Below are 72,089 nucleotides of genomic sequence, written 5' to 3' on the forward strand. Positions count from 1 at the left end.
ATTGGTTTTCCTATCCTCTTTTCCACTTTGTTTCTTCTCTCTCATTTCTGCACAAGACAGTGTGCAAAGAAGTGCTGGCATGTGTGCACGTTTGCCTGTGTGTGTGCACGCGTGTATGTGCATGGGTGTCCATGGTGTGCACATGGCCACTCCCTCCAACAGTACTCAACGAATTTCATTCAGATCACGTTCTTCCAGTGTCCATGTTGTAACCTGGTGAGAGGCAGACAAGACATTCTTGCTGGTAGGAGTCTGACCTCAGGCGGAAAGATGGGGCCCCGCCTCACAATCAGTGATGTCTGCTCCCAGCTAGGGACATCTGATGCCAATGGAGCCTCTGCCTCCTTGTTACCGTGAAGCAAGAGGACAGGTCTGGTCAGGTGTGCATTGGCTTCCGAACCTCCAGGTGTGTATGCACAATGAAGAGGGCCTGTACTGTCAGACAGAGAGAATCAAGCCTCCCACCCCTGTCCCCAGCATGTGGAGGGGAGGAGAGAATAGCTACAAAGCACTGTCTGCCCACTGTCCTCAGTGGGCACAGCGGGCTAGGGCTCTGACCCAGTTTCCACTTGGCTAGCCAACTGGAAATAGCTACTCACTGGGCCACTGGGTTCTTTCCGAAGAACAGTGAAGAACAGCGGTTTGGGGTAAGTGGAGGCGGTGGGGGGGGGTGCAGCACTGGCTGGGCCTGAAAGTCAGAAGCAAATGCAGGCCTTGTGGCCCAGTAATTTCTGTACCAAAGAAGCCCCTGTCTAGAGGTTTGGGCCGACCCACCCCAAATATGGGAAAAAGAAGCAGGAAATTAAAAAAAAAAGACACAACCACTAAATAAACTGAAGTTGTTCCTTAAAACCCCCTTAGATAAACAGATCATCTTCTCATAGAACAAGACGGAAATCTAGTCTGACCTTGCCCCAGGTGGTAAGAAATATGGAAGTTGCCTGGATTTTCAAGCCAGTGTTTGTGGACTGTACATATTTTCATGCCAGCTCCCTTTTCGGGGTGCTTTCCAAGAGATCTGCTCTCTTCCCTCCCATCTTTAAAAGCCCCTCTCATCGATGACTTGGTTCCCAGGTCTGGTGAAGTGTGGGCATCGCTAGGTCACATGGAGGTGGGACAGCATCTCTCAGCTGACTCTGCTCAGACCCAGAGATGTGGGAAAGTCTGAATCCATGCAGCCCCCAAGTCATGTTTTCCCACTTAGAATTCGGCAGGGTGTCCATAAAGTCTGGAAACAATGTTATTTTATTTTATTTTTACAGATTGAAAATGTCCCTGGCAACAAAAAGTGTATTTGCCTACATTCCCAGAGTTTACAGATGGATGAGAGTGGTCAGTGAGAGTCATAATGGCGAACGGGTTATTTTTGTCGATATTTATCTTCTCATTCACTTAACCAAGCAAACAGTGTGTTTGAAGTCCTATTACGTGCTAGGTACCACAGAGGACACAGATATGCAGAAGATAAGCTGGCCTGGCACGGTTTACAGTGTACTCTGTAGGAATGATGCTTACACTCCAATAAATAATATAAGGCAGAATATGTGTGTCTCTCTGTACTTACCACAAGTGTGGTGAATGGCTTGGTGAGGACTCTTTTAATTCATCAATGGCAGAAACCCAACTTTGACTTAAGCAAGAAGGAAATTATTTATTAAAAACAAAATGGAATTATTTATTGAAAGCAAACAGGGACGTGTTTATTGCTTCACATAACTGCTAAGTCCAAAGGCAGAGCTGGCTTCTGATCCAGATGTATCCAAAGACCTGTGTTGGTATCAGGACTCTGCCTAAGAGTGAAGCCAACATAAATAACAGAGCATGGAGCCCCAGGTGCCAAGTAAGATGGAGCACTTACCCAGCAGAACTCCTCCTCTCCAACACCCATCCGTTAAACCTCCCAGAAGACCCTGATTATTCCTGCATGGCTTTTATCATTAAATATGGACCCATCACTCTGGCTTGGAGATAGAATACTTGTGTTGGTCATGCTGGGTCAGGTGCCTACCCATGTGAATGGAATGAGGAAGAAATGAAATCCCCAAATAAAGGGGCGCTGGGGCTAGCCAATCACAAATATCCCCTATTGTAAGACAGATCTGAAGGGATGGTTACCAGTCAATAGATAAGTAGTAGCAAGGGTGGGGTGAATTTGATGTGGCTCCTACAGAAAGAAAGATGGAATTCGTGTAACAGCGTGTCATAGAGGAAGGTGGCCCGTATCTTGGGGTCCTGGGAGAGGAGCAGAATCACATGGCTGGAGGGCCAGATGGGGTGAGCTTTCAGAGAACTTTCCATGGCAGCTAAAGAGTTTGCTCTTTGGTGGACCATGAAGGACAACTAGAATGACTCAACAATGCATTAAAGTCAGGAAAATAAGTCTGGTTTTAGAATGCTGGGTGGGTCGAGATGGAAGAAATGAAGAGTCACAGGATTGGGGGGGTGCTGTCCCAATAATCCAGGGGAAACTCAGTGCGGGAGGATCTGAGCCAGGGTATAGCAATGGAACTAGAAAGGCAGGACACTACAGCCACCGGGAGAAGGAGTGAGGAGAAGGAGTCAGAATGATAGGAAGTTTCTAGCGTCTGGGACTAGCTGTGATCAGGATGACTATTCTGGGTCAAACTAGTGTCATCTCTCATGGCTGTGTCCAGCAACAGAGGTTTCCACTAAAAATAGAGAACACTACTAACTTCTAAAGACTGATTTTCGAATACTTTCGTCTCAGTCAAGTTCACTGGACCTAGCACCACTGTCCCTGAGCAAGAGTGGTATTAACACAATACACCATATGGTGTTTTGTCTTTCAAATGGCTGTCTGTGTTGACCTTTTTGTCTGCCCTGGAGCAGATTCAAAGTCAGGGAGTTGTTTCTAACACTCTTCCAATATTGGAAAAATGTCTGTGGGTTGAGCCTGGGTCTTGATAATATGATTTCTTTTTACACAGAACAAAGAACGCAGATGAGTTTGTTGATAGCTGAGTTTCAGGAGTAGTCAGAGGCGGTCGCTAAAATTTCTGCCAGACCACCACTAAAATAAACATGGATTGGATTTGAGCGGCCAACCTTCAAGTAACTTGAACATTGGGAGGCCCCATTTGTGTCCCCCATGGGCCCAGGAGCCCAAAGCAGGAAACCCAGAAAGGACTACACACTCTCACTCCTGCAGGTAACACAAGATTCTGTTTTGGTGTTTCTAACATGGCCCCGTAGCCTTCTACCCCTCTGTTGCCATAATTTCTGTTGAACTAGGAGAAAATGTACGCATCTAAGCTAGGGAGGTGCTCTCACATGTCTCCGGGGGAGTGCGGTGGGTTAGCTGAAGACTGGGAATGTGCTGACAGACAGGGAGAGAGTCAGAAGACAGCATGGTGTGTGGTTAAGGGGCTGGAGGGACTGGCTTGAGAGGAGAGGTAGAAGTGCTGACATTAGCTTGCTCTGCACCACCGACGCCCAAAGATGTGGCCTGATAAAAGGGTGCCAGCCTGTGGTAGGGTGTGGGCTCTGGGGGAGGAGGGGAGATTGTCGCTGTGGCCCGGAGGGACTGGATCAGAGAGGCACAGAGGAAAACATAGGCTGGGGAAAAGCTGCCTAATGAATAAGCCAGTTAGCCGAGGTTTGCCACTAAGGAATGAGCATTAGCAGGGAGGTGCTAGAATCAGACAGAGATGAACTCTCAACTCTAAACAGCATCCCACATAGGGGCGAGAACACTGATGATGGGGCAAGTGGACTGGAAGTGTGTGTCCACCCCAGTTGCTCAGCTCAAGGGTCTGCCAAACTCACCCCAGCTGCTACTTTTCCTATAGCTAAGGCTGGCACCAAGCCCAAAGAGAGGCTGGTTGGGGTGTGGATACAAATCTAAAACTTTGCTTCCCATTACTGTAACTTTGAGAATGTAACACCTCACTCAAACTGGGCTACTCTTCCTGGTCCAACTTCTTTGCCTGAGAACATCTTTTCAGTTCTCCCAAAGTGCACATGTCACCTTGGCCATGGGGACTTCCCTGAATACCCTAGGTCAGGGCCATTTCTCCCTCCACTGACTGGGCTCTTCTTTCAGTGCTTCTTTTTCTCCGTGGTGAATTAAATGTTATCTATGTGCCTGTGTCAATTTCCATTGCTTTGTATCCTGCCTGTTCCTTGTCACCTAGCCCAGCATTTAGTTACTCCTCTAGTTGCTATTATAATTAGAATGTACTGAGTGCATTTATTAAGTACTAAGTGGCATGATTCCATTTATTGTTCACAAAAATATTAAAAGATGGTTTCTATTGTTTTCTGATTTTTAGATTGCATTACATATGAACATGCTTAATGGAATATATATGTATGTATATATGTTTGTTGTTTTTGTTCTTGCTATCAGATTGAAAGAAAAAAATTGTTGTATCAGGGTTGAGGGGATGTTGAGTACATCTTCCTCATTCTGATACTTCCTTCTAAGTGCAGGGGATTCCACTAGACGAACACTCTTGGTCTCCTCTCATCTGTTCACTCCCTCCCTGGAGAAGTAACCCAATTTGGTGAATTTGGAAGGGAATGTGTAGGCTGGTCCCCTCTATGTGCTCTTTCTTTTGGAGTGGGCCCACCCATTGGAAACTCATACTTTATCTTGCCCCTCTAGGTCTTGAGATTTTGACAGGCAGAATCCACCCTACAGGGGAGTCTTCCCCAGCCCAGCAAGGTCTGCAACAGGGTAGGGACTGCTGTATAATTCTGGGATTCAGAATGAGAAAACCCACTTGTCCCCAGATTAAGCCACATTCATCAGGTTTAATAGTAACAAAGGTGATATTTTACTCTCCATCTGCTTTATTCTTTTTTCTTCTATCTCTGTGGGTTCAGGATTCTGGTGGGAAAGGGATGGTATTTATGGTGTGCCCTCAAGCTTTGTCCCACCTGATGACTAGCTGGAAGAGGGGTGTGGGATTCTGCATATTGGGTTGGGGTGGGGGTGGGAAAATCTAGGAAGTTGTTGTGAAGGCTGATGCTAAAGACCATCTTTACTAGTTTCTGAAAGGGCCTGTATTACTTTGAAAGGGTGAGCAAGATAAGACCATGTTGAAAGGGTCTTTTTTTTTTTTTTTTTAAGATTTTAGGGCCACCTGGGTGGCTTAATCGGTTAAGCGTCTGCCTTTGGCTCAGGTTATGATCCCAGGGTCCTGGGATTGAGCCCCGCATTGAGCTCCCTGCTCAGCAGGAGGCCTGCTTCTCCCTTTCCCTCTGCTGCTCCCCTTGCTTCTGCTCTCTCTCTCTCTCTCTCTCTCAAATAAATAAATAAAATTGAGAGAGTGATGATATTTTATGATATCCTCCTTGGAGGAGGGGTGTGGAGGAGAGGGGACAGTTAGAAGTTGGGGGGCACCTGCAGGGGAAGAATGAGACATGGCAATTGGATCTGAGGAGCAGGAGAGAGCCATTGTGTGTCTGGGTCCAAGACGGCCGAGTCTTTTGAAGACAGGACAGATAAAGGTGACTTCTGGCTGACCCTCCTTCCTTGACCTCTTTACAGTTCCCTCCACATCTGCCTTAAATCTTCCAAAATGTTGCTCCTGGCAAATTGAGAGCGTGCAGTCAAGCAGGTATCTGTGCCACACCATAATTGTTCCAGTGACCTAAATTTTGGGATGGAGACAGCATTCCATTTCTCTTCTTCAAGAGCTGGATTCTGGCCCTGGGGTCTCCCACTGCCCTCTGTGTTTCCCTGCACCCCCACTGCAAGTCTGTGACCCTTCCTTAGGGGAGCGGGGCTGGGAGCCGGGATGGAGGCTCGTGCACACACATGCCTGTGTCTCGGGTGTTCTCAAGTCTAGAAGGAGCAGGAGGGGGAGGCTTGGCGGGCAAGGCAGGCCCGGGCAGACCGATGAGGAGCCAGAAAGGAGAAGGGTCTTTTGTACAGGGGCCCTGGCTCTGTGCAGGAGTGGGGAGGCTGGAGAAGAGCCTTTCTGGCTGCACAGGAGGTGTCTTGAGGGTGGGTTTGGCTAAGAGAACCAACTTGTTATAACCTCTCCTGCTGCCCCCATGAGAGATTCCCCCCAACACCCCTCCCCTCTGTGCCTGTCAGATTCCTTTCCAGGCCAGGGAGGGAGGGAAGGGTTGCTCACCAAGGCAGCTGTGAGCTCATGGAAAGAGCACTGGGCTCAGAGCGAACTTGGGATCAAGTCCTGCTTGGGATTCTATTTGGGTTTGTTGTTCTTTGAAGGCAGAAACAAATATAAACAAACAACGGATAGCTAGAAAATCTTGTCTCTGTCTCCATCTTCTCACCTCTGCGGTGAGGAGAGCGGCACCCACCTCACGAGGCTGACAGGAATGAGCAAGAGGTAACTTGCATGAAAGCAAGGACCCTGCTTGGTCCTGTGTGAATGCCAAACAAGGCAGCATGGCGCGGGCATGAAGAACTACAGCCAGAATGACTGGAATCGGATCTCCTGGGCCTGTCTTTAGTTAACATTTGGATACATCATTCACTGTGGACCTTTCTGTATTAATTCAGACTTCTAAAGAGACCTGGCATTAAAATATCATTTATCTCGATTACCGAATTGTGGGTGTCCCCTCTTACATTTTGTGCCCAGGGCACATGACTAGTCTGGCCCTAGGCCCAGCACTCTTGGCCTTGTCTCTTATAACCAAATCTCTTAATTCTCTGTGCCTCAGGCTCCTCATCTGGAAAATGGGAACAATCATGACACCTGCCCCTCAGGCCTGTGCCGAGGGTGAAATGTGTTAGCACATATGCCTCCATCTTCATCTTCAACAGGATCTGGTACCTAATAAGCACTCTGTGAGTGTTAGCCATGATTCCTGGTGCTGCTGTTGGCCTTAGGATTGTGACTCATTCTGCCCACTCAGGGAGAGACCCTTCCAGACCAGAGGTTCTCCGTGGAGGGCGAGGGGGATGAGCTGCACTCTGGGCACAGAAACAGGTCAGATTAAGGAGCCCGGAAGGCTCTGGGTCCTGAGCCAGGGCAGGGTTGCGTGGGGGCTTCGTCAGAGCCCCAGCGGGAGGGTGCAGGGGAGAGGCGAGTTGGCCAAGCCCTTGCAGAAAGTGCTGGCTGTGCAACTGCTCTCCAGAGACACCACGAGTTGCCTCAACAGCTTTTCCTTTTGGGGTTTGTTTAACATTTCAAACAAAAATAAAATAAATAACTGCACTGTTTATGGAAACCTAAGACAGAAATGAAGACGACTGAGGAGAACGCAAAGTGGAAGCTGGCCAGGAGGGGGTTTTAGAAGATCCCCCTTCCTTGGCGTTAGCAGTTTTGTGCTTGGGTTTGTTAGCTCTTCCCACCACACCCATGCGTCTCTCCCTGGCAACCCCTCCACGGCCACGCACAAGTTCACATGCGTGAGTGTGCGTGCATGCTCACACCCATGGGCACACACCCAGGCACCTACACTCACATGCACACACACACTCACACGCGCTCCCTTCCCCATGGGAGGCACACGCTTCAGACACCACCTCACACATCTCTCTCTCTCTCTTCTCGAAATGCTTCCACTCACTTTCTCCTGACTTTTTTCTTCCTTCCTTCCTTCCTTTCTTCCTTCCTTCTTTCCTTCCTTCCTTCCTTCCTTCCTTCCTTCCTTCCTTCCTTCCTTCCTTTCTTTTTGAACAAAGAATCTCATGAACTCATCTGGCCAGATGGTGCACGTGTCTTTAACCCCTTCAGTCCCATGAAGTTTTTCCCCTGACCTTCCCTCTCAATAGACCAAGCTGGAGTTGCTTTTATGTTGGTAAGACCTGCTCCAGTCCCAGCTCCCTGGAATGGGGGAGTGGGCAGAGGGAGCAGGTCCCCACAAGGGAAAACTTTTGCATAAGTCTTTGCCTATCAGTACCTTAAGCATATGCAGACCATTTTATTCCTCCATGCCTTTATTTATTTATTTTTTGGGGTTTTTTTGCACCTTCTTTTCCTACCTAGTCTCATTTCAGCAGACTCCATCACAGGAGAGAGGCGCTGCCAGAAGTGAGGAGACCATAAAAGAAAGGGATGAGAACGTAAGCCTCCCCAGAAGTGTGTGCAAAGTCTCCGGGCCTTTCCCAGAGAGCACAGCCCCAAAAGCCCAGCCCTCGGCTCCCAACACAAGTTGGGGGCATTTCCAGGAGTCCAAGCATCTAGGCGCTTGGGACACCTCAGCCTCTTGGCCCCTCTGGTGAAGGGACCCTGATGCAGGGGACAGCACAGATCCTGAAAACCCTAGATTGCCTCCATGTTTTTCTCCTCATCCCAGGTGGCCACTATGCCTCAGCAGGGCTGGCTATCCACTGACAGCCCTCACCCCCATGTGTAAGGCTCCAGCCTGTAGAGGCAGAGGGCTCGTCATCTCTTAGCCCAGGGCCTCATGGGTTGACTGCCTGCAAGCACTGAAGATCCATGCTGCCATTTTTGAGAACAGAGCCCTGGAGCAGGGGCTGATGTCTGGAGGGAGCAGGGGCTGATGTCTGGAGGGAGCCAAGCACTCACAGATATCAGGCTCCTCAGTCATCTCAGCTTAGCTGGGGACATCACTTCTCTGGAGTCTCAGTGTCTTCATCTATAAATTGGGAACACCACCTCACAGGATTGTAAGAATTAAATTTAAACAAGGGATTTTTAGCAGAATGTCCCAGGGGTCCACACAGAACAAGGTGCATTTATGGACATGTTTTTCCTCTCCTTTCCTGGCTCTCCCTCTCTTTGAATAACCACTACAGTAACTGTGGAAAGAGGGGTGCAGTAGACCAAGACCTTTAATGATTTCTAAGCAATGTGTTATGATGAATATCTTGGTATTTTTACATACTCCACAGAGTAAGAAAATCATGTTGGTCAAAGTACAAAGTGTGTCCTTCCAGATCCCCGGGGACTTACATCAGCTTTCCTATTCCCAACTTCCCTGTCCCCTTCATCCCTCAAACCTCCAGGCAGAGGAGAAAAGATCTTTCTTATGAAACTCAGAGACACAAATTTGTCCTGGGCCCATCTTTTCCCTGGTGTGAGGCATCTACCTACGATTCACTAACTATATGGAGAGACAGTCTAAGGGCTTCACGGGCAGGGGATGACCTTCCTCCTCCATACTTGCACCTCTGATCCACTCTTCCCATACCCACCGGAGAAGAATCTGCTCTTGCAAAGCAAAGGAAGTGTTGGACATGGTCCTTTTCTTCAACTCACTTATGCAGATAAATGTCTTAGAGAAGCACAGAAATGCTTACAATACAAGGCTGACTAAGAGACTGGGCTGCTCAGAGGTCATTTCAAGGAGAACCTGACATTTGCTGTCAAGTCTGAAATGTAAGTGGTGCGTGATATGGGTATGGACAGATCCACTTGAGAAAGCACCAGGCAGTGGGGACAGCAGGTGGCAGGAATGGGAGGCCGCACTTGCCTGGATGCTCAGATCCCTTCAGGAACCTTAGAGATAATGTTGGAGGATTCTTTAGCTGGATATTCTCCTTAGGTCCCTCTAGTAGGGTATGCCGCTCTTCTTCAGCCTGCTCAGGGCCCTGGATGCTGCCTCCGGGATGCACTCATGGGCTCCCTTGCTTGCTGGCTCCTGTTTGGGGTTGAAAGAGGAGGAGGAGTCCAGGAGGTATCTTCCCTAGGTATCCCTCATGCCAGGCAGCAGGGACAGCAACACTTTCTTACAGTCAGAGTGCTCATAGCTGCTCCCTCCTCTTGCCCCCGTGGACCTGGGGATGGTGAAGGCTCTTCAGGTTGGATCTTAGCAGGGCAGGAGAGTCTCCAGCTCTTGTTAATTTCCCTTAACCCTGCTCTACCTTGTAGATAACTCCTTCCTTCAGTTCTGTCCTGTGTCTCAGCCTACACACCCTCTGTTCCCAGTGGGCTTGTGGTTGATACAGATACTTGAGGGCCACGTTGTGGAGACGGCTAAATGACAGGGTGATGAGACCAGAGACAGCACGTGGGGAGACACTTCTCACAGTTCCTGGCTGAGTTCTGGGCACAGTAATGAGTACTTAGCACATAGCTACTGACCGAGCCTTAGGGACTCCACAACTCCGAGGGCCGATTTTTCAAAGAGGGCTTTGAAGCCGTCATCCCAGGGGAGATAATCTAGGTCAGAGACACTGCTGTGGAGAGGGTGCAAGTGGGCAAGCGTGGGAGCCGACAGAGTAGATGGTGGGGCTGCAAACAGCCTGGCCCAGTGGCCCAGCAGCGGGGGTAGGGATCAGGGACCGGCACGTATCCCCAGCCCTGCTGCAATTCTGTCCTCTAACTGTGCTGCTGGGAACCACAGAGCACTCCTCATTAGCATTTATGAGCTTATTATAAGCATCCGAGAACAACACCAACAAAAGGGCTAAGTTCCTCTAGAGTTGGCTTTTTCATTTCTTTCTTTTTTTATTTTTTTTGAAAAAAAATCATCCTTCACATAAAGCCCTGATTTATAGAATTCAGGCATAACCAGGCAGCTCCCCATTTTGCTATTTCAACTCCCTTTGGAATAATTTTGGGAATGAACAAAAAGTCACAGGGGCAGAAAATCCAGCCAACGCCACACCTTGGCTGGCCTGGCCCCAGGGCTGGTTTCTCTGACCAGCCTGCAGTGTGTGTTCAAAAGCTGGGTTGGAGGACCTGAGGCTGCCGTGGTCTGCAGAAGGAGCCAAAGACACAGTATCCCCAAGGTATAGGGTGAAATCCCTGCTCTCATGCTCATTAGCTTTGAGGCTGTGGGCTTGTTTCTCAATCTCACTGAGTTTTGGTTCCCTTGTCTATAAAGCAAGAATGAGGAGCGTATCTAACTCATCGTTTTATTACAATGAATTCATAAATGGCAGCTTAGCCAGAACAGAAGGGAGGAGAAATGGTGGTAAGTGAAACCAAGGATTTCCTTGTTGAATTGAATTTCCCTTTACCACAGTAGGAGATTTCCTTGTGGGAGGGATGCTGAGACTGTTCTGTGTATTTTTAATCTATGGCCATATTATTGGTTATTTTGTGCCAGAGTGAGTGCCTAGCACACAACTTTTCTTTCCTTACCAGACCACCCCCCACGCATAGAATGAAGACAGCCAGTGTTCTTAACACTCATTGGCATTTCCATCGGGCTATGTCCTTCTTAGATTCTACTGCTCCCCAGTTGTTTGCATCCTCCCAATAAAGTCAATTAAACAAACGTGTGTACCACCTATGTGCCAAAACCTTCATGTGGTACCCCCATCATTTTCCAATAGCTCTAAAAGTAGATGTTACTCCCCTTTTTTTACAGATCAAGATACTTAGTATCTATCACATTAGGTAGTGTTCAGGGCACCACCGGACCCAGCCTCCAAGCCCCAAGTGTGATCAGTACCAGGTTTTTCTCCCAACTGATCATAAGACACAGGTCAATTCTCCAGTCTAACCCATTCAATACAAAACTCTGCCCCCCCCAAAAAAAACCCCAAACCCCAAACGAGATGAAACACACTGCACTAACTTTAATAAAAAACAACTCCAGTCCTTTAGCCAGATCTTGGCTACAAGATGGACCATATAATATAGATAACTAACTTTTCTTCAGTGTTTACTATGTACCGGGAGTTTGTTTCCAGCACATTTTCTATGGACTGTCTCATTTAATCCTCAGTCTATCGCTATGAAGTGGGTACTTTTATCACCCCCATTTTATAAATAAAGGAACTATGCCACAGAAAGGTAAAAGAATTTACCATGTTTCTACTGCAAGGTGGCCAGCATTTGAACCCCAGCATTTGCCCTAAAGCTGAGCTCTTACTCTCTCCACCATCGGCAGTATGATGGAGCTGATTTGACAGGGGCTTGCTCAGTTAGTAGAATGTGCTTCTGTTAATGGTCCTGTGAACCCTCTGATCTGTTTGTTTGTGAGACAGTTATCCACCAGCTCACCCACATCACAGCAATGCTCGTTGCAGCTCCCACCTCTTGCATGCCTATTTAGTAGTGCACACCTGGACCAGGAGGCATTCATCTTCATGACAATCCTGTAAAAAGTGTGTTACTGGCCCCATTTTGCAGATGAAGAATTTGACTGTCTAAAGTCATATGGTAAGGAAATGGTAAAACAGGAATTCCAACCCAAATTTGTTTTTTTCTGAAAATCCAGGGAATGGAGTTGAAGCCAAGAGAATATATTTTGCCTGTATTTATTCTTTAGTTTGCAAAGTGATTGGTTATTAAACAAACAAACAAAAAAACAAAGACAAAAACAACAAGAACAACAAACCTTGGGTGAAAAACAAGCTCCAATTTAATTTACTAGTAAATAATGGGCACTGCCTCTTTCATACATTTTACTTATGAGACACCCCAATATTAAATCAGTCAATAGTTTTCTTTCTGTGATCTGTCCCTTCCAAATATTCTTTGCTGTCTGCATGTCTGCCTTAGATACATAAGGACTTGGACTTCTTCTCTGTCTCTGGGAATGGTGTCTCTTCTCTGGGCCAGATGCCAGGAAGCCCCGGGTGAGTGCTTTTGAACAATGCTGATATGGAACATAACTACAGAAACCAGCCCTGGAGGTCCCCAAAGGTAGGGCTGCAGCCCCGGGTCCTTTGCAGAAGTAAGCCATCCTTTTCCAAAGTTATGCATTCTTCCCCCCTCAGAGCAATAACTCCAGGCACAGTCCTCAAAGCAAATAGTTGTGTTACAGTAGAGGCATGTACAGCCAATTTTTCTATCTGCTTGTCAAGCACATTTTAAAACTTTGGCTGCCAATGGTGGGCCTTCCATGGAGCTCAGAACTCTAAGTCTCTGCCCCAGGCTTCTGGGCTCGCGTTCCTATGTGATGTTAATACCCAGAGGATCAGCCAACCACCAAACGTGGGCAGTTGGAAGAACTGAGCTTCAGTGGACACATACTTAGCGTTGCCAAACACATTTTCTTCTCAATCCTTTTTTTTTTTTTCAGTATGGTTTAGTATTACTCAAGAATCAGCTTAAATCTCCGAATACCAGGTATCCAATCATCCCACAGGAGAGTCATAAGCCCCTAGCCCCTGAGATCCCAAAGCTCCTAGAGCACGAAGATCCAAAAGTGTCTGAGCTGTTTGGAAAGCTGGCTCAGAATAGATGCTCAGGTCCCTATTAGGCTCGTGGACAATGAGGGATGTAGAGAAAATGATGGCACCTGGGAAAAGGATGGTAAGGAAGCCAGAACTCTTATGTCTACCTGCTTACTTGACTATGGGAATGCACTAGCTTTAGTTACTTATTTAGCTTTTTTTCCATTATGGCTGTGATAGAATAAAAACTATTTAGCCACTAAAATAGAATTTGAATGCAGTTCAGATTCTTAATCTCACATTTTTTTTAATACAACATCGGGCAACCTCTTCATCATTCTCTGCCCTATTTTTTTCCTATTCCTTTTTCTCCTCCCTTCCTCTCTCTCCCTCTGTTATTTCTGTGAACTCTTCTTGTTTTTCTCCTCCCTGCCTTTTCTCCTCAATATGTAAATAATCCAGAATACTCACACTTACCAAAGTTGCCATTGCTCATCTACTAGTTACTAGAGATGCCCCTGGGATTGTGGAAATGTTAGGTAGGAAAAATCTAGATGGCATTGGTCTCCTTCAAAGGAACATATTCATGCAGGCATACTATGGCCACATTGCTTGTTTAGTACAACTAGCCTAGATTGTACGTTGTCTTTGGAGAATGTGGTGGTATGATCCCTGGCATCATCTTTTCCTTCTTCTCATTTCCTGGATTGGAGACCCATGCTTGCTCCTGTTGGGTTGACATTTGGCCTTTGTAACATAAGTAACTCCCACTGTCTGATAAATAGAAAGGGGATTAGATTCTCACCCAAGAGGAATGGGAATTGGAATTTAATGTGAGAACATGCATCCTCAGAAACATCAGGGAGACCAGAATTCCTGAAAGCACTATTCTTGGAAGACTTATACGTGCCTTCTCTACTCCATCATGTCCTCTCTCAACTCACTGGCTTGGGGTTGATATCAAGCATGGGTGAGGACTTTCCTTGAAACTTTGTCAGATACCCACTGAGTCAGTTACTCTTTGAACTTTTGACAATGAACAGATATCTGGGTGACCAACCCAATCCAACCTGACCCAAATGAACTCACTCAGATGTTTGATGTTTTGAAAGAAACTTGAGAAGTGTGTCAGGAATTTTAAATATGTCCTCTTTATTTTTCTCTGTCTCCGTTTTCTGCCAATAATTATTACTAAATTGAGTTTTGGGGGCAGTCCCTATCTGGCCAAATACCCTATGCCTAGTAACAGCCTGGGTTATTACTGTCCTTAAAGTATAGAACTCCAATGATTCTTTCCATAACTTTTTTTTTTTTTTAAGCCTCAGCACTTAGAGGAATTCACTTGTAAAGAACTCTTCATTTATATCCACTCTAAAATTCAGTGATTTTAAATAATGAAGGAAAACTGAAGTGAGCATACTGGTCTCTCTGAATCTCTATGGTAAGAATCTCATTTGCAGCTCCTGAAAGCCTTATTCGTCTTAGGAGTGGACGGAGTCTCCTATGAAGCCATACCATACCTAGGGCTTTAATTTTGTGGTCTGTATCTCAGTAGAAAACTGCAAGACATGCCTGCCTCCTTTATCCCCTGCAGTGTGTGCCTGTTCTAATCAAATTGTTGGCAGGGTCGGCAACTCCTTTCTAAGCAACTTGATTCACAACAGAATGATTCCCCTTCAATGCCAATCTAAACAAATGCCATCAACATCATCCCAGAAAGTATTAAAAACAGAAGAGTCCCTTTGTGACTCTGATTGGCTCTGTGACTTCCTTGGGGCAATTGTTGGTCTCAGGCTTGCGTCTCCTAATCATCCAAAATGTGGGTGGGCCATGTCCCACCCCAACCGTGGTTGTGAGATCAGATGATTCACTCAACTTTCATCATAGAGCAATAATCAAATTCAGTTGTGTGGTTCACAACAGGCCCCCAGAGTTGTCATTGCATCTGATCCTCATAACGACCCTGTGAGCTCAGAGAGGTTAAGGGACTTGTCTGATACCACGTAACCAGGAATTGAATGCTTGGTATCTGATGCCAATTTCTGCACCGCATGATCTTCCCGTTGATACTAGAGTGAATACCACATAACTAGGCAACATCTTTTGCACATAGGTATCTATTAAAAATGTGGATAGGTCTTTTGCGTTATTTGCTGATTTGGGTTATCATGCACTGTGCCCCCCCCCTTTTTTTTGCAGATAACGAAAGCTTGAGAGCACCATCTTTCTTTGTAAGCATCTCTTTTTTTGTGATACATGGAGGTGGGGAAAGAACAAGGATCCAGAGCTGAGGTGAATTTGCTGATTTTCTTACTGTTCTTGCTGCTCTACCTTGAGCAAAAATTAGCTTTATGAATATCCCATTTATGATTAAAAATAATAGCTAACATTTATTAAGTGCCTACTATGTGCCAGGAGCTATGCTAATGCCTGTTATTATCCCCATGTAATAAGCCTTGGAAGCTGAGGGGTATTTGCTGTCCCCTCTGCCCGGAACACCCTCCCCATACCTTTGTGGATCTCTCCCCTTTGCTTCTTTTCCATGTCTGTTTGAATTCACATGTTCATGTGGTTCTTTCCTGACCACTCTATAAATAGCCTACACCCTTCTGCTATCACTCCTTCCCTCTTACCTAGCTTTATTTCTCTTTATAGAACCCGCCATCGTTATATTCTCTATTTGTTTGTTAATCTGTGTTATCTTTCTCCCCCACCAGAGTATGAACTCCTTGAGAGCAAGGGTGTTCTCCCCTCTCCCTACCCCTTATTGGATTCCCAGCACCTAGAACAGTGCCTGGCACATAGTAGATATTCAACAATTATTCTTTGAGTGAATGATTTCATTTTACAAGTGAGGAATCTGAGGCTCTAAAGGATTAGTAAATCATTTGCCTCAGGTGACAAAACAAGCAGGAAGTGGAACAGAGCCATGAACCAAGGCAGTCTGACTCAGGAGCCCGAGCCTCAGCTCCTGCGAAACTATTGTCTCTCGGCCTCATTAAGCGAATCATAAAATGCTTGTCTGTATGGTCCGTGTTCACCCTCTCTAGCTGGGGCCTCTCAGACCAGGGTGAAAAGACTCAGCTTGCTCAGTCATCCTGCTAACGATGCCCTTGCCCCCTCTCCACCCCACCTCTCAGCCTAAACCCTCCTCTTGTCCAGCTCATGCACATCTCCTTCCCATTGCACTGTTTATGAACGTGGGTCTGTGTTGATACATATCACAGCCCCGTTAGTCATTGTTTAGCCATTATGCTTTGTTGGGGCAATTTTCCAGTCCTCTGTTTATATTATATTTGGGCTTCTCTCCTCCTCCTCCATTTTTGAGGGCAGAGGAAGATATGTGCAGTAATACAAGCGATAATACAGTTATAATAAAGATGGAATCATTTTGCCAAAAGGAGGATTTAGTTGTGATTTGTTGAATTCCATTCCGAGTAGATTATTTAAGAACAAATTCATAGCTCTTTTATGAGACTTTCCAAACAGAGCGATCTTCTGATACTTTTGTTTCTAGAGGCTTAGTTCTAGCCTTGGGGGCTGGGGTTGGGCATGGGGCAGGCACATGTCCAGCAAGGACTGATTGCTGAAAAAACCAAAAAAAAAAAAAAAAAGCCTTCAGAGGACATCCAGGAAGATGCCCCAAAATCTCTTCTCTGACCCCGTATCTTCCCACGTGGCTGGTCATTGCTCTTGGTAAGAGAATGAGACTAAAAACCCTGTGCCTCCATGTGAGAACACACTTCTAGCCCAGGTTCCATTTAAAAGCTCCCTGATGTGAGTGTGGAGTAATTTCCCATGTTCTGCCTGGAACTTATTGCATTTCACACTCCTAGGATTGGACACACAAACCAGACAAGGTGGCAGCCCTAATGATTAGAGGAAAAGGTGCCCAGAATCAGAGCTCCGTAGAACTGAATTTGGGTATGAACTTGAGCTTTACTTGCATGGCACCTTTCCTTGCAGTCCCAATTTCCAGTGCCTCTGGAATTTGCATCCTGTTTGTTCAGTGGTTGGGTGAGGATGTTGGTAGTGGGGACATTGTGGAGGGAGGAGTGGGAAGAACAGGTATGAGTCTTGGGCTTGATCTTCTTCAGCAGCATCTCTCATGTTCCTCTGTTCGGCTGAGAGCCTCAGTGAGCTAGCCATTTTCAGGTTGTGTTTTCCAGGCTCCTGGATCACCTGGCTTCCAGCTGGATTCTGCCAATGGGAGGCACTGGGTGCAGATGGGAGGGAGAGAGGAAGAGAGAGACCATGTTTTTTCTCCTTCACCTTCCTATCTTGGGTGGTTTCCCCAGTAGCAGCTACCTGTCTTCCTTGACTCCAGATCCTACCAGACAAATGGGCTGTGGGTCCAGCTTCTGTCTGGTGGCCCCACGCCCTGGGTTCTGATAACTCCATTTCCCTCTCTGTCCCTGCAGCCTAGGAGTGGTAGCTGTATCCTGTTGTTGCTACCTTCTGATTTGCCCTATTGTTTCTTGTCTGACTTCTCTGCTCTTCCATCACCTGGGTAACTAATTCCTTGTGCTCAAATCTCTGTTTTAGATACTCAAGTATGGGGTTTTCATTATTTTTATTTGGACATTGACTGACACAGAAAGATTTGTCTTTAGAAATAAAATAGATTGGCTTTCATTTCTCCATTTTTGGAAGTGGCATAATAAATAAGAGCTCATCAGCATAAAGCAACGTGGTTGAGTACATGTGTTTTTGTTTTTTCACACCAGAGTTTGACAAAGCAAAGTACCACAAGGTCTTTTAAGAGTAAAGGGCTTTTAAGAGTAAAGATTTGAAGAAGAAAAGGGATGGCCAGGTTTTTTGTTTTCTTCTCTTTCTTTTGAAACTCTGTTTTTCTCTCTGTGATTTGAATATGTTTCAGAATATATTGAATATTCTCTTTTACCTCCAGTCCTTGGCTTGTAAGGGGAGAAAGAGAGAGGGAGAGGAAGACAGACAGAGAGAGAGGGATCAGTCCAGCAGGCAGCAAACCCAATGTGCAAACACTTCATATGAACACTGAATGCTTGGGTGAGCTGGGATTATTTGGCTGAGACAACACAAAACCTCCTCTACTTATTTGGGCTTTGAGATAGACTTCACTGGAAGCTGAAATTCAGGAGAAAGAAAGAAGAAAAGTGCAAGGTGTGGGACAAGAGAGAGAGGCGTGGGAGATGAGGCACGTTCTCCTTGGTGACAGGAAGCAATTTCTTTGTCAGGAAAGTGGTTCATTTTCCAAGGCCAGACCCCTTGTTTATGCTTAGGTGTGAAGCTGGCTTAGGAAATGAGTTTAGCTTGCCTACGTGCTTTTACAAATGTGCTGGCTACTCAGCAAATTCAGTACGGAAACATTTTAGGTAAGCAGAAGAGAAAATATATTTTTAAAGAAGTTGATTTAGCAGAAGTTTAGAGTATAGAATCAAGAAAAAAAGGAGATTCTATGTTTTGGGCTTTAAAAAAAAGTGGGCATGTGTGTCACACATTAATTTAGACCAGCTGGGGTGATCTCATAGGGACCCCATGGGCCAGAGCTGCCGTTCCTCCATAGAGAGCACATCTCCCCTGGAAATGTGTACTCAGGTGCAGTTGCAGGGTCTGAGGTCATGGCTGTGGCCCTGGCCAAGATTCTCCCAGGCTTCAGCTTCTGCTTCCTCTAAAGACGGTTGGTCGAGAGCCATTCTTCAGAGGTCAGAGCCAGACCATGAGTCCAATGTGCATGAGGATAGCATGAATTATCCTTGGAGACCAGTGGGCCCTGCTAATCCAGACATTGTCTTTCTTCTTGGAGAAGTCAGATGTCTCTTTTCTCTCTTCCTTCTATGGCTTCTGAGAGCTTGGGTGGTAAATTTCTCTGGGATAAGTTATGAGATACCTCTTCAGAGAAGCAGAGATGAGACAAACTTTCTTTGGACCACTTGTCCACCTCATTATTCTCTTCCAAAACTCTGGTAGGCCGTGGATTCATCCAGAATCCATAGTGTTGTGCTTCCTAAAAAGGCCAAGAAGACCCACTTATGTTGGTCCAAGGATAGGGAGGGAGAAGAAAGAAAAGGAGGGAGAATCTCTTAAGGGGGATGCATTATAGACTCCTATGCCTGGAAGGGACTGGAAAGGTCACCTCAGACAGGTCACTATATTTATTCAAACAATACTTGTCTTCTTGAGGTTACTGGGGGACTGTATGCCCTGTAAGAGCTCAGCTTGCTTTCTTCTGTTCACTGTTGTATTCCTAGTTGAGCCCAGTGCTTGGGACAGGAGAGGGAAGAGCAGGGGTCACCCCAAGATTCCAACAATACAATGAACAAGTGTAGAAAAGCACTTGTTTGTTGTGAAAATTTCACAAAGCCTGAAAAAAACTGTGTTGTTTCTGTCCAGGGAATGGGGATAAGGGGACACTTACTGAACACCTACTGTGGACCAACTCTTGGGCTTTTACCCAAGGGATTTATAAAGAGGCAGAGAATTGGAGCTATCATTCTCTGAAGACACAGAAGAACTCTACAGCTCAAAAGTAATCAGAGAGGATTAGCATACCATCTGCAAACTGAAATGCCAGCCAGCTTAAATTAGTGAAGTGGGCTGGGAGGGGACTGGGGCAAAGTGACAAGCACACATCAGACTAGAGGGGAGGAAAGGGCTGACTTTGTGCTAGGCTATTGTACCACTGTAGGAGGAATGACTCAGTGGGGCCAGAACCTCTGATATTTCAAGACTGGCCAGAAAGCTAGTATTTATGTGAAATATCCTGGTTTGATATCCTGGTGACCAATTAAAAAATTAATACAGTTGATGTAATAAACCATATTTATGAATAGGATCTTTCCTGCCAATTTTCAGCCTCAGTCCTAATGGAATTCAGGCTGCCCCATAACAGTCTACCCTGTAATAGAAATTCTTCTCTTTCTTATACTGTTTCTCATGGAGTTGAAGAGGGATTTTCATGAGTTTTGGGGACAGGGAAAGTAGTGACACAATGGGGATTCTGAGATTCCTGTGTATCTCTTGTGGCTTATGGTTGTTCCCTTAGTTCCCTGAGGGCCCCATCTTCTTTTGAATCCTTCATAGTGTGTGTCCCAGGGCTGGGCACAGAAAGGGCACACACTACATATATGTCAATGAGATAGGCTTGGCTTTCCTCTAAACCTAGCTAAATGGGGAACTGGAGAATTTAGGGTGGGTGGAAATTATCTAAATTGCTTGCAGCCAAATTTTTCTGTCTTCTTTGTCTTTAATTCTCTTGAACTTTGCATTAGATATATATTGCCATGTAATAATTGTCCTCAAACTTAGCTGCTTAAAACAACATTTATTATCTCACACTTTCTGTGGGTAAAGGATTCAGGTACATCTCAGTTGGGTACCTCTTCCTTAAAACCTCTTATAAGGCTATAAACAAGGTATCAACTAGGGCCCTAGTCTCATCATAAGGGGTCAACCCCAGACTCACTCTCATGCTTTGTTGGCAGGATTCAGTTCCTCATGGACCATTGTGCTCTGTGTCTCAGTTCTTTGTCGGATATTGACCAGAGATTTTCTTCAGGTTTTTTTTTTTTTTTTTTTTTTTTTTGTCATGTGGGCCTTTCCATAGGCAGCTCCTAACATGGGAGCTTGTTTCCATTAGGACAAGCAAGCGAAGGAGAAAGCAAGAGAGTGCAAGAGAGAAGCCACAGTCTTTTTGTAACCCACTCTCAAAAGTGATATTCCATCACCGATTCTAAATTCTGTTCATTGGGTTCACCTCACACTTGAGGGGAAGGAATTCCACAAGTTGTAGGACTGTCATGGCAATAGAACCATGGGGACTGAGGCCTTAAACCTTTCTTCCCGAATATTGCTTAGCCTTCCTGTTTGACCAAGAAACTCTTGGGAGTTTTCATCCCACTTCTTCTTAAGAAATTCCAGGAATTGCAGGCATTCTTTTTCCCTTTTCATTCAACTCACATTAAAATGAAGAATAAAAAAAAGATCAGAGAGGCAAATGGATTTAGAACTGAAATTCTGGTAGGTTTTTGGGGAGATACGGGAAGGATCATACTGGTGAGTATGAACAACAGATTCTGAGTCAGAGAAGCTGGAAAGGTTTGTTTTTTTGTTGTTGTTGTTGTTGTTGTTGTTTTTTCCTGGTGTCAAGATCAGATGAACTTGGCCTACAGTGTCTGAGCATCTGAGAAGTGGAAGAAATAATGTTGTTACAGTGGCTTCTCTTATATCTCAGGTGTTGGCCCGTGGAATGGGCAATACTAAGTAAGCTAGGATCAGAACCCCAGGCAGATTCTTTGTTGGTGAAATGTAAATGCAATAGATCTGATTAGGCAGTAAGGCCAGGAATCAGTGTGAAGAGACATAAATGTATAAATCTGAAGTTATTCCAAGACCAACAGGGTAGGAGCACCAGTGGCTGAGGGGTTTACCAATACTGAGATTCAGTGTCTTTGCAGGCAGGAATGACACCTTGATTACTAGAGGTTCAAGGAATAAGCAATCAGTAAGAATAGGCAGAAAGCTGGCTTCAGGGATGACCTGGAAGAGCCTGAGTTAGAGGTCAGGGGCAGGGCATCCCAGCTGCTAATGAGACAGGGCTCCAAGGAAGGCTCCCTGGGGAGACTGGGAAGAAAGCCTGGATCTCAACCCCTGAAGATGGATCACAAGACAAGGAAGTAACATAGGAGAAAACTCCGGCTTATGACATGCTTGGTCAAAAAATAAGAAAGAGCCTAATTATTGGGGAACAAGATAGCCCCACTCAAGCTGAGCCAGTAGCAAGATAGCAAGAGGAGACAAAAAGTTGACAGCTGCCAGCAACCAAGATTGGTCTCTGAGTTTGGCATGGGACTGAGACTACTGGTTGAGATCAGGCAGTGTCACTCGCCAGGGTTAGAGTAATGCAGGAACCCAGAGCCAGGACCGACATTACACCCTGGTGACCCTGTGACCAGTTGCACTCAATACCCTCGGATACCTCATGGGAAAAGCAGACAAGTGCTGTTCTGAGAGGCAATTAGGTTTCAAGACTTCCTTCCCCAGCCAAGCATCAGCATGAAATTGGAGGCTTGGCTTCCAAGCACCCACCCGCTTCTGTTCCCTTTCCCCCTTGTGAGGCACAGGGTGAGAAAAAGGACACCACAGGACAGAGCCACCCTCGGCTTCCAGACCACCTAGGGAAGATGCATACGTAGTAAGGAGGGTGGGGTGGGGGTGTGTGTGTGTGATATCACGGCCTTCTCTACCTCCTCATAAGCTACTCCCCCAGCCCCCAGCCTAGGAATATTCTTCCCCTCTGTTTGCCAAGCCACATTCTCCACAGGACTCACATATTTAACTCAGCTTTCAGCTTTTCCAGGAATCTTCTTACACATCTTTCCTTTCCTTCATCCCCCTCACCTCCTCCACACCACCCACAGCCCCAGCCACCCATCCTGCTTTTACTCACCGTGTTTCTAATTATGCAAGCTAATTTGTTTCCTTTCATGTTTTCCCAACCTGCCTGTATTTTTCCGACCCTGTCCCCAACTACCGTGGGATGGAATACTTTCCCTGGATGGGTTATGGTTTTTCCCTCATAAGTGAACCCCTGTGCCTAAGCTGAGCTCCGTGTGTGGTAACTTCTCCAATAACATAGCATGATGGACTCTCCAGTTGAAGGGGGGAAAAAAAGTCAAAGTGCTGCTCTGGGCCACTTTGATCTGCTTGGTTTGTGTTAAATTTCTGGGCATGGAGTTCTTGTGAATTTATAACATATACTGTCCGCCCCCAGCCCCCAACCTGTGTGTAACATTGTGCTTTATCACAGCAACCAAATCAGGAGAAGCTGGAGGGTAGGGGTCAGAACACAAACATTTTATGTACTGCTCATAGAACTAAATAGTATGGGTACCCCTCATTGCTGACAGAGGCCTTGCTGAATGAAATGGAATTTTCCTGAAGTGAATGCCTTGTGCCTATCTTTAGAATTGGACTTTCATGATTGAACAATCAGGAGATTTGGCTGAATTTTCCACTATTTAACTCGCAATGTTGAGGTCATGTAGAAACAACCTTTAAGAACATAATGACCTTTAGAAGAAATCCATCTTTGAAGTCAGGGTTGGTCACTAGTCTGTGGCAGCCCACTGCTTACATTATACACTTTCCTCTGTTCTTCCCAGAGCAAGGAAAGATTTTGGGGACAGTCTGGCTCTGGTTATCTACAGAGCTGAATTAAGAAACTGGTCCTTTTGAACTTTACCTCTTGCAAATTAACTGACTTTTCCTACCATAAATTGAAATAACTGAAGAATGCCAAAGAAACCCAGGAAATTTTCTCATGCAGGCTCAAGGATATTTGAAGAACACCATCCCACCAGCCCTCAAAATTGTTCCCAAGATCCTCTAAGTGTCAGGATTGCTGATTTGACATTGGAGTGGGTGAGTATAGGGAGGTCTTGCTGTCCCTGAATGTACCTGGATCTACACAAAACTCTCACACCATCTTTGTAGATTCAGCAGCTTAAGTGTGTCGGGGAGGTGGAGGCTGCTGAGAGTCACCAGAAATGCTACCCCTGGCTTCTGTCCCAACTGAGTGCCTTACTCTTTCATCTGAGCAAAACCTAAAGTCCTGTTGTTTGAGTTGGCTTTGCCCCTACTCCATGATTTCAGTTCCTTGTCTCCATTTTTCAATGTGTGGGCTCATTTCCGTCCTTGGAGCACTATTGTTTTTCTGACTGGAACAGTCATCCAGAAAACCTCAGTAATAGGGCATTTGTATCATTATTTGCTTTTCTAATTATATATGTCTTTCCCCTTCCCAGTGCTTGAAGACACCAAATTGCAGTTGAAGTAACTGCATGGGGAAAAGCAACAATAAACCACTTCACTCCTCTGGGTGGAAACATGCAATTGTACCAAGAAGGATAAGGAAAAAACTGCTCATATGCAGAGAAAGAGGTTGGAATAAGAGAGTGAGAGCAGATAGGCTACTTTGGCATCTGGCGCAAGAGATGTGAGAAAGTAGCTCAGTGCGTTAGTTGGAAAAGTAGGGCTGTGAGACAAGGCCCAGGAAAGGCCTTGAGTTTGAAGTCCCAAAGGTCTGGATGGGCTGGGAATCCTCTTTTTGGACTTTGGATCCTTGAGGTGGTAGTAGCTGCTCCTGCAACTTGCCCTGCCTTGCCGTCCTAGAGGCAGGCTGGGACTTTAGAAATCTGACTTTGTTGATGAACATGGATTCCAGCATTTCTTATCATGAACTTGAAATGTCACAATGGCGTTAGGTGGGATGATGCAGAGAGAGTCTATGTGGGTGATCTAGTGGAAGCTTCACACATAACAGTGATGGAAACCCCAAGGTCTGCTGGCCAAGTTGCCCTATTCAGAGCACCAGGACCTGCCATGATTAAAATGCTCTGTTGCGTTCCACAGCGGACAACTATTGTTCTTGCTACCCAACAATCATTTCGCTACTTTTCCTGGAATGACACCCTTATTTTCCTTTGAAAAACTTTTCCCTCTCCCTTCTCAGGTATGTAAAGTCCTGGTGAGGTCACATGACTCATGTCTGGCCAATCAGCACATCCTATGCTGCTGCTATCTATACTAATTGGCTCAGGGATAGGTAAAGTATACAGATTTGTGCATTTCAAATTTCACCTTGGAATTCTGATGATGGGGTAAGAAGAGTCCTGTTGGGCACCTGGATTGAGCTATGCCTGAGCTTTTCAGTTACATGACTCAGTGAATGTCCTCATTTATTTAAGTTAGCTTGAGGTGAGTTTCTGTCTCTTGTAACTGACAGAATGACATGTGTTCGTATTAAAAACCAGGCACTGATATAGTCTATTCCCTTTTCCAGGTTGGTTGTCCTTCTTTTACATAGCAAAAGATAGTAAGTGCTCCCTATCTATTAGATGTATAAAAGAGCCAATAAACAAGAAGTAGAGACAAGGTGGCTAATGGTTGAGCTCTATATAATTTTCATGGTTCCACTGACTTTCACTGACTTTATTCTGGTTGTGGTCTAGGAAGTAGACTCCAGGTTCTTTTAAACCCTAACACTCCCGAAGGAGCATTCAAGATCTTAAACAATCTCCAGTGGGCTTAAGGGAGAATGGGTGGTCCTTGTAAGTCCTTTGTGGGAATTCCCTTTGAGTATCAGTTTCCAAATGTACAGCCAAACGAGCAATTGGATTAGGGAGGGCCAACGGTATAGTCTGAATGCCACTGAAGATACTGGCTGGAAGCAGTTCATGCCAAAACATCTTTTACTATCATCTTTCAGAAGCAAAGTTGACACCACAACTGATGATCCCCAGGCTGAAAGGAATGGGTGGCCTTGGCCCTGATTTTTGGATATGCTGCATATTTCAAGATTACATTGTTTTTCAAATTAACCTGTTGGAGTTCACCTTTCCTAGAGAATATTACCTTGAACCCTGAGCGGGAGCAGTGCAGGAAGCACCCCAACTTAAGGACTGGCCATGTTTCAAAGGTCATTCCTAATCCTGCATATTTCTACAAGATGATGAATTCCAAGATATTCTAAGGTCCGATATTACATATGATTATTAGCCTCCCAAGATAATGCACTGGCTCTTAATGGAGCCTTCTCTGAAACTCCTAATCAAGAGTAACTTTCTGTCCTCTCTTATATGTCACGCACATGTATAGGAGTTTTAAAATTTTTTTCTTAATTTTTAAAATCTTATACTCAAGTAATTCTACTAAGAGTGTTTAGCTTATTTCTATCATTCAATGTTAACAAATTGAAGCAGAGACAACAAGTTGCACATTGTTCTATCTCTCAACATTGTTTACACTGTGTCCCACCGTAGGTGCTTCATAAATGTCTCTTCAACAAGTGCTCAGAATTCCACCATTTATATTCCTTTCCCTCTTGTGGAAAACATGCTTCTTGGGTTTCCCTTTGTGGATTGAAAATGAATAGCCTCTCTTCAATCTAACCAGCTCATGCCCAACATTCATTCAGTGAATAAATACTGAGTATTTTCCTAAGTGTCATGTACTATTCTTGGGCTGGGGATCCAAAGGCAAGTAAGACAGATGTGGTCTCTGCCTTCAAAGAGGTTATAGTTTCAAATCACAGAATACTGGACAACAGGCCATGGGGTAGCTCAGTTTTTGCCTGTTTCAATCAAACTGATCTCCAGAGTGGAAGTTCTTGCCCAAGTCTTCACAGTAAGTGAAAGGAACGTTCCCAATGCTCTCAGGAGTTCCTCTTTCAGAATGTCATGGTTGGCTCTCAGCCAAGCTTCTTCCCCTGAAGGGTTCTCCAGCATTCTTCAGAGGCTCCATTAGACCTTAGCCACAACTCACTTTAAAAAGTGAACTGTTTTCTTTGTTTACCTATTTTTTCATTTATTTGGGAATATTTACTTATACATTTCTAAACAGAAAATCATCGTTAACCTTGCCCCCTGGGAAGCAGACACAGTGAGTACCCTCCAGGGGGAAAATCAGGACATATTAGTCAAGATCCCAGAAGCTCTATATCCTGGGTGGACATGGGATGTTTCCTTAAAGGAGCAGCTGTTGAGGCAGCCCCACCTCAGCCAAGCATGAGGCTGACCTTCAGGCAGCCTCAGAACTCCTCTGGGCCTAGAATTATGACCACCATCATTGCCAAATGGGGCCTGGCTCCATTTGCAGTTCCCTGAGCCTCTCTCCTCCTTTTACCGCAATGTTGTCCTCCCCTTTCCAGGCTCAGAGAATGGCCAGTTGTTTCCTGAGCCCACTCAGCATCCCTACTGAGTTGAATAATATTCCTCCAAAATTCATGTCTACCCAGAACCTGTGAACGTGACCTTATTTAGAAATAGGGCTTTTGCAGAAACAAGTTAAGATAAGGTCATACTGGATTAAGTTGGGCCCTAATCCAATGACTGGTATCCTTATTAAGAAGAGAGGGATTTGGACTCAGATGCACACAGACAGAAGATGGCCACGTGAAGACAGAAACAGAGATCAGAGTTACGCTGCCACAGACAAGCAATGCCAAGGATTGCCAGCAAATACCAACGTCTAGGAAGAAGAAAGGAAAGATCCTCCCCTAGAGCCTTCAGAGAGAGCATGGCCTTGCTGAAACCTTGAGTTTTGACTTCTATTTTCAGAACTATGATAGAATAAATTTCTGTTATTTTGAGCCGCTTTAGTTTATGGTAATGTGTTAGGGCAGCCCGAGGAAATTAATATGGCAACCAATTATTGATTTCCATAAAAATCTAGCACAGGACAAATAGACAATGGAAAACAGGGCATTTAGCTTCTTTCTAGCTAATTTTCTTTGTCTGCTGCCCAGTGGCTGCTATGCATTTAACTGGTGGTAGAGAATGAGTAGAAGAATTTGAGATTGTTTATTATCTGAAAAGATTATAGGCTATGGACACATTAGGACCATTAGGATTCTGTCTGAACTGGTTAATTCTAGAGCAGATGATTTGCATTTAGACCTGTGTGCAAACGTATTAGTTAGGGCTCTCCAGAGAAGCAGAACCTATAGGAGACTATATGTATATGTAAAATATATGATTATATATGTTTACTTATTATTTATATATTATATATTATATATAATTCACATAAAATTATAAATGTATAATATATACTTATATATAATACATACAATATATAAAATACAAAATTTTGAATACATATAATATATATAAAATATTATATATAAATAATAATATATAAAATATATAGTTATATATATTATAATTATATTATAATATATAATATATACAAAATATATTTTATAATATTATATTTATATATTATATAATATATAAGATAATATATATAACTATATATTATAATATAATACATAATTATATATATACATACATATATGTGTGTGTGTGTATATATATATAAATATAATAAATATATATAAATAAAATCTCCAATTGGTTCTGTTTCTCTGGAGAATGCTGATACTATATATACATAGAAATTTATTGTAAGGAACTGACCCATGTGATAATGGAGGCTAAGAAGTCCCAAGATCTGCCATAGGCAAGCTGGAGACCCAAGAGAGCCAATGGTTTCGTTCCAGTCCAACTTGAAGGCCTGAGAATCAGTAGAGCTTAGTGAAAGCTGGCAGTTTCAAGACCCAAGAAAGAGACAATGTTTCAGTACCATTGTGAAGCTGGAAAAGACCACTGACCCAGCTAAAGAAGGCAGGAGTTCCCTCTCACTCAGCCTTTCTTTTCTATTTGGGTCTTCAACTGGTTGGGTGACACTCACCTACCCACCAATTCAAATGTTCATGTCATCTAGAAACATCTTCACAGACACATCCAGAAAGATGTGGCCAGATATCTGGGCACCCACCCAGTGGCCCAGTCAAGTCGATGCATAAAATTAACCATCACAGCAACACATACATACTGAATCAGATCCATGTTGACTCCAGGTGACCATTCTCAAGAACATATAATTATCTTAATCAGGATCAAAGGTCAAAAACACAATTTCCTCAGTTAACTTAGCCTGGAATCTCTGGGAACTGAGTGTGAGACAAGGACTTGATTATAGGTGGTTTCTTTGGGAGTATTATTCCAGGAAACAGGAGAATGGGACAGCAGAAATGAAGTGTGGAAGGTTGGAAAGCAATTCAAAGATTTGTTAAAGAGTTGGCCACCACTACAGGCTACTGAGCCTTAGTACTGCTGGGACATTCTGAAGAACCTTGTACAATGTGTCTTGGAAGGATCAGTTTAGAAGACCAAGTGGAGAAGAATGTAGCTATCACCTCCCATTCCTCTTTGGTTAAAGGTGGCCCAGCATGAAATAACTTTCCTGCACTTCCAGTGTGTATATGCTCCATGGCGATGCAGGTTTCACCATCATCCCACTACACAGTGCCAAGGTAGGATGTGAGAGATATGAAGCACAGGGCTGAGGCAATTGTACCTGTACAAAACCTTTCAAAACCTTCATGTTGCTGATTGGTACAGCAATGGCTGGAGAAAGAGGCAAAGTAGAGGATTTTGGCAATTGTACCTGTACAAAACTTTTCAAAACCTTCACGTTGCTGATTGGTATAGCAATGGCTGCAGAAAGAGGCAAAGTAGAGGATTTTGGAATTGTGTGTCAAAGTGCCCAGTGTACCTGCGGACACTGTGATAGACATGTGCCATTTTGCATGGCCTCCTTTCTATTTTTGGTATGAATGTCATACAGCCAAGCCTATCTCTTGCTATAGAAGCTGAAAATGCCAACACCCTACAAACTACATAGGCTGGGAAAGCAAGTGATAATATCTGGGCCCACAGTCTAACAGTCAGAAGGAAGACCTACCCCACGACTAGAGGGGAAGTCAGTGATGTGAAAAAGAAAAGATGCCAAGATACCATTGTGGTATCAGAAATACAACCAGGTCTCAGGTAGAACAGGGAAGAGAATCAATCCTTTCCCCTGGCTGTCCTTCCAATTGCTTCATTTTCTGTTGTTTCTTGATAATCTTCCTCTGCTAGTTCATCTCACAGGAGGCCCTCTGCCCCATGTTACAGGACTGCCTGGCTTAGGTCCTCAGCCCAGTACTACCTTCCTTCTGTGGCTCCTAGCATGGATTCCTGATACAAAGGTTCTTATTGGTCCACCTATTATATAACTTTGATTCAGGCCACCCAGTGGAAACTGGGTGAACTGGAAAGAAGTCTCTTTCCAGTTCGTGGATGGACTACCCTTGAGTCAGGGGTCCATTCTGGTCTAGTCAGATATATTTGAAAATGGGGCCAGAAGGCATAAGACACAGGCACCTAGAGAATCGAGACTAAGAGTGAAGAATCCCCCAGAAGAGAGGCACAGAGATAAATGGAATATTCAGGCAAAGTATTTGTGGCTGGATATTGTGGTCTGGACTGGGAATCAAGAGACCTGAGTTCAAGGTCTGCTTTTGTCACATGCCTCTGTTATCCCAGGGAAATGAGATAACTTTCCCAATCTTCAAATTCTACATAAAAGAATAAGGGACATGGATCAGCAGATCACTACACCCCTTCCACTTCTAGGACCTGCAGGACCCACCCAAAACCAAAATCATCCTCATACAGTGGAGGCAGAGTTGTGTTGGGCTCTTTTAGGGACGAGGGGCTATCAGGAACCTGATACAGTGCCAGACATATATTTCCCCCTGGAGAGCTCCTCATCCACTTCTGCATAACTCAAAAGACCTCACTCTTTTCTCTTTTCTTCCTTCTTAGAGGCATAAACAAGATGCAGATAGCCTCTGTTATCAGGAATGCAGGAATATCTGAATATTCCAGCCTAATCCAGGTGTCCTCAGGTTTTAACTCACTCTGAAGAAAATATATTTATTCTGCTTTTTTTATACAGTTGTTCCCATTTTAGCCATCAGTAAAAAAATAAGTTCATACAAGGGAGGCCTCTTGAGAGAGGTGGGACCCATTGCATCGGCAAGAAAACCTGATACTTAGAACAACGAACAAGTTCTTTGCATGTGAGGTGGCTTTGGTAGCTATAGTTTAGGACGATTCTTTCCTATCTATATAAGGCAATCTACATGCCCCTTGTCTCTTGAACTTATGTTAGTTTTATTGAAGAAATCACTGTCTTCAGATTGTAGGTTTAAATACCCTTCAATAATTGCAAACTTAAAATGGACCCTTCTCCATCAGAAGTCTCGATGAGGTTTCAGGACTCAACAAAACATTTCCCACTAGAAATTGTTTCCTTTAAGTAATAGCACCATGGAAGTCATCTTGCTCTACTGCCTGACCCCAATCAAAACAGCACACCTCTCAACTTCTAAAAGTGTGAGTTGACCTGTCTCCTGGGAAAGCTATTCCCTTGGTCACTTGAGTCTAGCATCTCAGTCATATTACTTCATCAAGCAGAAGATTATAGCTCTGTTTTGCTATTGATTCAGGCCACAGTTTCTTTTTCTGTTCTCTTGTAAGATGGAAGGACCATTTATTATTCTCTTTACTGAAATGCTCAAGGCTGGAATCACAGTGTGGGCTCTGGCTTCTAAGCCAGGGTTTATGCTCACTTATGCAGGTATAGGGGTCAGCTTGTTCCTCAGTTACCTCTGCTTTACTTACACGGTTCTTCAAGTTTCTTAGGTACTTCACAATAAGGAACCGGATGAGAGAAAGCTTCACTTCTAGAAAACCCAAACCTGTACAAAGAGAACTTAGTTTACTGCATCTGCTGTACATTTCAGGTGATGCATACCCCCTCTTGTTAATATTTCCAGGAAAGCCAGCTGGCCCCACAATGGTCTGCAGAGACAATGGCCACTTCCTTCAGGGATCCCTTGCTTGCTGAATTCCTGCCTCCAGGGACCTTCTGGGAAAAGGTGACCACAAGTCATAGGGATCAGGCACCTGGGTGGTTCAGTCATTAAGCGTCTGCCTTTGGCTCAGGTCATGATCCTGGAGTCCCAGGATCGAGCCCCGCATCAGGCTCCCTACTCAGCTGGGTGTCTGCTTCTCCCTCTGACCCTCAACCCACTTGTGCTCGCTCTCTCTTTCTCTCTCTCTCTCAAATAAATAAAAAAAAATCTTTAAAACAACAACAACAACAGAAAACAAGTCATAGGGATCTCTGTGAATGGTACCACCCACAGAAGGGCTCACATTGTCCCTGACTTTTCTACCCTAAGTTTTAAAATAAGAGGAAGAGCTGCCAGGAAATAGGTCTGACAGGCTGTGTGACTAAGCAGAGGCACAGGGATTGGCAGTGACGTGAGAGCAGTCAGCATTGTCTCTGTTTCTGCTCCACCCTATGGTTCTGGCTGAATAGACAATAATGTCCCTGGCAAAGTAAAGCATAAGACTTGGGAGATCTTGAAGATCAAGATATAATTCTGAGGTCCATAAAGGGGAAATGACCTTAAAATTTGAATTCACAGCAGATTGTGGCTTACAGTTCAGGTCTAAGTCAGGTATGAAGTACTATCAGACCACACTGCCCTCTGTATCATGACACCCGCTCCTGAAGGATAAGGTTGGTTAGAGACACAAACCAGCTTTAGAAAGACTCTTTCTAGCTGTTGACTCTTGACAATAATCAACCTGGACTTTTCCCCCAACATGTGCTATTCAGATGCTTGAAGGTCCACGATGTTAAGATTGAGTGTGGGAGCCCTTCCTCAGCAATCTCTACCATTCTTCCTACCTTCACCTTGGTCATCTTTTTCCAAGCATTGGTCTATTCCAGTGTGGAGGAAAGTGAATCTTGATGGTAGGGGAATTCAAGTTGTGTGGGCAGGGCTCTAGGCCAATTTTGCCTATTTCACAATTGTGCTGACACAGAACATAAGTTTACTCTCCTTTCCACCTCTCTTCCCTACCTCCCCAATGGTTGCTAGAGCCTATGGAATTGACTTGATGACACCTCTTCTCTTTTTGTTTTCCTCTTGTGATATGGACCCTATCCCCAAGGAAATCCTTATATAGAGTTTTCTTTTCCAAGGGAGTTTATCAAGTGTAAGTAGGAACCTTTCATGGAAACATGGTGGGATTGGAGGTGATCTTAGATAATGTCTAGTCCAACTCTGTATTCTGTTGATAAAGAAACTGAGACCCTGAAATTCTGATATAATTAGCAGAATTTAATGGGTCACTTTGAGCACAAAATAAAGTATTTTAGAGATAGAGAGGCCATTTGTTTATAGCCCAGGCTAAGGAGGTTGGATATTAGGTGAACATATTCATATTTTGATACATCCTAAAATGTCTCTCTCATTTTCTCTATTATACTTTGTAGTCGTTTTTAAAACTTATAAACATATTACAGTAAAAATCAGGTGTAGGTCAATGGATGATGCCAAGAAAACAAAAAACTAATTTTTAGTGCTCTTTAGTTGGAACACATGATATAGTAATTTTTTTTGATGGACACACAATGTGGGTCAACCTAAGAGTTGTCATATGAACCTATTGCTCCCAGCAAATGAGTCAGTTGAGATAGGACCATTAATGTCCTTGGCATGTCAGCATCACTCTGAAAGGAAGGCTCCAGTCCATGGAGCTGACACTGCTACCACAAAGAAGGTCCTGGAAATACCTGGTTGGCTTGGTCAAGATTTTCCCAGGTAGTATCTGGGTATCTTCCTAGCTCTGGGTTATTCACCCAGCAGTGTTTCACACCTCATTTGGCTCCCCATCTGAGATTAATATACCCCATTTGAAGCAGAAAGTCAGTTTATTATTTTACCTGAAGAAACATATCAAGCAAGCCAATATTTCTCTCTTGGCATAGCCAGGGAATATTTAATAATAGTTTAGGATGTGGCCAGCTTTTCTTGTAGACAGTTTGGGGAATGGAAAGACACCCAAGACATGGTGTGTGCAAAAAGAGCTGGACATTCAGTAGAGCAGATGAAGAGATTAAAAAGCACAAGAGTTAAGTGATAATTATGGTAACAATCTTTTGAAGGATGATGCAAGGAAATAGAAAATAAAGAAGACATTGCAAAGATCCGTAGGAGTCTAAATGGTTCATGGAGAAGGGGAGGCTTTGACTGAGTCATTGAAAATAAGTAGACCATTGATAATCATAGTTGTAGGGTGTCAGAAGAGTGAGATGTGGAAGGAGAAGTAATTACTCTGCATGTAAGACTCGGATGGGTGAATATGATGGTCTGATCCTTATTACAGAAGCTGAAAATTTCATCTTCCATCCTTGTAAATCTGGAGCCTTCACCGAAGAGTTGATAGGAAACCTCAACAGCCTGCAAACATAATCACCAACCACTGTGAGGTCAAAACCAAAAGCCCTTCCCTATGGATAATGTCCCCTATGGGGGAAGCCCAACACTGTGTATAAACAGAGCCATCATTCTGGCCTCCTCTTTCTTGGCTTCCTAGCAATTTGGGAACTCACTGGGAAGTTTGGAGTCCTGTGCCTATAGGCTGGCCTGGCAGACAGGTAAGGAAGGATCCTACCTAGAGTGCAGGGTAGAGTGGGTTAGTTCATCAGGGCACTGGGTGCTTCTCAACAGACTATAATATAAATTAAAGAGACTTCAAAAAGTCCTCAGCAGGGATGGACGAGGGGAAGGGGTTTAGGCGCAGAGTGTTACTAATCCTTCATCTTTTCCTCTAAGGCCAGGGTCAGCGGCCCAAGTAAACATGGTGTCCCACAGAGATGGTCCCACAGCCAAATGGCTCTCAGCAGCTTGACTCAAAGTCACCTGGACAGGCCTGACGGAAATGCAAGATGGCCCAGCCCTTCCCTAATGTGTTTTCCAGAGTTGATCCATCATTCTGCCTAGAGAAGGGGAGAATGAAAAATAGATCAGGTGCCTCAGGACTGTGACCTCTGCTTCTGTGGAAATGGGAGCAGGTGAAGGAGAGAATGACACAGCTGGGAATTGGCGGGTGCTGGCAGGCGACACGTTTCCGGGTTCAGATGAGAAGGGTGAGGCGCTGGCACGGACTGTCTCCAGGCAGGGCTCTTTCTGGGCACTGAGCAAGGCCCGTGGCTTTGGGAGCAGCCCCAAGCTTGTGGTGGTGCCAGCGCTCCATTCACCATGTGAAATGTATTAATTAGTGAGTGGTTTTGGCCCAGAGAGTGTTGCCGTGGCTTTAGATGAATATAGCAGAAGAGAGGCCAGTTCGTCTGCAGGCAGCTCTCTGAGAGATCTCAGCTCTTATGTGCCTGAGAAGAGCTTCCACTGGAGAGGAGGTGAGAGCCCAGCAAAGCTGGATGGAGGAAATTCAGAGAGCTGTGCAAATTAGTCCCAGTCCACCAACACTGGGCAGGGAACCCAGAGCCAGGCTGAACAGAATCTGTGCTGCACATGAGTGAGATTGTCAGGAACCAAACCAAACCAAACCAAACCAAACCAAAAGACCAGTAAATAGTGCTGCTCTAAGCTTCTGCTGCTCTCTGCCCTCACTCTCTTTTCTTTTTCTTTTTTCTTTCAAAGATTTTATTTATTTATTTGAGAGAGTAAGCGAGAGAGCATGAGTGGGGGGAGGGGCAGAGGGAAAAGCAGACTCCCTGCTGAGCAGGGAGCCCAACAAGAAGCTCAATCCCAGGACCCTGAGACGATGACCTGAGCTGAAGGCAGACACTTAACTGACTGAGCCACCCAGGCACCCCCTCATTCTATTTTCAAGGATGGCTACAGAAAACCTTTTGGTCTGGTTTAGCTATGGCATGTTTGATCTAGAAGACAGCTGTGAGACCTTCCTGTCTCACTTCAATTGTCAGAGGGCAGGCTGAGGTCCCAGAAGGTGAATGGACTTTTCCCAGGCCCTGAGGCTGGCTAAGAGCAGAGCTGGGAGGGCAGGGGTGGGGTTGCAAACAAGGTTGTTTCTTCCCAACCTGGGATTCTTTCTTCCACCTCATATCTGATGCCATCAATATTTTCAAATCTACCTGCCCAACTGTGCTAACACAGTGGTCTCCAGGATAAGTAGGCTAGGGTCTCAAAAAACGCACTGGCTCAGTCCTGGTCTGAGCATGTTGCCAACTATCACTGCTGGGCGAATCTCCTCCCCCTCCAACCCCACTCTTTGGGTTCCTCCTGGGTCTTGCCATTGACATTTCTCAAAACACTCTTTTTCTCCACTCCCCTCCCCCCCCCCGGCCCTGAAGAGATAACTGCCCTAACATTCATGCCTATCTAAGTCAGTGCATTTCAAGAACGTAAGTCCTACTGATAACTCTGTTAGAATCTTTATGAGTAGAGAGTAAAGGTTGAGAGAAAGGCAGGGAATGCAGTGATAGGAAGGAAAAAAAGGAGTGGAGAAAAACAAAGAATACAAGGCAATGAATATTAATTGAACGCTTAATATATTGCAGGCTTACCATAGAGTTATTTCATTTAATCTTCGAAATAGTCCTGTTTTTGTCCATGTGTTTCCAGTTGCAGTTGTGTAGTGACAGAAAAGCTCATAACCAGAAAGCAGCAGTGGGGTTTACAACCAGAAGTGATGGCTCTAAGGGCTTGGTGCTTTCCATTCTGACAAGAAGGGGGAAGAGGAAGAAGAAGGACCTTTTGGGGTCAGGAACAGGGCTGTGGAAGAGACAAGAGGGGCTCTGGGGCACTCCAGACTCTGATGCTGACCTCTGGGTCATTCCTTGGTGTGGCATGAGAACATCTTTTCAAGTCCTCTAGGAGCCCTCCTCTGCTCTGTGCACAGGGTTCTGGTAGAGACCTACAGAGCTGATAGTACCAGGAGTCTATCATATGGTGGCCTGGGTTGAAGAAATAAGCTCTTAGAAAATAAAGCAGGGCTGCATGCCACAGAGAGCCTGGGAAAAAGAATGAGGTCAACTTAGGGAAGGTTGCTGGGAGGGGCCCCCTGGGAAGGTAACATTTGACCTGAGACCTGAGTCATCAGAGTTACTGGGCATGTTATGATGCACAAAGAGAATTTCCTCAGAAGTGGAACAGCAGTGTGGTCTGACCCTATTTTTGGTCTATTTGACCCATGGTAGCTGGTAAACATGGGCAGTGGCTCACTAGGGTGGGGGGTTGAGATGGGTCTTCCATGGGTATGGGCCACAGGGGAGCATGGTTGGTTGAGAACTGAAAATCCATAATTAATTTCAACACTGTCAGTCCATAATTAATTCCAACACAGCCCATGGAAGAAGGGATCATGTGCCACCTGCCTCCAGGGGCCAGCCCAGGGAGCAGGAGCTGATACTTTGGGACTGCTCAGAAACTTCTGAAAGGGCAAATGATTTAGGAATTTCTGACTCCTTTTTCTTCTGAAAGGGAAGATTTACTCAAGGCTGGGGAGCCCTAAGGACCCTTGGGAATTACCCCAACAGTCTGATCAGCGTCTAGAGGAAGACAATCTGTAGAACTGATCAGGTTCCTTGGCTGAGGCTCACCTTCCTGTGCTTCCTTCTTGGAGTAATTGTTGTGAGAAGAATTTCCCACTCATGGAAGGAAGTTTATTTTCTCTTTTCAGATGTCAGTGTAACCAACGTGTGTTTAAAGGTCAGTTGCATCAATTCTCTTAAATGGCAGTTAAGCAATTGTCTGCACAAACCAGAGGCATCCGGAGCCCAGGCTTCACTCAAACCTTGGGACCTGGGAAAGGCTGGGAAAAGAAGAACAAGGAGGGGTGTGTGTGTGTGGGGGGGGGGGTGCTGTGGCTTCAGGAAACTGAGTAGAACACCCTGAACTGTAAAAGCAGCTGCATCAGCAGACAGAGGGGGTCATCCACTAAAGCCCAGTGAAACGGGGAAGAATAGCAGGCTCTGCCCACCACCTACAACCAACCTTCCCCCTCCCTCCTTCTCTTTCTCCCTTCCCCCCACCCCTGGCCCTGAGATCTTTCTCTTTTCCATCTGCTGGCTCTCTCACTCTCCCCCCTTCTCCTTCTATTTCTCTTCCTTCTCTGTCTCCTTCATCTTTCTCTGGTCTTCCCTCTCCCCCATCCCTGCCATTCTACCACATCCTCCCACATTATTCTTAGAAGAGTCCCTGGGCTAGAGGGTCTGACTAACTTGGTTTAAATTTCCACTCCACTGCTTTCTTAGCACTTGGTCTTGGAAAAGAGTTTCCCGAGCTTCAGTTTTCCTCATCTGAAAATGAAGACAATCATATCTAGCCCAAGGTGCTGAGTTTATTGGGAGAATTGAAACAGATGAAGCCACGAAACATGGCAACTGGTCCACAGTCGACACTTGATGGATGGTGGCTCCTCTCCTAATAAGGCACAGGGGTGTTAGCACAGCACTTGGCAGCCAGCAAGCATTCAACACAGCTTCACAAAATTTCCATGGGGACAGGGTTGCTAGGAATACTGTCTCCATTATGTAGCTAAGGAAACTGAGGCTCAAAGAAATTAAGTACCTTGGACAGGTACATTTATTTATTTTTTTTTTAAATTGTATATTTTATGTATTTATTTTGGATAGGTACTTTTAAAAAGCCTATTTAAAAAAAAAATTTTTTTTTAGAGGAACTCCATGCTGTTTTCCAAACTGGCTGTACCAACTTGCATTCCCACCAACAGTGTAAGAGGGTTCCCCTCTCTCCACAACCTCTCCAACATTTATTGTTTCTTGCCTTGTCAGTTTTTGCCATTCTAACTGCTGTAAGTTGGTATCTCAGTGTGGTTTTGATTTGAATTTCCCTGATAGCTAATGATGATGGACATTTTTTCATGTGTCTGTTAGCCATTTGTATGTCTTTGGAGACGTGTCTATTCATGTCTTCTGCCCATTTTTTGACTTGATTATTGTTTTTTGGGTGTTGAGTTTGAGAAGTTCTTTATAGATCTTGGATACCAGCCCTTTGTCTATAGTGTCATTTGCAAATATCTTCTCCCATTCCGTGGAATGCCTCTTTGTTTTGTTGACGGTTTCCTTTGCTGTGCAGAAGCTTTTTATCTTGATGAAGTCCCAAAAGTTCATTTTTGCTTTTGTTTCACTTGCCTTTGGAGATGTATCTTGAAAGAAGTTGCTGTGGCCGATGTCAAAGAGGTTACTGCCTATGTTCTCCTCTAGGATTTTGATGGATTCCTGTCTCACATTGAGGTCTTTCATCCATTTTGAGTTTATGTTTGTGTATGGTGTTATAGAATGGTTGAGGTTCATTCTTCTGTCCAATTTTCCCAGCACCTTTATTGAAGAAATTGTCTTTTTTCCATTGCATATTTATTCCTGCTTTGTTGAAGATTAGTTGGCCATAGAGTTGAGGGTCCATATCTGAGTTCTCTATTCTGTTCCTTTGGTCTATATGTCTGTTTTTGCGCCAGTGCCATGCTTTCTTGGTGATCACTGCTTTGTAATATAGCTTGAAATCAGGCAACGTGATGGCCCCAGCTTTGTTTTTCTTTTTCAACATTTCCTTGGTGATTTGGGGTCCTTTCTGATTCCATAAAAAATTTTATTATTGTTTGTTCCAACACTTTGAAAAATGTCATTGAAATTTTGATTGGGATGATGTTGAAGGTATAGATTGCTCTGGGCAGCATAGATATTTCCCCAAAGACACAGATGTAGTGAAAAGAATGTCCATATGCATCCCAATGTTCATAGCAGCAATGTCCACGATAGCTAAAGTGTAGAAAGAGCCAAGATGCCCTTCAACAGATGAATGGATAAAGAAGATGTGGTCCATATATACAATGGAATATTACTCAGCCATCAGGAAGGATGAATACCCACCATTTACATCAACATGGATGGGACTGGAGGAGATGATGTTAAGTGAAATAAATCAAATAGAGAAAGTCAATTACCATATGGTTTCACTTATTTGTGGAACATAAGGAATAGGAGGGAGGACATTAGGAGAAGGAAGGGAAAAAGGAAGGGGGGGAAATCGGAGGGAGAGATGAACCATGAGAGACTATGGATCTGAGAAACAAATGAGGGTTTTAGAGGGGAAGGGGGTGGGGGGATGGGTTAGCCCAATGATGGGTATTAAGGAGGGCACGTACTGCATGGAGCACTGGGTGTTATATGAAAACAATGAATCATGGATCACTACATCAAAAACTAATGATGTACTGTTTGGTGACTAACATAACATAATAAAATTTTTAAAAAGCCTATTTTTTAAATAAACAAATTCTACCTATGGTATCATCAGCTAAGATGCCTTATTGAAATTTCTATGCATTAGTTCCCATTCTGTCTCCCTAAACACCCGTTTCTTCCCCTAACAGCCTTCTTCCCCAAAACACCATTTTCAATCCCAACATTATAGGGTATATACCAGTACAACTTCAGGCTACGATAACCTAAAACCATCCTCTTCTAAGTGCTGTGCAGTTCTTGAGGAAGCTGAAACTCAGGTTTCTCACTGATCATAAGAAAACTTGAGAAGTGTGTGGACTTTCCATCCCCTCTTCCCTCCCTGCCTCCCCTTCTCCAGGCTGAATTAGCTGATGCTTTCATCTTTCACAGAGACGCTCTTTGAACAATCCTTGCATCCACTTTATGGTTTCTGTCCCATTTTATTTATTTATTTATTTATTTTTAAAGCCTTGATTAAATTTTGCAGTGTTTATTTTGTTGCACAACAAATGGGAGTATTGGTCACAATTTACATAGCCGATTTCATGTAACTGAGTTCTACAGTGTTTATTGCTGTTACATACCTTCTCCCAGAAATTGGAGAGATGCGGCATTCACTGTGACACACACACACACACACACACACACCCTATCCTTTTCTTGTGCAGCCCAAACCACAGTTTGTAATTAGGTGTTTATTTTGCCTTTAATGTTTATCTCTTCTAGGCTCTGTGGGGCTGTGAAGGCAGGGATCACATCTGCTTGGTTCTCCCCCGTTAGTTATATACCCAGAATCTTATTCTCAACAACTCAACGGTCTTAACTCTGGCTGCACATTCAGTCATCAGAGGAGTTAACAGATAAACAAACAAAAACGTGCTGATGCCTGTCCAGAAATTCTGGATCAATTGGTCTGGGTGGCACTGGGGAATCTATAACTTTAAAAGGGCAGTAAGTGATTCTGGCTCAGACAGAACCATTGGCCTTAGGTACAATGACCCTGCTGTGTGCATTTTGTCTACCTGTCTCCTCTCGTTGGCACTGGCTTCTGCTCCTGCATTGCTGGCTGTGCCCCATCCCTCACGCTCCTGCTCTGGCCTGACGCATTCCTCGGGCCCACCCTAACACATTCCTCCTCTGCTTTAAACCACTGTTTATGACTGGCTACCTCCAGGACGCAGCTCCTGATGAAAACCGTCCAGACTCTTGGCCTCTTGTATAATCCCAAGCCCAGCCCTCCTCCGTAAAATTCGTTTATGCTATTTTCCACAAGCCTGTGCTTCTGTTGGTGCCTTGGCAAGTGTGATTGGTTTTAACTGTAAGTTCCTTGACCTTTGCTGTGGGCCAGAGGCTAAGGCAGCAGGAACTGCCTCTGCTCCCACAGTTTGACTGTGTAACTGGAAAGTGGGACAAGAAGGGGCTCTGGTCAAGCAGGAGTGTGAGACATAGAGACTGGAGGGCAGGTGGCGGGCCGGGTGGCATAACAGAGGAGGTTGAGTGCAGACAAGAGGAGGGTGTCCGTGGCCCTTTCCTGGCTTTGAGCTTTTGAAGACCCAGCATGAGGAGGATCAGATTTGGGCCCTAACTCCTGTGGAGACACACCCAGTTTAAGGGCAGGGGTGCTACTGGGCACAAACTCAGCTCTGTGTGATGAAACAGGCCCCAGTTGTCAGGGCTGTTCTGGTGGGCCAGGGAAGGCCTCCCAGTATGAGATTTACGTCTCCAATCTCTTGGTTTTTGCCATATTTTTGTCCCACCTGGCTATTATTTACCTAATACATATTTTTAAACCTCGTGTTTTCTTTAAAACAATTTTAAAAGAACCACCTTTATTCTTGTCTTTAAAAATACCTATGAAATTATAGATGCGTAAGTGATTGATACACACATACGTAGAGTAATAGAGACATATTTTTCTTCTAAGTGTACAAAGGTGATACTCAGGTGTAGAAGCTGGTAGGATGTTGATGGGAAATATGATCCAACTGCAAACCTGGGCCCGTGTGATCGGGTCAGATGCATCACTGATCTCTAGTGGGGAAGTTCTTCAGCCACTCTGAGCCTATTTCCTCAAACATTGCACCTGTCTCAGGGGCAGCTCAGGGGAGAGTGGAAGGGACAGACAGACAAGTGGCATGAATCTGCCATTCCTAGTGCCACTCGGAGGCCTATGTTTCCAGAGCCTTTGCTGTTCCTCTTATTCCAGCTCAGAGTAGAAGGGTAGAAGGTCTCTGATGGGAGAGTGCACTCTTGGAGCTGAGTCTGCCAGGACAACAGGGAGCTGAGTACACATTGCCAGCCAGCCCCCGAGCTCTGGCTCTGGGGAACGCTTTGTCTGGCTTTTCAGCTGTTCTGCTTTTACAATCTGGGGATGGGAGGGAATGCCTTGGGGACATGCAGCTTCTGCTCCACGGACCTCACCGTCATGGTTCCCTACTGTCTCCACGGAGCCTGCATCCTTCCCACCTGCCCTGGCCTCCTGATCCAGGAGTGTGCTTGTGTGGTGTGTGTGCGTGTATGTGTGTGTGAGAGTGTGAGTGTGTGTGCGTGTGCATGTGTGTGTGTGCATGTGTATGATGTGTGTGTGTGCTGTAGGTCATGTGCTCTGTGCATGTGTACATGTGGTGTGCATTTCTCAGGGTGGGAAAACTAATCGTGAGTAGGGAGGCTGCAGAAAAAGCCTATAGGGAAAATTTTTAAAATTGAGAGCTGAAAGATCATCCAGATTGACTCCCCCCTTTTTTTCAGATGTATGGAATTACATACATCTAGTCTAAAGCTAATTAGAGGCAAATTTCAGAGCAGAATGTATCTCTTCAGACTCCCGACTTAGTGCCTTTTTCTGATCATTTCATCCCTGTGGTTCCGGACTTAGGAAGGCCGAACACTCTGCTTTAATCACAAGCCCAGTGAGGGCCACCAGGAGCCAGCTCCAGTGCAGTCCAGTGGAGGTGTGAGGGCTGACCCCTGCAGCAGGGGCCTCAAAGAGCAGAATCCACCCCTCCCCACCAGCACAGCGCTGGCTTCACCCAGGCCTCTGGCAGCCCTTGGTCTGGAAGCTCTTCCCCGCTCAGGAGTACTCCCTCCACTTGAAGCCCCCAAGCAAGATCTGCTTTCCCCACATGGCCCTTCCTGCCCTGTAGCAGCCCCTCTGCTGGAGCCCGGCCCTTCTCCTTTTCTGCAGGCCCTCAGCCCCTGGGCACGGTGTCGGAATTTCACCTGGATCTGGGGTTCCCTTGGAACCTGAAAAATCATCAAGAGGACAGTCCGAAAGTGTGCTGTTTACTTAATAGCTGTGAACTTCTGACACTGAGCTCTGAACTGTTGCGCGTACATGCGGCTGTTTAACTTCAACACATGCCCACATTCCTGGGGGCTCCCCCACATGGGGAACATGCTTTGGGGCATCAGCAGGGGTAGGCACTGGGAGCAGTTTGCTAGGGCTTTTATTTGCAGTTAAAGATTACTCCACTACGTGACTAGGGATGTTGGCTAACCTCAGGTTTCCTTCCAAACTTTCCCCAATCTGTCCCTTTCCCTTGCCTGGGGTCTGTCATGTTGTGTTGTTGTTTCTGTGTTTTCCAAAAAACTTTATTTATTCATCAACTACATGTACTTTTCCACGTGAGATGCCAGTAGAACCGTGAGCACAGAGGAAGCCTTCTGTTTGGATCCTGGATTGTAGGCCATGTTTACTTAAAGGTCAATCCTTTAAAGGTGATTGTGTGTGTTTAGAACATGCACCTTAGCCAGAATGATCAATTAATCAATTTCTGGACCTCGTGGTGTCTTGGGAAAAGTTCAAGTAAAAAAAAAAAGTGTCCTCCATTTAATGCCCAGCACCTGTGTGCTATTAGTAGTTTAAAGACCTTCATGATAGCCTCTGTGGGTTTTGATTCAGGGACTCTGGTTTGTGACCATTGAAGGATGTTCAGGGCTGCCCTCTGGGGGAAAGTCAGCTGAAAGGATGGGGCTCAAGGGGGCCATTCCTGGATCTGTTAGGAACTAGAGACTCATCTGCTCAGGAATTCATTCGAAAGCACTTTGGGGAAGAATGCAGAGTTGGGAGCCCTGCATCCTGGAGCTCACTGTCTGGAGAAGACATTGAATGTGGGAGGTACTCAGGCTGCCTTCAACCCATGAACTTATGTGTGGAGATTTCATATAAAAATCCAGATTTGTGGCTTCTTTTTAAAGGTCCCAAAGGTCGACCCCTCCTGGGCCCACATTCCCACTCACACCCCCGAGTAAGGCTCCTCCTTCAGTGGGGCATGGACCTTTGGTTTGCTTCTGCTCCCATCTTCCCTCCCGCCCCAGGTCTGGCCGGCTTCTCTCCTGGGAGTCTGAGGTCCTCAGGCCTGCCGGATGAAGCTGATGGGGATGTGGAGAGCGGTGGCATGAGAATGAGAGCGGTGGAGAGTTACGGAGATCAGAGGCAGATGGGAGACCTCGTGAGCCGTGCTGATTTACAGGGAGTGAGCAAGCATTAAGAAACTGCTTCCTGCAAACCAGAATCGTGAAAGCCTGCTATGTAAGGCCAAGGAAAACTGAGGACTCCTTCCTTAAAGAATCTTCAGGAAGGGGAGGCCCGCTGTCTGACATGATCACAGTAAAGTCTTGCTCTGAGGCAAAAATCATTCTTCCTAGTTCCCTTCAGCTGTCAGAGTCTTATTCTGGAAGAAATGTTGAGCCATGCAGATGAGAATTTGCTCTTATGTCTTTCAAAAAGCACATTGCTGACCAACCCTTGCTCCTTGGCTCTCTGTCCTCTCTTCCCCTTTGTGCCCAGCTAGGAAAATGACTTAAAGGGTATTTATTTTCTATAAAGCATAGCTGGTGTGCTGTGATGGGGAAGCACTCAAGACTGAAGATGGGGCAGAGGAGGAGGCCGTGTGCCCAAGACGCTCTCAGGGAGGACGCTGAGCCGCCAGACAGGCAGCATCTCTGCAAGAAAAGCTCTCTCAGACAAAGCAGGTTGTGTTTCATTGTGAGTGCAATCTGCACATGAGTTGAAAAGAATGACTTAATTATCTAGGGAAGCAGTATGGGCTGACCTGCAGCCAGCTCATTCAAGACAGGACTGACCATACTATGCTTTCTGAAAGCTACCAGCATCTGGGTGTGAGAGGGAAGTGAGGGAGGTGTAGAGAGACATTGTAATGGGTAAGGGTTTCTGAGGGTCCCACACAAGGGTGAGCTTCATGACTGATGACACAAACTAACAGACATCCCAGGGCAGCTTCCCAGGAGGTGGAATGGGGAGGAGGGGTGCAATGTCAGTTCAAGGATTTCCGTTATTTTGAAAAGAGACTGGGGTTTGAAAATACAAGGGAAAATAAATTAAAAAAAGACGGAAGCTGAGGATAAGAATGTCACGTGTGCTGATGAAAACAGAGCCCAGGGCTGAAGCAGGACTGAAATAGGGCATGTTTATCCTGGGCCAGCTGTGGGGGTATGCTCCCTTGTCACTGAGACATTTAGAATTAGCTTGAGGAGCTGTGACCAGACAGTTTGGTCTGTATATGCTTTTTTTGGTGATTTCTTTTCCCCCCTCAGCTTCAATGAATGCACTCAGAGTGACGTGGATAAACCAGTAAGCAGAGTAAGCACCTGCCAAGAGGTGGCCAAATATGAATAGGGAGACTGGAGGAACCCACAGAGAAGTGATTTACATTTCAGTCTATGCTCTGTGCTTTTCAGGGTTTGGGCCTTTCTAGGCCTTCACCTGAGGCTGGTGCCTCCTGGGCTGTCAGAGGCAGCTGAACCTGGCTTATCAGTGAGATGGGGTTCCTCAACATGGCATTGCACAACCAGGAGGCCAAGGTGAGTTCGGGGACACTACCCAGGAGCTGCAGAGGTGGTATGCATTTTCAGTCCATTTATTGTACAGTTGCTGAAGTAGGGCTCAGAGATTTGAACAGATATGCTTGTCACATGGCTGCCCGGGGCCAGGGCACATGCAGCCTTTCCATGTGTGAAGGAGGTTTTCTCTGGGCCTAACCCAAAGCGGTGGATCTTCCATGTTGAGAAATGCACTGAAAACCATCCTTCTGAAGTTTGAGTGTCCTGATAGGTCAGAAGCTGAGAAGATCTAAGGACTCTGTGTGGGGTGGTGCCTTTTCCCAGGGGTGAAGGCCAGAACTTGAAAACTGCTCTGGACTCAGGATGGGACCCAAGGAGGTGTAGTGATCAAGGCCAGGGGATTTTGACTTTTAATTCCCCATAGGCTGAAGCGTTTACAGTGGTTCTAGACTTTTCACACCTCCTACCTGGGAACTCTGTGTGTCCGGGGAATGCAAGAATTACTCCCGAAAAACTGGAAAAGAAGATGCCTGCCTTTTCTAGCCTGATCTTCAAAAATAATAGACTCAGGAAATGTGGGTACCAGTCAGAGTGCTGGGTCTATGAGCTGTGTGACCTCAGACCAGGGACTGGCCTCTTGGAGCTCAATTTTGTCAGAGGCATAACGGGGTTGGAGGCACGATCTCCAAGCAACCTGACCGCGGTATTTTATAATTCTGTGTTCTGTGACCCCGTCTTCCTTGGACAGCTCTTCTAATCATTATTTTTAATACTATTGCCTCTGTTCACACTGATAATCACTTTGGATTATTACTCCTCACATCAGTCTGACTGATTGGAGCACACAATCTGGAAAAGGACAGCAACCAAGCATGGCATAAGCAGTCACTGTGGAAACAGAAATTCTATGGGGGCTGAAGCAGCAGTCCCCAAATGTCCCCACTCCCTGCCTCCCCATCCCCCAGCCCGGAGGCAGGCCGGTGATGGTGATGGTTTCTCCTGGGGGGTGATGGTGATGGTTTCTGGAGGGAACAGGAGTCTCAGCTGAGTCCAGGCTGCAGTGAGGAGGGAGACATGGCTTTGTCATTTTGGGAAAAAGTGTGATGTGTCCTGTTTTTGCTCGGGGACATGGCAGCTCATAAACTTCTCACTTAAGTTTTATGCTGATTCAAGAGGGCTTTGAAGAGGTTGCACAGAGTGGTGGAGAAGAACGCATTCGCTGGGTCACAATGCCGGATTGCATATTCCAGCTCCTCTCCTTGATTAGCTGTGCATCCCCAGAGAAGTTACTTAATGGTCTCACCTGTAAAATGGGTCTAATCCCAGGTCCTAATTCACAGGGCCATTGGAGGATTGAGTTAATAATACATGTTAGGGCAAGGCCTGGCTCACTGTGACAACTTAAGACATATTAGCCACTGTGATGATCTCAACCTCCTTGTTATACAAATAATAAGACCGAGGTGGGGAGAGAGAGAGAGAGAGAGAGAGAGAGAGAATGATTTGACCAGGAGCACATGGCCAGTGGCGACAGAGTGGGATGAACACTTAGTTTTCCTGATTCAGTGCTCCTCTGAGGGTCACACTACCTCCCTAGACTTCCCACAACATATTCCAAATGCTCTTCCTAAATGTTTGTTCCCTGCTTTTAGGGTTGACCCTGGCCAGCAGGCCTGGCCTGCACACCCTCAGCATTCCCGCCTCCCCATCTCTACCCTGGGATCTCTCTCCTGCTTTTCTCCTCTATCTTTAGGAAACCTGTCCAAGCCACTCCTGAGGAGTGTGGACAGTTCCCAAACCCCTCCAATGCAAGCCCTCTCTAAACACATTCCTCATTGTCTGTGCCTCTCCTTTGGAAATGACTTTGGCTCTGTGGGCTGGATCATCGTTGCATGGTCAATGCCACCTAGCCTGTCCCTACTGTCAAGAGCTTTGTGGACAACAACACTTTGGGCCGAATGGGTACTGTCCTTCACCCTCTCTTGCTGGCAGCCTCCCTCCTGAGCTCCCAAGGCTCAGCTGTTGGCCCTCACTCTCCCCTTCCTCTGCTGCTGCTGAGTTGGGTGGTGGTAGAAGCCACTCTCCGAGCTCTTTCTCACACTGAATACCAAGGCTCATTTTCTGATGCAAATCCAGCCAGCAGTCTTCCTTCAGGAGCATAAATAGAAACTTCACTCTAATTAAAAACAAACTAGGGATCTCTGTGATTCCAGGACAGCATTGTTCTCATAAGGCCTTACAAGAGGAAACACTGAAGATAGGTTGGAATTAAAATAGTTTTCCCAGAACATAACGATGTGTTGACTCTTTTCCAGGAAGCGGGGGAAAAGAACTAAATTTTCATTTTCACTACTGGTTTTCAATTGCGCAGGACATTTTCCAAACTCTTCTTCTTATAATTAGAGTAGTATCATGGCCTCTCTCAAAATGCTTTGCAAGAGTCTGTTTTTATTCATATAAATGTTGAACACAAATTTTAATTATGTAAGAAATTATGGTAGGGACACCTGGCTGGTTCAGTGGGTAAAGTGTCTGCCTTCAGCTCAGGTCACGGTCTTGTGGTCCCAGGATCGAGCCCCATGTCCTCAGCCCTTCCCCCCTGGCTCATGCTCTGTCTCTCAAATAAATAAATAAAACCTTTAAAAAAAGAAATTATGGTAGTAAGGAATGGTAAGTCTCATGAATATACTTATGTCAGTATATCAAAAATGAGGCAATTTTTTAAAAGCAGCAAATTAGTGGGTCAATCTAGGAGCAGAAGCTGAGGGTGTTCTGATGATCAGTGAAGCACTCTGCTGCCCAGGGTCCCTAGCTGCTCTGTGACCTTGGCGAGACCCTTAATCATTTCAGGACCTCATTCCATCATCAGTAAATGAGGTTGATGATACCTGCCCTTCTGATTTCCCAAAGCAACTATAAAGATAAAATAAAATAGGCTGCAAAGCATAAAGCACCAGTCAGAGTATAAATCATGGTTGTGACCTTAAATTATGTCTGGAATTTCATGACTTCATCTTCACAGGAACTCTCTGCGGGAGAAATCAGAGATCTCGGTTCTGCCACCCTGTTTCTCTTCAGCCCTCGAATCTGCCCACCTGCACACCCCCTTCTGTTCTTCTCTGCCACTGTCGACACATGTTCGTGACCTGCCACCACTGGGTGACATCCCTTATCCCCACATTCTTTTGCCATGTGCTTCCAAGTATTTTCATTTGGTATGGGGGCCCTGAGCTCACCATTTTGACTTATCATTCCTGTCCTCGCCCACCTTTCCAGAAAACTTATCTTTGAACCTGGAGTCTGCTACCCTCCCCGATTTTTCCCACTTACGGGATGGCTGGTCCTGTGTCCTCTGACATACCTCATTTCTTTAATAGGTCCTTGTTATCTCAGCTGCTTGCTGATTTGTGTGACCACCCTGTCCCAGGATGGGCTCCATCTGCCTCCTTTCCTCTTCCATGATGACCACAGCCCCCATGTCATCCTGCTGGTGAGAAGTTCCAGCCAAAGAGCATCAAGCGAGCCTCGCTCTGAAGTGGGGTCCTGCCTCTTCCTCCCTGGGCCCTGATCCTGGGGAAGTCTCCAGGGAGGAAGGGGCCAATCTGTGCTTTTCTCTCCACCTTCTTTCCTGTTTGACCTGTGAGTGTGCTGGGAGAGAAAGCAGGCCTTTGGCAGCAGGACAAATAAAAGAAAACCCAGGCTGCACCTTCCTCTGTGGAGGACTAGGAGAGCTGACATCAGAAGGCACTTGGAGACCAGCATGTTCAGCCCTCGATTTTACAGCCTGGAAAAAAGAGGTGAGGAGGGAGATGTCTGCCTGAAGTCACTGTACCAGGCCTGTGGTGGGTACTGGGCCTCACAGCTGATTCAGATACGGCTCCTGGCCTGAACTGTTCAGTCAGTGATAAGGGAACATTTACTATATCCACTGGACAGGCATCGCTACCTGCTGAGTAATTGGGCCTCTCTCGTACGGTCCTTTTATTTATTTATTCATTTGTTTATTTATTTATTATTATTTTTTAAGATTGTATTTATCTATTTGAGACAGAGAGCAGGAGCGAGAGAGAGAGAGAGAGAACGAGTGGGGGGAGAGGCAGAGCGAGAGAGAGAAGCAGACTCCCTGCTGAACAAGGAGCCGGATGCAGGGCTCAATCCCAGGACCCAGAGATCATGACCTGAGCTGAAGGCAGACTCTTAAGTGACTGAGCCACCCAGGTGCGCCTCCCAAACTGTCTTATTAATTGAATTCCCTTCTCCAAAAGCAATCCACTGCCTCCCTGAATGTCAAGCTCCCAACCAATCCATGCATATAGATCTCAAACTTCTATCAGAGGGATTTCCAACCAAGGGATCTCTTACCCACAGGCTGCTCCTTTGCCGCTGTTCTGCACCTCTCTCTGAGGTTTGTGAGGTTAAGATCGCTTCTTCCCTGAAGGGCCCGAAGACCCTTAGGACAGCCACAGGCAGCTCTCCATGCTTTCGGACAGCTCAGCGCCTCTGGAAGTGAAAGGGGACCTCTTTTTCAAAAAATGATTTGGACTCTTTTCGGCAAAGAAGAAGTCAAACTCTCACTCTTTGCAGATGATATGATACTTTATGTGGAAAACCCAGAAGACTCCACCCCAAAACTGCTAGAACTCATACAGGAATTCAGTAAAGTGGCAGGATATAAAATCGATGCACAGAAATCAGTGGCATTCCTATACACCAACAACAAGACAGAAGAAAGAGAAATTAAGGAGTCGATCCCATTTACAATTGCACCCAAAACCAAAAGATACTTAGGAATCAATCTAACCAAAGAGGCAAAGGATCTGTACTCAGAAAACTATAAAATACTCATGAAAGAAATTGAGGAAGACACAAAGAAATGGAAAAATGTTCCATGCTCATCGATTGGAAGAACAAACATTGTGAAGCTGTCAATGCTACTTAGAGCAATCTACACATTCAATGCAATCCCCATCAAAATACCATCCACTTTTTTCAAAGAAATGAAACAAATAATCCTAAAATTTGTATGGAACCAGAAAAGACCCTGAATAGCCAGAGGAATGTTGAAAAAGAAAAGCAAAGCCGGTGGCATCACAATTCTGGACTTCCAGCTCTATTACAAAGCTGTCATCATCAAGACAGTATGGTACTGGCACAGAAACAGACACATCAATCAATGGAACAGAATAGAGAGCCCAGAAATGGACCCTCAACTCTATGGTCGACTCATCTTTGACAAAGCAGGAAAGAATGTCCAGTGGAAAAAAGACAGTCTCTTCAACAAATGGTGTTGGGAAAATTGGACAGCCACATGCAGAAGAATGAAACTAAACCATTTCCACACACAAAAATAGACTCCAAATGATTGAAAGACCTAAATGTGAGACAGGAGTCCATCAAAATCCTAAAGGAGAACACAGGCAGCAACCTCTTTGACCTCAACCGCAGTAACTTCTTCCTAGAAACATCACCAAAGGCAAGGGAAGCAAGGGCAAAAATGAACGATTGGGACTTCATCAGGATAAAAAGCTTTTGCACAACAAAAGAAACAGTCCACAAAACCAAAAGACAACTGACAGAATGGGAGAAGATATTTGCAAATGACATATCAGATAAAGAGCTAGTATCCAAAATCTATAAAGAACTTCTTAAACTCAACACCCAAAGAATAAATGATCCAATCAAGAAATGGGCAGAAGACATGAACAGACATTTTTCCAAAGACATCCAAATGGCCGACAGACACATGAAAAAGTGCTCAACATCGCTTGGCATCAGGGGAATCCAAATCAAAACCTCAATGAGATATCACCTCACACCAGTCAGAATGGCTAAAATTAACAAGTCAGGAAATGACAGATGTTGGTAGGGATGCGGAGAAAGGAGAACCCTCCTACACTGTTGGTGGGAAGGCAAGCTGGTGCAGCCACTATGGAATATAGTATGGAGGTCCCTCAAAAAGTTGAAAATAGAGCTACCATACGATCCAGCAATGCACTACTGGGTGTTTACCCCAAAGATACAAAGGTAGGGATCCGAAGGGGTACGTGCACCCCGATGTTTATAGCAGCAATGTCCACAATAGCCGAACTGTGGAAAGAGCCAAGATGTCCATCGACAGATGAATGGATAAAGAAGATGTGGTGTATATATATATAATGGAATATTATGCAGCCATCAAAAGGAAAGAGATCTTGCCATTTGCAACAACGTGGATGGAACTGGAGGGTGTTATGCTGAGTGAAATAAGTCAATCAGAGAAAGACATGTATCATATGACCTCACTGATGTGAGGAATTCTTAATCTCAGGAAACAAACTGAGTGTTGCTGGAGTGGTGGGGGGTGGGAAGGATGGGGTGGCTGGGTGATAGATATTGGGGAGGGTATGTGCTATGGTGAGCACTGTGAATTGTGCAAGACTGTTGAATCACAGATCTGTACCTCTGAAACAAATAATACAATATATGTTAAAAAAAAAAAAAAGAAGAAGATAGCAGGAGGGGAAGAATGAAGGGGTGGAAATTGGAGGGGGAGATGAACCATGATAGACGATGGACTCTGAAAAACAAACTGAGGGTTCTAGAGGGGATGGGGTGGGAGGATGGGTTAGCCTGGTGATGGGTATTAAAGAGGGCACATTCTGCATGGAGCACTGGGTGTTATACACAAACAATGAATCATGGAACACTACATCAAAAACTAATGATGTAATGTATGGTAATTAACATAACAATAAAAAAGTTAAAAAAACAAAAAAATGATTTGGACTCTTTTGTTTATAATGCGTATGCTGATATTATGAATTGATTGGAAGAGCCAAGGGGCACCATGAGTTACTGGGAAGTTCCTTTTTATTTTGCTTTTCATTTCATGAGCTCTCATGTCCTTCCCCAGGAGAGAGTGCCACACAAGGGATGTTGCTCAGAGAGTCCTTGGACATGGTTAAGAACTTGGTAGGAAAATAGCTAATGATCAATCATTCAGCGCATACCTTGCGAGGGTCGTGTATCAGTTATTTATGACTGTAAAACAAACTACTCCAAAACTTAGTGATTTAAAACAATTGCTTTAATGCACATTATTCTGTGGATCAGGAATCTGGGTAGGGCTCAATGAAATGGCTTATCTCCTTGCCACATGGTGTTCCCTGGGACAGACTACTTGGGCTTGGAGGATCCAAAATGTCTCCACTTAAATGTCTGGGGCCTTGGTGATGGCTGCTGGCTGGGCTGTCCAGTTCTCCATGTGGCCTCTTTCTCCAGCAGGAAAGCTTGGGCTTCTTTACTGTTGGCTGAGTTTATAGGGAAAGCTACCATGTGCAAGGGCTTTACCATGTCTCTGCCATGTCATATTTGATGATGTCTCTTGACCAAAGCCAATGACACGGTTAAGCTGGAGTCAGCATGAGAGGGAGTGCACATATGGTCCACTGGGGACCATACACCAGATCTAAGATACACAGATGATTAACAAATACCTCCTAGGGACAGAGACTGTAACTCTGTAGACCATGTACCCCCACCCAGCTGGCAAGACTCCTGGAATCTCGCCAGATTCACCCACACCCCCTTTCACCCTATCTGTTCACATTTTCAATGATTTCTCTCCACCCAGGACTAGAGCAGGTTGCTTATTTCCTAACACACATCAGCAAGCATGAATAGCAAGGAGCTTTGACCCTGTAGGGTAGCTTTAATAAACACTCTCCTTCTCAAAATAAAATAATGGCTACATTTTCTATTAGCGGGTATGGTCTGTTCAGAAGCTCGGGGTGAGGTACAGCGAAGTGGGCACCTGGCTAGACCCTGGCTTCCAGGGTCAAGGATGTCAGGGGAATACTACTGAAATCTTCTAGTCAAATGGAGAGGATCATTGTCCTTGGGTTGCCAAGGCAGAATGATTCAGAGTGTGATCCGAGAGTTGGTCCTCCTGGGACATGTGACTCAACTGCACTTGCTAACTTTGGGGAAATTACTTATGCTCTGCAGTTTTCACATATGGAAAATAGAAAAAACCTGTATCAGCCTATCAGGAAGACTGTCTTGGAGATCAAACGGTCATGCACATCTAGTGCTTATCACTGTACCTGGTGTGCAGTAAAGGCTCACAAGCTGAACTATTTTTATTGGCACTAATACATATTTATCCCACATCTTCACCATTGTTCATAAGTATGCATATCCTGGTGTGGAAGAATGGAACGAAGGGAAGAAAAAAGGAAGGGGTGGGGTGAGAGAAGGCTATATAAGAGAGGCTGAAATGAAAGGTGACAAGAAGGGGGGAAGGGCAGAGGCAGACACTTGAACCGGCAAGACTGCAAGCACACATACTTGAAGACCAGAGATTATTTTCCGAGAAAGAGTCACATCTCTGGGGCTACCCAAAGCTCACTTGGCTCCTGGCAAACCTAAAATATTTGCCAGTGGGAGAGGCGGAGGTGTGTGTGTCAGAGAGCAAATGGATTTTGCCACCCAAGGTGTCTGTACCAACTTGGCCTATGTCGCATGGAAAAAAGGAAAGGGAGTGGGGGCAGGGGGAGAGAAATATTTCTCAGAGCAAGACTGACTCGTTGGCTGGGAATTCAACCATGAGACCTGCCCTATTAGCAAGTCCACAAATAATACATACAGCTTCCCCTACATTTCCAACTCTGGAAGGAAAAACAGAGTGGCCCAGCTCTCTATGCACTTTTCCAGACCAAGTGTCCTTTGGTTTAATACTTCTCCTTTGCTCCTCTTTGGCCCCTTCCTTCTCCCCTGGGAACCTCAAGGGCTGGTACTGGTGGAAAGTGAATTTCTTGCCAAGGATGAGCAGGAGCAGAGCAAACTGAGGGTCACATTCCTGATCCAAGCTCCATTCTCTGCCTAGGTGACTCTAGGGCTGCAATAGCAGACTTTCATCTGTGTGTAGATGGAAGAATTAGGTAATGATAAGACTCAAAACTGGGATACGGATGGTGTCAGAATGCCTTTCTCTAATTTATTAAGCCCAAGATTTGGGATGGGTAAAAAGGGCTCCCCTTGGCAGAAGGGGCCATGAGAAACCTCTCTGGACATCACCTCCAGACCTTCCATTCTGGTCAATGGTGCGGGCCACGGTACAGACTCAACCATCTAGAAGGACCCCCCTCCAAAATTGTGATGACATCTTTCTTTCACATATACGTATCTTTTAACTCAAAAAGATTTGGAAGTAAGTGTAGGAATTTTAGATAGTAAGTACATATCATTAATAATTTAATATTTAGATTATCTGTGCATTTTTGGTATTTTATGTTCTTATCATGTTTAAAAAATTTGGTCTACTAGGATTACAGATCAATCCTGTAACTCCAATTTATAATAGGTAACTGAATAATTAATTTAGATGTGGGTTAAGGTTGAAATCTTAGTTTATATTATATTTGGATAATTAAGAAAACTTGAGCATCACTACTTTTAGAAGCTCAGTGTATTAGATTTATAAGAATCATTTAAGTAATTGAGAAAATTTATTAAAGTTCTTTTAAATAAATGCAAACATACTAAATTTATCAATACAGTGCAGAATGTTTTCCTTAATAAGTTTGTAACTGTGACCAAACATTGATCAAAGCTCCTTACAAAGTGATAGTCAAACTCACTAGCTCCATAATCAGAATTATAAGATTGATAAATTGAAAGTAATTGATTAAAGGAGAACTAGAGTTTTTCATGTGGAACCTTAATTAATAGAATATTTATTTTAATTTTAAAGTGACCTCTGGATAATGTTTTCTGCTCATGAAATCTACTTAGAAAATAATAAAAGATATCATAGTAAAATTATTTTGATCATGATGATTATTAGCATACAGGCTTTCTGTTGCTGTTTGAGAAATTACCTCAAATGGAGCAGCTTAAATGAATATCCATTATTTGTTATCTCACAGTTCATCAATCAGTAGGCCAGGCACAGCATAACCAGGTCCTCTTCTCAGGGTTTTATGAGGCTGCGATCAAGATTTTTGGGCAGGGATGGGTTCTCATCTGAGGCGCAGGGTCCTTTTCCAAGTTCACATGGGTATTGGCAGAATTCATTTCCTTGCAGCTGTCAGACTCATAGTGCCTTACTTCTTCAAGGCCAGCAAGAGAAAGCATTTCTAACTTACAGACATTTTTAAAAAGAGTTCATCTGCTTAGGTCAGGCCCACCCAGCATAATTTTCCTCTTCATTAACTCAAAACCAGCTGATTAAGAGCCTTCATTGCATCTGTGGAAGTCCATTCACCTTTGCCATATAACATAACCTAATCACAGGAGTGAAACCCCATCATATTCACAGATCTCACACCCCCTCCAGTCTGTACCAGGGGGTGAGAGTGACGAGGACCCTCTGAGAATTCTGGCTGCCACAGTTAATACAGTATCTTCCTTCTTTTTAAAAACATAGTGCCCAGGGCATCACTTCTACCCCTCTCATTTCCTCATCACCTCCCTTCTGCTCAAATCCCATCACTCAGGTTATGGTCAATTCTGGGTCCCTACCACTTTTTTTTTTTAAGATTTATGTATTTATTAGAGAGAGAGAGAGAAAGTGTGTGTGTGTGTGTGTGTGTGTGTGTGTGTGTGTGTGTGTGTGTGTGTGTGAGACCTGGGGTTGGGGCAAAGGGTAAGAGAGAAAATCTTAAGCAGACTGCACACTTGGAGTGGATCCTGAACCAGGGCGGGCTTGATCTCACGACCTGAGAGAGACCCAATCATGACCTGAGCTGAAATCAAGAGTCAGAGGCCCAACTGACTGAGCCACCCAGGTGCCCCTCCCCGCTGCTTCTTGACCATGACCCTTCTTTCCCAGAACCACAGCTTTCACGTTGGTTCTCTAGGGCCTTATCTCTTGCTGGCTTGTCATAGCTGCCACCACCCTGGCTTCCCTGTCTCCAGTGCTATCCCCTCAATTCCTTCTCTACCTTGTGGCCAGAACTTTCTTTTTTTTTTTTTTTTTAGATTTATTTATTTATTTAAGAGAGAGCAAGAGAAAGCAGGGGGGAAGGACAGAGGGAGAGGGAGAGAGAATCCCAAGCAGACTCTGCACTGAGCATGGAGCCTGACTCAGGACTCAATCCCGTGACCCTGAGATCAAGACCTGAGCCAAAATCAAGAGTCGGATGCTTAATCAACTGAGCCACCCAGATGCCCCCAGAAGAATCTTTCTTAAATACATATCTGATCATACCATTTCCCAGCTTACAACCTAGGGCCCCATGGATATATTTCAAACCGCTTACTTGCATGTTCTTGTCCACCTAGATCCTGTCTTGTTTCTAACTTCACCCCTCTTCAATCTTTCCAGGATTTCCTGCTCCCCACATATTTACCACATTCCTATCATCCCAAACTGCTAGAGATCACTCAATAGACCAAACTGCTTCTCACCTTGAAGCTTGTCTTCACGACTCTGCCAGGTGGTTCTGCCCTGGTAGACCCTCAAGGACTGGGCATACAGTTCAACTCCTCTCTGAGGGCTTGCCTACCCTCACTGGTGGACTTGACCACTCCCCTTTCTTGCCCCAGGCCCCCATAGCCTATATGGACATTACAATCCTGTAACACTTTACTGCACATGTATAAATCTGTCTTTCCATCATTCTCTTAGGCAACAAGATCCTTGGAGAGAGAAACAGTTTCTTATTTATTGTGCTAGCCATAGTAACTGGCACAGTGTTAAGAATATAATAGGCAATTTATGATTCTTAATAAAAGAAAGAAACATGAGGTAAATGAATGCTCCAGTTCTCTGAACTTTGGTTTTCTTATTGGAGGTGGTATTATCTACTAACGCATTGCTAACATAAGGACTGAGGTTGTCGTAAAGCCTGCCCTTTTGCCAGTATAGTTCAGGGGAAATCAGGATGGCAGGAAAATTGACTCCAACAGTATGTACTGAATCTTTCAGAATTATATAGCATGGTTTGGCATGATAAAGTAGCAGGCCTGTGACAGTGTGACAATAGCCTTCTTCATGATAACGAGATGCAGTTCTGGTGGCCACGAGAGTGAGCCTTGCAGACCTCCTACTCCTGGGAGCTTAACTGACTGAAGGCCTCAGATGCTGTGCTCTAAAATCCATCACTGTGTTTGCTCCAAGGCCATACCTCCCATAGGCTGCTCCCCACTAATGATTGAGTGCACTGGGGATATTAAGGCAAATCGATTTCCAGGAGTCACAGGACTGCTTTGTCAGCTCATTTTGGCTCAGTGATTCCCAGATGGCTTTGCCAAATCTTCCTTAGACTTCCGAGCAGTCTAGGACATTCAACCCAGCACTCCCTCCCTTTCTCCTTCATGCAGGATTAGATTTGCTTTATAGGCTGAAGGTGCTCCCAGCCTTCTCCACATCCTTCCTGATTTCCTCTCACAGATGCATTTCCCCTCATCAAATCCTTGCATGTTTGATCTTGTCTTGGCATCTTCTCCTTGAAGGAGCCAGACCAGAAAGGCAATATGCTAGAAGGACATTTTTGTTTTCTGTGAGTTAATGTATAGCAATGGCAGATAGTGTCATTCTGTCTTAACTATGGTCCAGGGGAATGAGGAAAGGAGCTTTTGTCCTTACTTGGGACAGAGCCTCAAAAAGAAGAGCCCTGGAGGACAGCATCTTAGTGGTCATGCATGTCATTGAGGAGGGTCAGGCAGGAGGGACACAGGACAGTAGCAGGACTGGCTGCTTTTCCTCAGCCAGAGAATTGTCTTAGAGAGCTCATTTCTACCCCTACCTAAGCAAGTTTGTGTTCCCTAACCATCATATACACACAAGCACACACATATGCACACACACACGTACACGTATGCATACACACACATACACAAATGCACACACATGTGCACACATAGACAAACACACATAAGCACACACACACACTCCTCTTATATCATTCATGGTCCAAGTAGGAGAGTGTAATAGTACAGGAAGAGTTTAAGAAAGGGGCCATTTACAGAGGCTTCAGCATGACTTTTATTTTTTTTTAAAGATTTTATTTATTTATTTGAGAGAGAATGAGAGATAGAGAGCACGAGAGGGAAGAGGGTCAGAGGGAGAAGCAGACTCCCCGCTGAGCAGGGAGCCCAATGTGGGACTCGATCCCGGGACTCCAGGATCATGACCTGAGCCGAAGGCAGTCGCTTAACCAACTGAGCCACCCAGGCGCCCTTCAGCATGACTTTTAAAATGTGACAAGGACTGGTGTGGTATCCTCCAGGCTAGTCATATCCAGGAGACTTGAAGAGACTTAAAAAGGTGCTTATTCTATCATGAGGGTCCCTTCTTCATGACCTAATCTAAACTCAAGTACCTCTCAAAGGCCATACCTCCAAATACCGTAACTCCATTGGGAGTTAGGGCTTCAACATATACATTTTGGGGGGACATAAACATTCATAACAAAGGGCATGGCCATGATATTCCAAGTCCTTCTAATCAGTGGATACCCCATTACATGAATTCATGCAGTGCTATGCAGTGGCTAGTTCCCTCCTTACCTACTTGTCCCCAGGGCCCCATGTAGCTGAGAACCACCATGGTCTTGGAGAAGAAGACCACTTGGAGAAGAAAGCTCAGAAGCAGGAATCAGGAAGAAGGAGCTCTGGCTACTTTGTGGCCGTACAGAGTCACCATCTTAGAGACAGGAAAATAAAATGTGTAAAAAGACAGCTGACCTCTTTACCTCACAGGGGTTTATGATTTGGAGGGAAGAAGATTTGCCTCTTTAACAGAGCCATGTTATACACGAATGGTTACTGACCCCTCTCCATTCCCACTGATTTGGATCAGGAAACTGACTGAAATTGCTAAGCAGCAGCAGTGAGGATGCATTTTTGACTTTCTGGATAGACCAGCCGCCAAGAAACAAACTGGTGAAGGAGTAGTAAGTATTCATTAAACACCCACCTATATGATAGGCACTTTCGGGCTAAAAAAATCACTGAACCTAGCATTAACCCTAATCTGGGTATTGAAGAAAAGATTGTCTTGCTTTGCACATTGTAGACATCCAGTAAATGTTGAAAGGAAGAATGTAATTAAGTGTAATCGTAATTCAGCTGAGGGAGGGTCTAAACGGAGTAAGGGAGACCCTAAATCTCTTCCAATCCTGGAATTGGGTGGCAAGTCAGGATGTAATGTGCAAGTCTTGCAAAGGTGAGGCACCAGGGAGAAAACAGCCTTTTGAATCCCTAATTGTGTTCTTCCTTAAGAGAGTAACTGTGACTAGCATCATGGAGTTCTGGATAGGGAGTTAGAACTGTGTATATATGTATGTATATGTTAATTTATTCATCACATAATTATGAAGCACATACCATATACTGGCTGTTGGGCTAAGCACTGAGGGTAAAGCAAATACGATAAATACAGTTTCTTGTGCTCAAGAAGCCTCTAGGTCAGGGAGAAAATCAGGCATTGAAAATGGGCGTTTTAAATGTGATTAATGTAATGATAGGGCAATGCAAGTTGCTATGGATTAAATCAATTTTTCATGTGATGCAATTTTTATTAATTAGAACTAGGATTCAAACAAAGATTAAGTATGTCATGTACATATTGTGGCCATGACTTTGCAAATGAACTTTTAGCAAACATATCAAGTCTTACACATATGAGTGCTTTCTCTAGCAAAGATTCACTCTGAAAAGTTCACATTTCAGTGATACTTTTCTGGTTACTGGTATGCATTCATTATTTGCCTGAATATGTTCTCCTGACTATTTTTTTTATTTTTTTTCTTTATCCTTTTATTTTAATTCTGGCTTCTTGAGTTGCAATGAGTTGCCCATGGCTTTGTCTCTACCCAGCTGTGTGAGCTCGGCAAATTATGTGACCTTAGTTTCCTGAAGAGCAGAACGTTCTCTGTGATTTTGTCCTGCTCAGACTTTCATCATCCTGGGACATTATCTCAGGGCTCCCAGCATCTGAAACTACAGACTGTCATCTGGGAGGGGATGTCAGTGAACAGAAGGTGCCATCAGCCTCTCTAAGCTGTGAGGTTATGCCTGGCTACTGGACATCTGTGCTGTACTAGCTAGTAGAGAGAGTGGCTCTTTTCCACCATTGGTTTTGTTGATAATTACAGGTGCAGACTTTATCATGTTTGGGATCTGGCCGGTACTCTGTGGGACATACACAGAGTGATTGTTACCTACCAGTGCTGGGATCCTCCCACCATACACAAAACAAGTGAGACAACTGCTGTTTTTGATGATCTCGGCCCCAAAGCAATGCCATTCTTCCCCAGGCCCCTGAGAAAATACAGATGAAGATCCACTTTGCTGGGGTACTAAGAGTCCTTGGACCATAGCAGGAAATGAGGTGTGAGAATCTCAGGGGCCAGCCAGATGTGTTTTCACAATGGTCAGGACACACCTGTGTATATTCCACTCATCAGATCAGCCATGGAGGGTGTCAGAATGTCCAAGCTGGTGGCAGGAGGAGCCTGGGAGCTCATTGGCTTCTATCTTTTCCTGTGCCGAGCAGCAGCTGGCTGCATTGGACCCAAATTCCCCTGACGATGCTCCAGGTGCTTTCTTCTCCATCCCTGTTCCTTAGGCTTCAGGTCTGATATCTGAAATTATTCCCAACCCTGCACAGACTCAATGCAGCAGCTTCAGAATGGAGGCCTGTGGGCTGTACCCAACATGAATTGCTGACTTTATTTTTATTTTTTCTTGAGATGAGAACTCAGGATTTGCTCTCTTAACAGTTCTCAATATCATCCAGCAGTGTTAGCTACAATCATTATGTTGTACGTTATACCCCAGTACTTCTTTATCTTCTAACTGGAAGTTTGTATCTTTTGATCACCTTCCTCCAGTTCCTCCTCCCCTCCCCCCACCTCTGGGAACCACAGATCTGATCTCTTCATGAGATTTTTTTTTTTTACATTCCATGTATAAGTGAGATCATACAGTATTTGCCTTTCTCTCTCTGACTTATTTCACTGCTGTCACACATGGCAGGATTTCCTCATTTTTATGGCTAAATAATATTCCAGTGTATATGCACTGGGTGTGTGGTTTCCATCAGTTGGTTGTTGTAAAAAATGCGGACGTAGGTGATTTTAGTAGCCTTCAGAGTACAAAGATTGAGATGATATTTTAAAAATCAGGAGACATTTACATAAACATCCAGAATCTTAGCTTCTCTTGAAAATATAGAAAACTCTGGAAACCAAAGCAACCATCATCTAGAGCCAGGTTTCATGCTTTCCCCAAATTGTCCATGTCTCCACACTCCCGTGATTGTGCTCATTCACTCATAGATTTGCACTAATAAGAGTTATCTGATGGCTCTGTGAGACTTGCTTGCTATTTCTTGTATGTTTCAGGGTTCCTACCAAGCTTCTCCCACACCCCAAGGTCCTCTGTCCTCACTCCAAATGATGCCAGTGTCCCACAGCCTTAACCTAGCCAAGCTCATTCACTATCATCCTCAATGGCCTCTTACTGGTCCTCTCCTGTCCTTTGCAAGGACTCACCTTCCCATTTACAGAAGATGACCCCCTTCCCTTTTAATATTTCTACCAAACCACTTTTTTCTTCACAGTACTCAGGAAGACTTTGGTAGAGGATATTAAACTGGGATTCGTGGATGGTCTTCAGGGAGATAGAAATTTCTCAGATTTTGTATGCAAAATTTTGAGTGCACGTTCATTTTTTAATTAATTAATTTTTAGAGAGAGAGCAAGGCGGGAGGTACAAAGGGAGAGGGAGAGAGAGAATCCCAAGCTGGCTCTCATGCTCAGCACAGAGCCTTAAGATCATGACCTGAGCCAAAATCAAGAGTCAGATGTTTAACTGACTGAGCCACCCTGGTGGGCTGGGTGCATGTGCCTTTTTAAAGGAAACTATCCTTGGCTTTTTTTCATCTTTTCACAGGGTCCTGCAAAATGCTTATTTTCTGCTCTCTGCCTGCCCTTTGTGAGTTCATCCTCTGTTTGCAGGTTTCCTCTCCAGCATCTTAGATGATCTCATGGTCCCAAGGGCAGTGTTACCAATGGTTTGTGAAACATGGAGGAATGTGGTTCTTGCTACGTACACACAGAAGACTATTTGCCTAAAATCTGGAAGATATACTCTCCCCCCAAATATTTTTTCTCTTAATTGTATAAAAACATCTTATTCTTTGACACAGGGTGGATTATTTCAGCTGTATTATTAGTGCTTCACACCCAATCTATATTCCAGACTGGTTAAACCTTCTAAATTTTCTATTATAAACCTAAGAAGCGAGAAAGGAAGAAGAGGAGAGACTGCTAAATTGCAGAAAGCAAGACTCAAGGAAATAAATCTTTGTTTTGATAAACTGTTGACCACTAATTAAGAAATAATAAACTAAAAACAACCCTACTGTATCCCCTAGTTCTAAAAGTCTGCATCTTTTTATGAGAAATATTCAGCTGCAAGTCACAACAATAAAAGTACTAACAATAGCCTGAAGGATGGATATTTATTTTAAACTTTTTTAAAGATTTTTTATTTATTTGAGAGAGCAAGAGAGAGAGAGAGCACAAGCAGGGTGAGAGGTAGAGGGAGAAGCTGACTCCCCACTGAGCAGAGAGTCCGTTGCAGAACTTGATCCCGGGACTCCAGGATCATGACCTGAGCCGAAGGCAGACACTTAACCGACTGAGCCACCCAGCCACCCTTATTGTAAACTTCTAAGATAAATGGTCTCATGGCTAATTTGGTAGTTCAACTATGTCACCAAAGACCAGAACTCATTTGATTTAAGTCCTCTAACTTGCCATCTTATGGTTGCAAGATGGATGTGGCATAATTGAACATCATGTCCTCAAGCTAAGAGAGAAACAAAAGGGGTACAGAGCAGGGATTTTTACTCCTCCTCCTCCCCCTTCTTCTTCCCTTTCTTCTTCTTCCCTTTCTTCTTCTTCTTCTTCTTCTTCTTCTTCTTCTTCTTCTTCTTCTTCTTCTTCTTCTTCTTCTTCTTCTTCTTCTTCCTTCTCCTCCTCCTCCTGCTCCTTCTTCTTCTTTTTGTTGAACACTTAACATGAAATCTACTCCCTTAATCAAATTTTTAGTGTACAATACAGTATTGTCAACTGTAGGCATTATGTTGTACTGCGGATCTCTAGAAGTTACCTAGCATAACTGAAACTTTATACTCTCTGAACAATGTCTCCCTCTTCCCCTTTCCTCAATCTCTGCTAATCACAGTTCTACTCTCTGCTTATATGAGTTTGACTATTTTAGATTTTTTCATATACGTGGGATCATGCAGTGTTTGTCATTTTGGGACTAGCTTATTTCACTCAGCATGTGTCCTTCAGGTTCATCTATGTTGTCATATATGTCAGGATTTCCTTCTTTTCCAAGTTGAATAATATTTTATCATATGTATATAACACAATTTCTTTATCCATTCATCCACTGATGGACATTTAGGTTGTTTCCATATCTTGGCTGTTGTGAATGCTTTGCAATCCTGACTTCAGTTTTTTTGGTTTTGTTTTTAATATACCCAGAAGTGAGACTACTGGGCTATATGGTGCTTCTGTTTTTGATTTTTGAGAAACTTCCATACTGTTTTCCAGAGTGGCCACACCACTGCATTCCCACCAACAGTGTACAGAGTTCCAATTTCTCCATATTTTGGTTATCTTTTGGGGTTTTTTTTGTGTGTTTTGTTTTATTTAATAATAGCCACCCTAAAAGGTACAAGGTGGTATCTCATTGTAGTTTTCATTTGTATTTCCCTGATGATGAGTGATATTGATCAACTTTTCATATACTCATTGACCATTTGTATGTCTTCTTTGGAGAAATGCCTATTCAGCTCCTTTGTCTCTTTTTAATTGTGTCATATGTGATTGTTTTGCTATTGAGTTGTAAGAATTCCTTATGTATTTGTTATATTAATCCCTTAGCCGATATAGGATTTACAAATATTTTCTTCCATCCCATAGGTTGACTTTTCATTTTGCTGCTTGTTTCCTTTGCCGTGCAAAAGCTTTTAATCTCTTCCCCCCTTTCCTGCTTCTCTTTTGTATTATCAGGGAAGAAAAATTTTCCCAAAGCTCCTCAAAGACTTCCCCATGTACTAGCATTGGGTTCCATGGACACCTCTTACTACAAGGGAAGCTGAGAGCATGACCTGTCTTTTTCACTGTTTTCTAGGATGTGGGAAAGGGAAGAGGGCATGTACAGAGCTGAAGCATGGCTAGACAACATCGTGAACCACAGTGGCTGGGCTCTCTCTGGGTTAGCCTACAGGAGAACTAGGAGCTAGGTTAGACAGCAGGCATCAGCTGCCCCAGTGGTTTCATCAATAGACTGTGCTCTCAGTCCTCATCCCTTTTCTTGGACTTTGCTCCCTCAGGAATCAATGACTTAAAATATCTGCTCACATTCTCACCTTGCCTACTAGATTGTGAGCTGTTTGAGGGAAAAGGCTATGATTTATTTAACAGCCAGAATCTGACTCATGGTAGGATTTTTTTTTTTAAGGGGGAGAATCGCTAATTCATTAATAAATATTTTTAGTTAAGTGAATTTGTTAATTAATCAGTGGAGGACCCCCACTGACAGAGACACAATATTACAAAGACAAAACCTTATCTTTTGGAATACTAAGCTGGACAAATGAAATAAAGATGTATTTCACAATAGAGAGATACACTTAATAGTCTCAGAGGTATGATCATTTGCATGGTTATTTTAAGGAGAGACTCTTTTCCTCTCCCTATATTGTTCTGTGAATACTCAAGAAAGAAATCGCACGCAACATTTTACGTGGGTTCACATTAAAATACTGTATATGATGATGCTGATTTATAGTTCCAAAAGAATATACAATATTTTATTTGATCTACATAACAAATGTGTGAGGTAAGCAAGGAGAGATCAGAAGCCTCATATTTATAGTTATGGGACAAGCAATGATACAAGGACAAAAAAATCAATCATGTAGGATTGTTTACACACCAATTCCTTCCCCAACCTCACTAAGAATAATCCTGTAAATGTTAGTCTGATTTCCACCTCCTATGCTCTAACAAAAGGAAAGTTGTTTTTTGTTTTTCAGTTTTTTTCTGGAAGAAGAGATAAGCTGATGTAAATAGTATAGTACTTGGAGGATAGGAAGGGAGGATGACAGAAAGCTATGTGAGTAGGGAGTGAAAGGAAAAAAAAACTTTTATTTCCCCAGAGACCAGAGCCAGAGCAGCCATGACAGGAAAGTGCTGGAGAGGAAAAAGAATTTGAACAAGTGTTTCTGAGAACCATGTATTCCACTCCCTTTAATATCTTCAGAGAACCATGAATAATAAATGGGATTTCATCTTTATTACTTTTAATTTGGGGGTGTTGCTTCTTAAATCTGACACCTCTCAGACTGCATCACATGGGTCTCTGAGTATGTATTAGGGTTGCATATAGGGATGAAACAAAAGCTCAGAGAGTTTAAAAAAGTCACCTCAAATCAGTTATGTAGTTAGTAGAACCTAACAAATGCCAAAATCTCTATTGTATATTTTAATCTTCCACCTTATTCTACAAAACAAAAGTGTATGCATTTGGATCTTTTTGGGGTGGGATACTTTTCTCTTCTGTCCAATTCATGGAGATTTCTCAAGTTTTCAGTTTGCTTCTATCAGACAAATGCTCTGCAGGGTCAGGAGTTTTTTTTTTTTTTTCTTTATTTCCTTTTTCTTTTCCCTATTATTGACATGTTACTGGAGACCTGTGAGTGTCTCTGGGCTGTGTATGAGAGTGATAATTGAATTTCTCAGGGTGCAAGCTATTGAGAAGACAAGTTTGTGCTACTTTGTGGCACCCCCTTGGTGGCAGATTTGCTTGGGCACCCCCACCCTCTCCCAGGCTGAGTCACAGCTGAAAGCTTCACTCACATCAAAGTATAAGGGAATGAGGATCCACAGAGCAATCCACTAATCAAAGGTTTAGGATTATGACACCCTAGTTATCTCCTGCCTGTTCTACCCTGAGGTTCTGGGTGAGGTTAGCCTGCTTGCTCATGCCTTGTTAATTCAGACTGATCTAAGGGAGAGGTGTAGAAATGTCTTCAGTGTGTGTTTGTGCTTTGTGTAAATCAAAGCTATTTGTCCCCATCTGTTTAATGGAGTACACAACTGATCTGAATATAGCCAGGCATGGACTGTGGTAGAAATATCTGGATGCTTGGGGTTTTATCTGAGGAAAGGCAGAAGCCTGGGGGGCTGGGACCCAAACAAGTAATTCTTTTTTGGGGAGGAGGAAGATTGGGGAGGGAGCATTACAGTAGCTACTTGAGTTCTTAAGAGACTGACTATGAGTAAGGGTATAGGACGGATAGATAGAGTGCCTATTTGCCCCTCTTTACAATGTTTTCTGATTTTGTTTGTTTGTTATTTGAATTTGGATGTGGTGGTGTTCATGGGAATGTTGCAAAAGAAATAAGGATTTCCAAAGAACCCGAATGCTTGAGACATGAAGGAAAATAGAAAGGAGAGAAGTACTGTCCTGAAGCAGAGGTCATTTAGAGTGTTCTGGGAAGACCTGGAGGAGACTCTTGCAGTGAGTGGGCCAGCTGTGACATGGTGAAGGCTGAAGTGGGGCAGTGGTGGGAAGAATGAGATGCAGTAATAGAGGAAGGGAGGAAGGGAGGCAACATGAAGGTTGGCGCCCCCTCCACAGGCAAGGAAAATTCAGATTGGGGCTGCTGCTGTCACTTATGTTAATTTGTTGTAGTTGTGTGGATGTTCACACAGGGGTGTGCACTCTTCATTCTCCCAGTTCCATGTAATCTGGACTCTAATCTGATGGATATCTGACAACAACAAAAGTACAGCAACAGCCCCAGAAAGTAGAAGGATCCCTGAGACCTCACAGAGGGTAACATCTCCTTCATGTGGGGACAGAATAGGGAGAAGGGGATTGAAAGTGACCAACAATCAAAACCGAACGTTTAAATTCACACTCTCCATGCTAAATGGAACCATGGCCCATCCCTGCTGGTAAAATATCAAGCATTAATTACTATGTTTTGTTTGTTTTCTCTAACTGAAAGATGAGGATATAAAATGGAAAAGAGGGTTGAGAACTTGGCATAGCCAGCGGACTGCAAAGAGATCATCATGGATAAGATGGAGGTCCATGGGGAGAGATGTGGCTCAAGGGCAGAGGGAAGCCACACTGTGTAAGGCCCACAAGTCATGACAAAGATTGCATAGTTTACCCAGTAAGTCATAGGGATCCATCAATGACTTTTCAGCATGCGTTACATAATCAGATTTACCTTTGAGAAAGATCGCTCTAGTTGCAGAGTGACAAGTGCAAGAGAGGATGAGAGGTGAGTGTAGACAAGAGGGATTGGCTTCTATTTCATTGTGTTGAACTCTGAACTACCCCCAAAGTTCTAGGATTGGAGCTTGAAAAACCACCTCATTCTGACTTCAGTGGATCTCTCAGAGATAAAACCAAAAGCCCTTCTTGGTTCCATGTCTATGCATCTAAGACATGAAGGTGGAATATTCTTGGAAATCCAGCCAGAAATAATGATTAAGGAAAGAGGGCTTTTAGAAAAGCTTTCCTGGGATTTTGTGGAAAACCTCTAGATTCTGGAAGAAACTGGAAAGGGGTGAAGGTTAACTGTAACTCAGCAAATCCCAACATTCCTGGTTCTACCTTCTCACCATAAAGGCCACAGCAGCCTGGATAATGAGGACCTCCCCTCACAATTTCAGCTTTCCAGGTTTTACAATTTATTTTCAGAGTGTGTTTCATCCTACCCTCACAACTTCCTCGTGAGCTTAGTCAGCTAGATAAACACTCAATACCTCAGTTTCCTTGTCTGTTCAACACTGGGATTAACATGTGGCCTGCTCAAGGTCAGATGGTTAGTCAGCCCAGAGTCAGAAGTCACTCTCAGACCTCCTGGTCAAGCCCATTTTCTGGGCATCACCTCTGCAGGAGGCAAGGCTTGGCCTTGCATGGCCATGTGCTTACTTGCACATGAACCTGCCTATAACAGAGGGGAAGCTAAGGCCCAGGTATGGGTTGAACTTGTATCCTCTATGAAAAATATGCCCAAGTCCTGAACCCTAAACCTGAGAATGTGACACTTTTTGGAAATTAGGAATTTGCAGATAAAATCAAGTTAAGATGAAGTCATTAGGATGGGCCCTAATCCGATATAACTTGTGCCATTTTAAGAAGACCAAGACACAGGGAGAACACCATCTGGGGACAGAGGCAGAGACTGAAGTGATACAGCTGCAAGGCCAGGATGCCAAGGATCAGTGTCCATCATCAGGAGCTACCAGAGATAAGAAGGGATTCTACCCAGAGTCTTAGAGGAAGCATGGCCTTGCTGAAACCTTGATTTCAGACTTCTGGCCCCCAGAACTATGAGAGAATAAACTTCTGATGTTTTAAGCCACGTGGCCTGTGGTACTTTGTCATAGAAGCCTTAGGAAACAAATGTGGTACCCTTCAACAATCAGACCACTGTGTAGGCAGGATTTATGGAGAAATTCCTTCACCCACTGAAGAATACAAGTAGAGGGCCAGTGAATATTGGGAGAAGAGTTAGCACACCAAAACCTGCCTGCTTAGCCAGCAGAATGAGAAAATATTATTTTATTCCATGCATCACCTTTAGGCTAGATGTTTTTCAACTCTGATATCCTAAGAGGTTCTAATGAGGGGAGCGGGGCAGTTAAATGACTGTAAACCATCAGGAATGTGCCCACACTGCTCCAGGTTCTAGGGATTGGGGAGTGGGGGAACTTGGGAACACAATATACAAAGTCCGTGGCTTTCTAGAGACTTTCTTCTACCTAGTCAGGAAGAATACTAACTTGTTAACTGATTGAGTAATGGGTTTCTTCCTATATTCTATAAAAAGAATGGAAAATTAGGGTCAAAATGGTCAGACATCAGATGTTGATGGCCTACTTATGTGCTAATGGGCTCCGTTTTGTCTAAGAGGATGTAGATGTTGTAGGCAAAGTAAATATGTGGTCATATAATTAAGTGGAAATCTTGAAGCAAGGGGAATCCTGCCCTCTGATATGGAAATAAAAGGGGAGCCCTGGCTGCTCTGAAAATAACCAGCCAGGAAAGCTACAGTTTTGACTCTTTCCTTCAAGATCCTCTGTGGAAGAAGCACTCTAAGAGGTATTACCTGGAGACCTGGAGATAATGTGTGTGTGTGTGTGGGGGGGGGGTTCTTACTGAACACCTGTAAGGACTGATAAGGATGTCATAAATGAGGATGGGCTTCTTTGAGATTTCATTCAATGAACCTGAATCCCACACTTCAGACCATTAGGAAAAGTCTTATGCCTTCCCTTGATACCTATTTAACTTGATTATGGGGTGATTGACTTCAATTTGATGGGTTTCATGGGAAAGAGAAGAATAGAAACGTTACCTTCTCTCATTCCTCTCATGGAAGTTATGTAGTCTAAGGTTTCTCTAACTCACTGGGGTAGGAAGGAGAAGAGAAAGTTCAAGAAAAGGACAAGGCATGATTGTTGAAGAGAAGACATATAGAAGAGAGAGGAAGTGAAGACACAGGGTAATGACATTTAAATTCTACCCAGAGAAAGCATGCATATATGAACATATGTATGTGACACATATGCACATCTTCTAAGGCAAACCTAACAAAGAGAAGATTCTCATCTACAGTTAACCTCCTAGTGCCCTGAGTTATACCAGAACCTAGGGACAAGGAGGGTTTACTCCCTCAGGAAATAAGCCATTATCTTATTCTGTGTCAGGACCCTGGAGGCTCTTTGACGTCAGAACTGCCTGCCCCTCCTCCCTGTGGCCTTTGGCAGATACTGGCTGTCAGACCCCCTTGGAGGTCCCATCCTTCACAGAGACATTTTTACTGCTGTTGTCTTCCCACAACATACCCCTCTCCCAGACCCGAGGGAATCCAAACGCTGGGAATTACATGGTGCACTTGTAAAGAAATGAAGTCAGCCTGTCCCCTGGGTGCAGGAGCCTGAGGTGGCTGAGGAAATGCACGTGGAAGAAAGAGGTAGGGAAGAGCAGGGCCTTCAGCCAATCCCATAGTTGATCAGAAGGTCACTGGTGACCCATGCCCACATGGGGAAGGGCAGAGACCCTTGTCTCTAGATTCTCTTTACTGTCTGGTATTGGGTCAGTGTTGCTGGACCCTCATTATCTCTATGAGGTAGCTCAATCAGATCTGTTTCTCAAGCCATAGAAATATTGAGGAGGAGGAGATCTTATAGAGAACATGTTCTGGGAATTTAGAAAAAAGTGTTTTGAGAATTCCAAGAAAATGGGAAATTCACTTGGGGCAAAAAGACTCATTGCTTCCCCCACACACAACAACACAACCTACTCACCTTGCAAAACTTCCATTTTCCTATCACTGACACCAATAGATATCCCTCAGGGGAGTTATTTAGGCTCTTCAGGCTCTTCAAATATTCTGTGTCTTTCCCTAACACAACCTGCTTAGCAAATCCTTTGGATTTACTTCTGAAATGCATTTCCGACTTGTTTTTTGTTTTGTTTTGTTTTTTACTTAGCAGGTATGGCCCTCAGTTTCCACACTTGAAAAGTAATAAAAATAATAGTACTTACTTCATAGGGTTGTTGTAATGATGAAATGTGATAATATAAGTAAAACCCTTAGTGCAATGGATGGCAAGTAATAAGTGTCAGAAAATGTGAGCTATATTATTATTTTTATTACTATCTCTATTGCCAGCCTCCTCTCCAAGCTCTCACCACTTTTGACCAGGATTCTTGCAACATCTTTCTACTGGGGTCTCTGCCTGAAATCTCTCTTCTCTCCTGCAAATAAGCCTGCACACTCCTGACACATTAACATTCTTCAAAGGTATGTTTTGCCATGTTATCCCTTTGCTCCAGAGCTTCCAATGATTCCAAGTTGCCTGCCATATTGAATTGAGATTCCTCAGGCTAGTATGCCAGGGCTTCCTTTTTTAATACCATAATCCAGCATAGAACTTTCGTTTCAGTATGGTTAGTATGTCTCTGGCCTCAACTTAGCCTAGACAGTTCATGTTGCCTCTTCTTTCCCTCTACCCAACCTTTTGTGCTACTGAGACATACCCTGTCTCATCCCCTTCTCCATCTAAACCTCATCTTACCTAGCCCAGCTGCAGTACCAGAATTTCAATGTTCTTTGCCTCCTAAGAACAATCAGTGGGGTTATTATAGTACAAACAGAACAGGACACTGCCCTGGTCTGAGCAATGGGATTTTATCAATGCAGCAGGTGAGGTCCTAAGAGTGAAAATGTGTGCCCTCATACTTTATTCTTGGATACTGATTGGTTCATCCTGGTTCTATTTCACCTTTGTCTCTCTTCTCATATTTGCATTAGTGAAATTCTAGACCTTGAGTTAAAACCAGTTTAGTGTGAGAAAAATCCACTGTGTTTCAAATGGGATATGTGAAATGGAAAATTTTGTGTTTTTTCCCTCTTCTTATGAAGATTTCTTGGTTTGATCAGGGGAGAAAAAAATACAGGGGAGTATTCCAATCCATAAGAAATTTCTCCAAGTTTTAGTGAGGAAATAGCTCAGTGGGTTCTATAATTTGGGGTCAGCTATGAGGAAGGGAATTATTGAAAGAAAGGAAGAGTCATCCCAATCTTCTTTCTCTGTATCGCTTTGGCCATACCTTTATAAAGAATCTAGGATTAAAGAAAGTCAGGCTCTGTTTTTTAACTCCATCATCAAGACATACTTATTGTGTTGCCACCTGCAGTATAATTTACACCAGTGATAGTTCAAATTTCTCCCTTTTCCACCTTACCTTGGTTGAGGAAACCTGAAAAAAAAAAAAGAAAGAAGTTATTTCCAGAGGAGTA

At 44.3% G+C, this 72,089-nt stretch overlaps 1 long non-coding RNA gene across 1 annotated transcript; it reads right to left on the reverse strand.

Moving 5' to 3' along the window:
• Positions 1–14,207: 14,207 nt before the first annotated feature.
• LOC113919286 lies at positions 14,208–35,897 on the reverse strand. The gene is made up of 3 exons (XR_003518936.2): positions 35,762–35,897; positions 31,039–31,115; positions 14,208–18,971 (listed from the first exon to the last, which is right to left on the reverse strand). It is a non-coding gene; the product is annotated as an uncharacterized LOC113919286 (long non-coding RNA).
• Between the last annotated feature and the right edge of the window lie 36,192 nt (positions 35,898–72,089).

Source organism: Zalophus californianus, chromosome 3 (assembly GCF_009762305.2).
Source record: "Zalophus californianus isolate mZalCal1 chromosome 3, mZalCal1.pri.v2, whole genome shotgun sequence".
In the NCBI taxonomy this organism is placed as follows: Eukaryota; Metazoa; Chordata; class Mammalia; order Carnivora; family Otariidae; genus Zalophus; species Zalophus californianus.